Source organism: Anolis carolinensis, chromosome X (genome assembly GCF_035594765.1).
Source record: "Anolis carolinensis isolate JA03-04 chromosome X, rAnoCar3.1.pri, whole genome shotgun sequence".
Classification (NCBI taxonomy): Eukaryota; Metazoa; Chordata; class Lepidosauria; order Squamata; family Dactyloidae; genus Anolis; species Anolis carolinensis.
In genome coordinates, this window is record NC_085847.1 from 7,759,106 (window position 1) to 7,831,194 (window position 72,089).

The 72,089-nt window shown below is 42.5% G+C and overlaps 1 protein-coding gene across 2 annotated transcripts; it reads right to left on the minus strand.

Annotated features, from left to right (window-relative positions):
• Positions 1-13,986: 13,986 nt before the first annotated feature.
• On the minus strand, positions 13,987-38,930 carry tbx3 (T-box transcription factor 3). 2 transcript variants are annotated; one of them, XM_062958431.1, is made up of 7 exons: positions 38,500-38,930; positions 33,392-33,659; positions 27,492-27,638; positions 22,602-22,678; positions 20,383-20,540; positions 16,935-17,563; positions 13,987-14,594 (listed from the first exon to the last, which is right to left on the minus strand). In XM_062958431.1, exons 1-7 carry the CDS (start codon positions 38,913-38,915, stop codon positions 14,136-14,138), a joined length of 2,154 nt encoding a protein of 717 aa, XP_062814501.1. In that variant the 5' UTR covers positions 38,916-38,930; the 3' UTR covers positions 13,987-14,135. The 2 variants fall into 2 exon arrangements, with proteins under 2 accessions (XP_062814501.1, XP_062814500.1); XM_062958430.1 differs by having other exon boundaries at positions 27,492-27,641.
• Between the last annotated feature and the right edge of the window lie 33,159 nt (positions 38,931-72,089).

The following is a 72,089-nucleotide window of genomic DNA, read 5'->3' on the forward strand; positions in this document are numbered from 1 at the left end:
GAGCTGCTTGATAATGGTAAGGACTATTTTACAAGGTGGTGGCCTTTCTTGCTTTGACGTTTTTTAAATAGAGATGGGATCTGTTCAGCACTGTAGATTTCCTAAACTGGCAGGAGTTGGATGAATCGTGAGATCCCATCAAGTCCATGCTTCAATGGGATCTCCCATGACTGCTCCCTACTGGCCAAACTAGGATTGTCAGACCTTTCGAACCTCCACAGCAAACATAAGCAGTAAGCAGGCACCAGACATGGAGACTGAGTCAGTTCTCCCGCCTGCACAGGTTCCCTCCTGAGAAACAAGAGAGATCTTTTTAGAGCCATCAACCGTCCCCCGAGGTGTTGATATTCAGCTTGTGTGGCAGCAATCGGGATGAGAAAAGCAACACGTCAGCAGGAAGGAATTTGCCTCGGCTTGGAACAAGCTGAAGGTTCTTCTAAGAACTTTTCTTGGTGGAGATGAGAAGACCTGGATGAGGAAGAAGGGCTTGACTCACCCTGGAGGTGGCTATGTCCCTGGGTGTCCTAGAAGTTGGTGACATTGGCTGGAATCCCGAGTCATGTTTCCATTCTGCAGGAATGGAAATTGAGAAGGTCCATCATATCCATGTCCAATGGGACCCTTGGCCAGCTCCTCTATGTAGCAACGTAATAGCAGCTCCTTACTAGACATTGACATTATGGATCAATGGAGAAGATGACCAAGTGAACAAGACCAAGGCCCAATGGGGCCCAATGTAAATTGGGACCCCACTGATGTCCTCTTCTGCATCTTCACAATCCTCTAATGGGATTTTTTAGCATATTTGCTCCGTAGCTAAGTACTAAGTAGAGTTGGCCTTCCATATCCAAAGGGTCTTCCAAATGTCCCCCACCCCGGAAAAGACTTTCAGGCCCATGAATTCATTCACAAATTGTTGGGAGGGGATAGAAAGGGAGCCAGAGTGTGCGACAAAGCACAAAGGAGCAGCGCCGTCTGCCAGAAAAAACCTTTTGCTGCCAACATCATGAAAAGTCAAGTCCGGACAAGAAAAAAGGCTGTGATACAAACTGAGAAGCATCCAAAAACATGTTGCAAAGTTCTTTGGAATGATCTTCGGCATTGTTTGCTCCCAATCGCAGGGATGTTTATATCCAATCTGTCTCTCAGCGTGGAAGCCATTTGCACCTTCAGCCTTCAGCGGAATGGTTGGTCAAGCCCTAAGAAGCTCAACCATCTGCAAACATGCTGGCCTGGGTTGCATCTACACTTCATAAATAATGTTTTGACACCACTTTAACTGCCATAGCCTAATACTATCGAGTCCTTGGCGGACTCTGCATCCATGTCTTGAAAATATTCCTAAAAGCAAATCTGGATGTTGCCATTTTAGATGACTATTTGATGGCACTGTTGTCTGTCATGAGACTTGAGCATCCATGGATTCTGGTATCCACATGGAGACCTGGAACCAAAGCTCAGGTGATGGCAAGGCCCCACTGTACATTTTTAATTCTCTGATCTGCTGGGAATTTGGAAAAGCAAAGAGTGCTATTCCTCCCTCCGCCACTAGATGGTGCTAGATAGCACCTGCAGAAGGGAATTCTTTGGCTTATGTGAATGGCAAGAATAGTTCAATCCTTGGTCAAGATGTCCCAAATATTTAGTTTATTATATCGTGTAGCGCTTTTTGTAGGCCCTCCAGTGTGAGTCTATGGCCAACTTCCTCCAGCTGCCTGAGACTCCAGTGGAGGTTCTGAAGCAGAGACTGGATGAGCATCCTTCGGGAAGGCTTGGGTTGTGCCTCCCTGTGTGGCCGAATGGGTTTGGAATGGATAGTGGTGGCGGAGGAGGGGTCTCTCCCAACTTGAGGAGTCTATTATTCTATGTTGGCACATTTGGAGAAAGGTAGCATTGAGCGGAGACGGCATTTGTCCAACTTCCCAACACAGGCCTCTGTGTGTTCCTGGCTCCCCTGACCCCCTCCTCGCCCGGCTTTGCTCTCCGAGGGCCTTGCTTCATCCCCTAATTAAGTTTTGTTCTGTAGAAGCCCCAGTCTGGCTGAAGTGGCCATCTTCCCCATAGTCCACGCCCTTCTCCAGAGCCCAGGGCCGGAATAAAAGGCCTGGCATTCTTCCACCGTTTCCGTTTGGTTGCAAAGGGCTTCTTCTCAAGGAGGAAGAAAAAATGAAAACACAGGCAGAGCCCTTCTGGGTCTTTCTGAGCCTTTCAGGGGGCCACCTTTTCCTCTCTTTTGTTGGCCCGAGGACCTGCTCGGGTTGGAGTGCTTGTCTTCCCTCCTTCTAATTAGCCCCTGGACCTGTTCAAAAGAAATGGGATGGATCTGCTCCTTGCTTTCCCTGGCTTTTTTCCCCCTGACCTTCTTTGGTTTCCCTTTGACAGACAGTGCAGGATCTAATTGGGAACAAGAGAGATGCCCAAGTGAGGCTGAGGACGCCTGAACGCAAATGCTGTCTTTTTCCAAAGAGGGGCAGAGGAGGGGAAATGGGCTGTCTGGGTGCTGTCGGAGCACCTCTTTCGTGCCCCTTGAGTCCCCATGGGATAGAAATAAAGATCACTATTATCATCGTTGGGTCTCCAGCCCGAGAGCCTTTGCCTCCCGTGGGACCTTTGCGCACACAACGGATGCAGGCCCATCCTGCCTGCTTTCACAAAGTGCTTTGCTTTGAGATCTGTCTCCATGGGCTTCCAGTTGGTCTGAATTACTTCTTTGAAGAAACTCAACACATTTCTGCCTCTGCACCACTTCACCGGCCTCCTTCTCCATCAAAAATAGGCACAAACACACATTCCGGCCACCTATTATTACTACTACCATTATTATGTTTCTGTTTGTTTAAACCAGGGGTCCCCAAACTTTTAAACTGGGGGCCAGTTCACAATCCCTCAGACCGCTGGAGGGCCGGACTATAGTTGGCAACCGAGCAAGAATAATAATAATAATAATAATAATAATAATAATAATAATAATAATAATAATAATGGTTGGAAGACACCCTTTGGGCCATTTAGCCCAACCCCCTTCTGCCTTTGTGCACCAAAATCACAAGCAAAGCACCCCTGACAGATGACCACCCAGCCTCAATGATAATAATAATAATAATAATAATAATAATAATAATAATAATAATAATGGTTGGAAGAGACCCTTTGGGCCATTTAGTCCAACCAACCCCTTTCTGCCCGGGGGGTGGATAAATGGCTTCGATGGGCCGCATGTGGCCCGTGGGCCATAGTTTGGGGACCCCTGGTTTAAACCCTGCTGTTTCTCACCACAAAGAAGACTCAAAGCGGCTCACATTCAAAGCATTTCAATACCATTTAAAATCCACAAATAAACAAACATCAAATATCAATGGTATTCAGAAACTTCACAATTCTGTCCAGTACTCCATCTGGATGTTTAAAAAAAATACAACAAATACACAAGGGGCAGTTCTGGCTCATTTGTTAACATCAAAGCTCTATATTTGTAATAAAAGCACTTGTGCAAATAATTAAAAGTTCTTTTTAATCCTTTTTAATTTTATTTTTTTCTACTGATGCAAGTAATAACAACAACCACAACAATAATAACAAGATGACGATAATAATGATTCCACAGATTCCGCACCTACGGCTTGAAGCTGCCGAATTCACAAAAGCAATGTAACCATTTTATATAAGGGACTCTGGGTCACGAAACATTTTATATAATGGGATGAGCACCTACAAACATTCAGGTCTGGTGGATACCAAGGCTTCACTGAGTGGACTTTTCCAAAAGATCAACACAGACATGGAAATATATGCAGTGTGTTATAGTACAAATACTAGCTTTGTGTTAGACTGCATGTAAATTGGATCAATTGTGAATGCACAAATAAGCAGAGAAAGAAAAGTGTGAGATGTCTCCAGCCAATCCTTTGCCTTCCATGGGCCATGCATTCCCTTTGAGCCCTCTCTGGAAAAGGCCTTCGAGCATGAGATTTTTTTGGGGGAGGATGGAGGGAGGGAGTTGAAGGATCTTTCTCAGGGCTGTGTAATAAGGTCCCGTCCCTTGAAAAGCAGCAGAGTTTCCCCTTTATGCACACACAAACAATCCCCGCTTCTTAATGAGAGCCTGCCCCTGTTGAAAGGGGACAATGGGCCTTTGGAGTGAATGAGCAGTCGGGAGAAAAAAAAAATAGGACAACTGTTTCCATCCCTCCTCGGTTGGGTGACTCACTCCTCCTGCCGCAACCGTCTCCCTGAACTTGCCACAGGTGTTTCCAGGCAGGTAGAAGGTGCTTCCGCCTTAATTTATAGGGCTATTTATGTATGCCAGGACATGAGCCTACATGCTGTTTGACAAGGGATGAGAAGGCGAGAAAGAGAGAGAGAAAGCTCTTGAAGGTGTAAACACAGACCAATGAACACCTCTGCAAAGGTGGAAGATGTAGGTTGAGATTGGAGTGTGGTACCTCCTCAGTTCCTCCTGGTCTTTTGTGATATCTAGATGCCTTTTGCACTAGTTGCGAACCATGTTTGGAAGCAGCCATGGGTAGAGCACCTCACAATATGTTTAGTATGACCCACAGGTATCCATGCTTTCATTTCTTCACTCCCAATAAAAGTCGTCCTCTCTAAACATTTTCTAGGTTCTCCATTCTGACTCTCTAGATCACTGGTTTTGATCTAGGTTTTGGCCTACAACTCCCAGAAATCCCAACCAGTTTACCAATGGAATTGGGTTTATCTGGGCTGTCTTAAGAAGTCACCTATCTCTGCATATACATGAATAATGGATTTGATGTTTAACTGGCTTGGGAAATGGCCAGAGGGGTTTGCCCAGCCTTCCTGTTCTCAAGGGATTATCTTGGTAGAGTCCCAGAGAGTTGACCGTCTCTGGGCTACATCTTTGTTACATTTTGTAAGGCAGTTCATACATTTTATATAGCCAAGAAATAGATACAGTACAGAAAAAGATACAAGTTACACAGAAAATGGAGGAAAATAGATACAATTTATTAAAAGGTTAGAAACAATACAGTCTTGGAGGGGAGGGGTGAAGCTGCCACTGGTCTACTCCTAGTCACCCGGTGACTTGAACTCACAAAAGTCCAGAAAAGGTTTGAAAATAAAATTTACAAAATCATATAATTATTACAGAGCTTTTGATGAACTATAAATCTTCCAGGGGCGGGGAGGTTATCATGACTTGACAACATCATCACTATAATGATAGCAACTCATTTTCCACAGGAAAATGCCCTTTGGGTAATTGAAGATGGTTATCCTATGGCCTTTCGACATTCTCTTCTCCAGGCTGAAAGGAGAAAGGGACTTAAATGACCCCGTTCCACCACCGAAACCAGGCCAGCTGGTCTAGCAAAGGGCAATGTTTTCTAGATACTGGAAAACCCCAAAGACTGGGATGCCAGACCTTGGGTTGCTGGGTCAGGAACAGTCCCATTGCTGAGATTTCAGATCTAGGGACAGCTTCTACTGAAGGCTAAGATGGGAAAGAAAGAGGAGAGTCTCCATCCCACCGTATGTGTATACAGTGTGTATACAGGTGCACGCACACATGGGCACACATGAAACTTTTCAAGGCAGTGCTCTTGTCCTAATATCCCTCCTTTTTAACGCGAGGCTCAGAACCAGGTCCTGAGATCCAGGAACCAGAGTTCAATGATCCCCAAAGGCCAATGGGAAGGCATAGCCAACTCACCCTATTTCATCACATAATTGTCACACTTTCCCTGCTGAAACCATTGAAATAGAGGCATTTAAGAGGTTGCGGATAGTGAGATCTGGACCGCAGGGTCCATTAACCCCAATCAAGAAGTCTCACCAGTTGAAGAAGAAGCTACCAAGGTAATTTATTCAATCCAGCTGGAAATGACAACTGCTTGCAGTAAGTCGCAAAATGAAGCTGACCTCTTTGATACACAAAAAACACACATTTTTATACAGTCAGATCTTTCTTTGGGAGGATTCCTTCTGACCAGGGACCATCTTGACCTGGGACCACTCTCCAACATTAGTACCAAAAGGTTTACCAATCAGTTTTTGGTCAACTTTAGATTCGGTTTGGATATTTAGATTGCCGATTCAGGAAATTGCATTAGATAGATCACATCAGGTCTAGGAGGAGGAGAAGCAGCAGTCAGGAGGCTTGTTGTTGCACCTGCCTTTTGTAGGTAGTTGGCCTCTCCCCTCCTGACATCCATATTGCCTTAGCACTATAAGAGGGCTTCACGCAATGGTGTAGTAATCATAACGGATCATATTTTAGTTATTTTGGACCACTGGTGGTCCATGGATCACAGGTTGGGAACCACTGTTCTTGATAGAGGATGAGCCCTGAAACTGAGGAAGGAAAACAGACAACAAGCAATAATCTGGGCCAAAGGAACCACCAAGTCCAGCACTGCTTTCAGTCCAACCTACTCACAGTATTGATCGAGATAAAGTTTATACCAAGTAGCAAGTTTTATAGGATACCAGAGCTACACAGACAGAGGAGGCATGAGCAATATGTAACCCATGTGTGGTCATCTAAAGTCTATGTGACCTGCACAGAATGTATCCAGTTATTGTTAGTTGTTGATGAAGATGTTCTCAGGGTCTGGCCCTGGAGCTGTCCCATCTGATGGGGTGGCCCTGGGCACCTGATATTGCAGTTACAGCATTTCTAGCATGAAAAGAAATCTCCCCACTCCTGTATGGGGGGAGATGGAAGAGCGGATTTTCCAGATGTAGTGTTTCAGCAGCATCTCCAGCAGATGGCAATAGAAGAACACCTTACATATGGTCACACAACTCAGCCATTGGGGGCTGAGGGTCTCTCATATTGGGCTGCACTTTGATTTTTTTCCCCTCCCATTAGTTAAGGATGATGCCAACAGGATCACTGAGATTTTGTTGAACTTTGATAACTTTGGATGGTGAGAGGGGATAATGCGACACCTTGGTCTTCCAGTCCTAAAGGAAAGTCCTTCCTTTGTACAAACAAATGGGGATTTTCTCGGGATGCCACCAAGGATCATTCCAAATGGGTCAGCATAGGGTGCATCTACGCTGTAGAATGCATGAAGTTTGAGACCACATGAGCTGCCATAGCTCAATGCTATGGAATTGTGAGAGTTGTAGTTTGGAGAGGCACCAACCCTCTTGGGCAGAGAAGGCAAAAGACCTTACGAACTACCATGTCATTCAATATTTTTTTTAATTTATTTGGATTATAAGTGACCCGCCTGGAGAAAAAGCCTGGTAGTTTTGCAAAGCCCTGGAAGGTGTAGTTTTTCAAAGCCCTGAGAGGTGTCAGTTTGCAGACCCCTGGGAGTTGTAGTTTTGAAAAGCCCTGAGAAGTGTAGTTTTGCAAAGCCCCGAGAGTTGTAGTTTTGCACAGCCTTGTGGGTTGCAGTTTTGCAAAGCCCTGAGAAGTGTCGTTTTGCAAAGCTCTGGGGTTTGTAGTTTTGCAAAGCCCTGAGAAGTGTAGTTTTGCAAAGTCCTGAGGGGTGTAGTTTTGCAAAGCCCTGGGAGTTGTAGTCTTGCAAAGCCCTGAGAATTGTAGTTTTGCACAGCCTTGTGGGTTGCAGTTTTGCAAAGCCCTGAGAAGTGTAGTTTTGCAAGGCTCTGGGGGTTGTAGTTTTGCAAAGCCCTGAGAAGTGTAGTTTTGCAAGGCTCTGGGGGTTGTAGTTTTGCAAAGCCCTGAGAAGTGTAGTTTGGCAAAGCCCTGAGAAGTGTAGTTTTGCAAAGTCCTGAGAGGTGTGGTTTTGCAAAGCTCTGGGGGTTGCAGTTTTGCAAAGCCCTGGGAGTTATAGTTTGGCAAAGCCCTGGGAGTTGTGGTTTTGCAAAAGCCCTGGGTGGGTTGTATTTTCGCAGAGCCTTTGGAGTTGTAGTTTTACAAAGTGCGACGGACTTCCTCAAGGAGAGTTCCCAGGATGCTATAGCATGGCACCAAACCGCACCTGTACTATAATGTAGACTCGCTGAGCTTTTCTGTGGGATATTGGCCTGTTTGTAGCGGACGCAAAGGTCGGGAGATATTTTATCTCCTGGCTGGGCTCTTTCGCTTGGCGTTAATAACCATTGGCACCACCGGGGTTATTACGAAGGCGCCTGGCATTTGAATGATCCCTGTATCTGGAAGGCAGGAAGAGGCGATTAGGGCTTCTCCTGATAGGGAAGGTCAACACAGAGGGAGAGGAGTCAATACAGTTCGATTTCCTCATGCCTCTTATCAGTCTGGGAGGAGGACTGGCTCGCTTTCACTGTAGGAAGAAAGGGGTGTGAGTCTGCACTGTAGAATAATTACACTTTGACACTTGATGCTGTGAGACGCCTGGGAGCTGGAGTTCGACAAGATCTTGACGTTTAGTGTTGGTGAGGCAGTTCCTCCTCCTGCCAGGCCGGCCCCGGTCGGTAGGTGGCGCTGCACCTCCGCTCTGTGGCTCTCTCTCGGCCTGCCTGTCTGCCAGAGCCATCAAGCCACCGCCGAGTCCGGGCGAGGAGGCGCCAGGCCGGCCAGAGACGGGCTCCTCGCCTCCCCGGACAGCGCCAGCCCCGTTACTCATTAACGGGACCGGAGGGAGAGGACAGAGAGCGAGAGCGCCGCCGCTCAAGCCTCCCGTCAGGGCTTCAGCTTTTTCATACATACATACATACACATACATTTAATTATTTGAAACTTTGAAAACTTTGGAAACTACCGTAAAGCTGGATCCATGGATTTGGTGGAAGTGGAGAGAGAGAGATAATACTATTTGTTAACTGTAACTATGTAACTATGTAACTATACCCAAGGCTGTAGCCAGAGGGCGGGGGGTTAAATTTATAAGTAAACCAGGGTTGTTGTTTTTTTTTTTAACCTGACACATTTCAAGAGTTTTTAGACACTTTAACACCCCCCCTCTGGCTATGGCCCTGCCTATACCTATAACTATAAATATACTATAACTATACCTATAACTTTCACTATAACTACACCATAATTATAACTATACCTATAACTATAACTTTTACTATAACTACACCATAACATAACTATAACTATACCATAACTATAACTATAACTTTTACTATAACTATACCATAACTATACCTATACCTATGATAACTTTTACAACTACACCATAACTATAACTATACCTATAAGTATAACTTTTACTATAACTACACCATAACATAACTATAACTACTGTATACCATAACTATACCTATAACTATACCTATAACTTTTACTATAACTACACCATAACTATAGCCTAAGTATACCTATAGTTATACCTATAACTATAACTTTTACTATAACTACACCATAACTATACCTATACCTATAACTCTTTTTCTATAACTACACCATTATACCTATACCTATATCTATAACCTTTACTATACACCATAACATTAACTATAACTACTGTATACCATAACTACACCTATAACTATACCTATAACTTTTACTATAACTACATCATAACTATAACTATACTGTAACTATAACTAACTATAACTAACTATAGCTATAACTTGTATTGATGGACTTAACTGGAACTGGAGATAGACAGATAATACTAATGGTTTCTTATATCTATGACGATATATTATATTGCTGGACTTGCTGGAAGTAGAGACATCATTCCATGTTGATCTGTATACTTTTGTAGATTTTTAAAGGCCACAGTCCTTGGAGAAAAAGTGGGGTAGAAATAAATTAATAAATAAATAATGTTAAATATATGTCATTCTAAACTTTAGAATGACATATATTTAACAATATTATTATTTATTTCTACCCCGCTTTTCCTCGAACAGTAAGAAATATTGATAATATTCCTTAATATTAGTATTAATAATAATATTAATAATATTTTCAAATAATAATAATAATAATTGATGATTGTGGTGTCTTCTTGAATGTGTAGTTTATGTAATTCCTGTTTTTAATCGCTTTGAGTCCCACCCATGGGAGAAAAATGAATTATTAATAATACTGTATTAATATTAATAACAATAAGCCACAATTATTTTCTTCGAAGGCTCTCAGAGTGGGGAAAGAGAAGCCAAAGAAGTCAAGAATTCTATACAAACTGGTAACATTTAGAGGGAAAGTTGAGTTTTAATGACCAGATGTGCTTCCTTTTTAAAAAACCACATCTCAGAGTTGGATTTCCCGTCCAAACTCTACAGCCTATGGAGATACTATTAGCCTTACAGCTGGCTGGAGTTGAATCGCCTCGGCGACGACGCTGGGCGGATTGTTTTGACTTTATTTCCAACGTTGCGGGCGGCGAGGGCCTGGCGTGTTTCCATCAGGCGGGCGTCTTGGAACTGGGCTTATCTGCGGCCTCCATTCATAAAAATCACTTTCGAAAAAAAGGGACCCTCAAAGGCCTCGCCGCCGCCCAATCAGGAGGAGCGGATATCGCCCCCTGGGCGCTGATTGGCTCCCGCCCGCCCGAACGTTCTAATATTACCCATTGATGCGGTTTGGACGGCGCGCTGCTCTGGGATCCATTTTATGAATTGCAGAAAAGTTCGAAGAAGATGGAGGAAGGGATCCCTTTCTGCCCCGAAACCCGGAAGGGATCCCTTTCTGTGCCCCGGACCATTCATTTTCTGATCACAGTGGATTTCCCCTGCCCAAATTACTCTATTATTATTATTATTATTATTATTATTATTATTATTATTATTATTATTATTATTAACGGGCTAATTTGGGAGGTGATGATGATTGGCAGGCTACTTTGAGTTATTATTATTGTTATTATTAACCTGGGAGATTATTATGATGATGGTGATGATGCTGATCATCATCATCATCCTCATTAGTCTAATCTGATAAATTATCATGATGATGATGATGATGATTAACAGGGTAATTTGGGAGGTGATGATGACTGGCAGGCTACTTTGAGTTATTATTATTGTTATTTACCTGGGAAATGCTTATGATGATGGTGATGATGCTGATCATCATCATCATTAGTCTAATCTGGGAAATTATCATGATGATGATGATGATGATGATTAACAAGCTAATTTGGGAGGTGATGATGACTGGCAGGCTACTTTGAGTTATTATTGTTATTGACCTGGGAGATGATGATGATGATGGTGATGATGCTGATCATCATCCTCATTAGTCTAACCTGGGAAATTATCATGATTATATTATTATTATTATTATTAAACTGGTAGTCAACCCCAATTAACTCCCAGCGATACATTTAGGATTGCCCGCACCTTCCTTTTACATCAAGAGGTTAATATTCATATTAATAATATTGTTAATAATAATAATAATAATAATAATAGAAGAGGCTCATCCGGCCTGACTTCTTGGCAACGGAAGGAGACATCCAGGCTCTAAAGTTTTTGAGAAAGGCAAACAAAAAATAAAATAAAATGAAGAATCAATGCATAACTTTTGGTCTTTCATTAAGATATTTATTGAATCATTTCTACCCAACGGTGGTCGTAGAATAAGGGAGAGTTTCACAATAACACTATGGTACAATCCTCGGATGTCCAGGTTGTCCTCCCCCCTCCCTCCCCCATTTTATTGTATTTAATTGTATTTTATTTTATTTCTCCTGCATGCTCCCCTCCCCCTTCCCACCCCCAAATAAAATCTCAATGACATGACACCAAAGATGTAAAAGCGATTCTCCTTTCTTTTCCTTTGTGTGTGTGTGTGTTGTTTGACTCGTTTTGGGGCAACTTTGGGGCTTCCTTTTTTCCCGACTTTCCCATTCTTGGCTTTGAAATGAAACTGACTCCGACACCAGTATATTATTTACAGACATATATACAAGGATCAATAAATTAGAGGGGGGAATAAAACACAAAAAAGCAAGAAATGAGTTCCCAAGTCTCCATCCAGGCGCCCCTTATTTACAAGTCATCCGTGCTATAAATACTGTCCCCCCACCCACCCACCCGACCCACACCGCAGACCCACAGCGTCCACTTTGTGTCTCCATCCTGTTTTCCAAAAGAATCATCACAAACCCAAACGTGGCCCTCTTGGAAGAAGGGGAAAGAGAAAGACAAGAGCAATAGCCATTCAAGTCCCCCTCTTTTTGGGGGGTGGGAGTGGGGCAAAGACGTGGAGGAGGAGGAGAAGGAGGAGAGAATATAGGTTTGGGAAACGTCCACACGACAAAAGCAACGAGCAAACTCACACAAACATCATACAGAGGACAAGCCACAGGGCAGCCATTGGGGAGCGTTTCAAAGGGGGCAGCCCCTTCTTCCTGGCCCCCCAAAAGGACAAGAGACCACTTTTGTCTTGGGCTGAATCTGCACTCTCAGGTAATGCAATGAGCTGGATTATAGGAGTCTACACTGCCAGATAGTGCATTGAATTGGGTTGTATGAGTCCACAATGCCATATGATTCATTGAATTAAATTATATGAATCCACACAGCCAGATAATACATTGAACTGGGTTGTGTGAGTCCACAATGCCATATGATGCATTGAATTAAATTATGTGAGTCCACACAGCCAGATAACGCATTGAAATGGGTTGTCTTCTTCTTTATTCGGTTGTATGAGTCCACAATGCCATATGATGCATTGAATTAAATTATGTGAGTCCACACAGCCAGATAATGGATTGAACTGGGTTGTATGAGTCCACAATGCCCTATGATACATTGAATTAAATTATGTGAGTCCACACAGCCAGATAATACATTGAACTGAGTTGTGTGAGTCCACAATGCGATATGATGCATTGATTTGAAATTATGAGTCTACACTCTCAAATAATGCATTGAACTGGATTGTATGAGTCCACAATGCCATATGATGCATTTAATTAAATTATGTGAGTCCACACAGCCAGATAATGCATTGAAATGGGTTGTGTGACTCCACAATGCCATATGATGCATTTAATTAAATTATGTGAGTCCACACAGCCAGATAATACATTGAACTGTGTTGTATGAGTCCACAATGTGATATGATGCATTGAATTAAATTATGTGAGTCCACACAGCCAGATGATACCTTGAACTGGGTTGTGTGAGTCTACAATGCCATATGATGCACTGAATTGGAATTATGAGTCTCCACTGCCATATAATGCTTTGCACTGGATGATATTAGTCTACACTACCATATGATACATTGAATTTAATTTTGAGAGCCTACACTGCCAGATAATGTATTGAACTGGATGATGTGAGCCCACTCTGCCCTATAATGCACTTTGATGCAGTTAAACTGCATTCTAAAACTGCATTATATTATTATATTTATTGATACTCCACTTTAGCAAACACCCTCCATGGCAGTGTAGATCCAACTTTAGTTTGCGATTGAAAATAACAACCAACTCTGGAGCTGAAAAGGAAGGCCTCTGCCATAGAATGCAGCTGAAGTGGACTGAACTGTATTACATGGCAATGTAGACACATGCAATCCAGTTCCATGCAGTTATACTGCATTATATAGCAGTGCAGAGGAGGCCAAAGACAAAGGGGCTTTTTTCTTCTTCAGATAAAGATCTTGGATTGTATTGAACTGCATTCTGTCCTCAGTGTAGATCAGGCATGGGCAAACTTGGACCCTCCTGGTGTTTTGGACTCCAAGTTAGGGATTATGGGAGTTGGAGTCCAAAACATCTGGAGGGCCCAAGTTTGCCCATGCATGGTGTAGAGTTATATAATTCATGGAGACTCATGGAACTGGATTATATGAGCCTACACTGAGGACAGAATGCAGTTCAATCTGCATTGTAAAGGCAATGTGGATGGGGCCAGAAATAAAATAAAAAACCCCGATTATTTTTATTATTTCCAAAGCAGAGGAAAAACAGAGACAAAAAAAATCCTTTTCCTCCAAAGAAAACATATATACATCTACATGTCTTGGTTTTGGATGGAAAACAAAAGAAGTCAACAGTCCTTTGAGAGAGGGAAAGTGAAAAAGGTGGAGTTGGTGGGGCCCCAAGACACTCCTGGGGGGGAACTAACCCCCTCTTTTTAAAAATAGCAGCTTCCAAGGGGGTTGCCCTTTCCTTTCAGACCAAAAGGGGGCGACAGGGGTGAGAAGGAAGGCGGACTTCTTTCTCTCCTTGGGCAGGGGGGTTCCTTTCCTTCCTTCTCCTTCCTTCCTTCCTTCCTTCTTTCTTTCCTTCCTTCCTGCCTTAAGGCGACCCGCTCCTCTCCCGGTCCTGCTTGGCCTCCAAGCCGCTGACTAAGCGCTGGATGCTCTGGAGCTCACTGGCGCCTTCCTTGTCCGCTTTGGGCGAGAGGGAGAGCGAGGAGCCGGAGGAGGAGGAGGAGGCGGCGGAGGCCTCCAAGGCGGAGGGGCCCCCCGGGCAAGGCGGGACCCCCAGGGCCTTGCCCTCCCCTAGCAGCCCCAAGGAGGCCGGCAAGGCGGGGGCCAGCAAGCCGCTGCTGTCCGGCAGGGGCCCCGGGAGCGAGTAGGGGCTGTAGCGCAGGCGGGGACGCACGGCCGAGAGGAACGGGTGCCGCTGGACGGGACTCCCGGCGCCCGACGACGAGGACGAGGACGAAGCGGCAGCGGCGGCGGCGGTGGCGGCAGCGGCCATGTAGCTGTACGGATAGGGGAAGAGGCCGCCAAAGGGAGACATAGCAAGGCCCTGCAAGGAAAGACAAGACACTGGTCAGGGCAGGGCTCCCCAAACTACCGCCCAAGGGCAGAGCCAGCCCTAGGTATTTTTCAAGCGTAGGTGAACAGAATCACTGAAAAGCAATCACTGAAAAATAAAAGCGTTGGATAAGCGAAAATGTTTGATAATAAGGAGGGATTAAGGAAAAGCCTATTCAACATCAAATTACATTAAGATTTTACAAATTAAGCACTAAAACATCATGTTTTACAACAAATCAACAGAAAAAGCAGTTTAATACCTTGCGAAGGCAGGCTGCAGGAGAAGGAGTTGCCTCGATGGCGCCCCCAACAAGATAGCACCACAGGCAACTGCCTAGTTGGCCTGGTGGTTGAACCGCCTCTGTCCACGGGCCACATGCGGCCCCTTGAAAGCCTTCCAATGCTCTGCTTGTGCTTTTTATCATGGTATTTTATTTATTTATTTATTATTAAGGAGTGCTTTGCTTGTGCTGTGGGTGCACAAAGGCAGAAGGAGGTTGGGCTAAACGGCAGTGGCTGAGAGTGCTCAGGAGGGCTCTCAGCTGCCCCAGAGGGCTCTCAGCTGCTGTATGTCCTCCTGGCATAAGGATGGGGCGGCTCGCACTGACTGTTCTTATGCCGGGAGGACAGCAAGAAAGACATGTGGTGGCTGAGAGTGCTCCAGAGGGCTCTCAGCTGCTGCACTCCTCCCTTCCTCAACTTTTTGGCATAAGGATGTGGTGGGCCACCATGTCCTTATGTCAAGAGGACAAGGAAAATAAGGAGGGCCTGAGGTAAGAGCCCAAGGGGGTCGCATCCAGCCCCTGGACCTTAGTTTGCCCATACATGCTCTACACTCTAAAATCAATGCACTCCCGGTCCCACTTTGGGAGCCTTTACACCCTTGGGATCCCTTTCATCTCCATGATTGTATAAGTATAATAAAAATCATCATCATCTGTAATAATAATAATGATGATGGAGCTTCCTCCTATGGAGGTCTTAGGAGAGAGAATTCACACCTTCCGCAAAGAACTCACAAACACAGACAAGGAATGCTGCAACTCCATATCAACACCAGCCAAAAGATGAATACCCAGCCATCAAAGACTCCGATCCAGAAATCATCTCTCCCAGCAGACAAGAGGAATGCCATAATAATAATGGAAATAAAACTATACGAAGAAAAGATCAAACAACTCCCGGATCCCACTATATGGTTCAGATATGTGGATGGCACCTTCATGATTTAGAGCAATGGAAAATAAGAACTCATCAAGTTCCAGCATCCACCCAAACATCCAATTCACTATGGAAAAAGAAAAGGAAGGAAAACTGCCATTTCTAGATGTCCTAGGCATCCGCCAACCCAATCAACAATTGGGCCACACAGTTTACAGAAAATCTACACACACTGATAGATACCTAACTCCAACCATCACCCAAGTCAAAAAAGAAGCACAATTCAAGCCCTGGCAGAATGTGAGAAGTCAGCCATAGCAGAGTGCTTCAAGAACCAACCTGGACACGGGCATATTATTGGAGAACACAGAAATGCTGGACCATTCTCACAACCACCATGTCAGACAACACAGAGAGGCCACTGAAATCCATTGAAGGGGGTTGGACTGGATGGCCCCTGGGGTCCCTTCCAACTCTAGGATTGTATCATTATAGGACAGTGTGGATGTCCCTCTGTTTGGTGAGCTCCGATTGTGTCCCCTTGCATAGTTGAAGGGGGCTAGACTGGATGACCCTGGGGGTCCCTGTTTTAACTCTAGAATTGTTTCATTCTAGGACAATGTGGATGTTCCTCTGCTGGGAGGGCTGGGATGGTGTCTCTCCTGGCAGATTAATGCTGGACTGGGTGGCCTTTGGGTTCCCTTCCAACTCTAGGGATGTATCATTTAAGGACATTGTGGATGGCCCTCTGTGGGGAGGGCTTGGATGGTGTCTCCCTGCCTAGTGGAAGGGGGCTGGGCTTGGGGTCCCTTCTACCTGTAGATGGACTCATTCTAGGCCAGACTGGCCGGCCCTCTGTAGGGTGGGCTCAGATTGTGTCTCCCTGCCTAGTGGAAGGGGGCTGGGCTTGGGGTCTCTTCTACCTGTAGATGGAATCATTCTAGGACAGACTGGCTGGCCCTCTGTAGGGTAGGATTGGATGGTGTCCCCTTGCCTAGTGGAAGGGGGCTGGAGTTGGGGTCCCACTTGTCGGATGGACTCATTCTAGGCCAGACTGGCCGGCCCTCTGTTGGGTGGGATTGGATGGTGTCCCCCTGCCTAGTGGAAGGGGGCTGGGCCTGGGTTCCCCTCCACCTGTGGGATGGACTCGTTCTAGGCCCGAGCTCACCTGCGAGGCGAGGACGTGCTGCTGGAGGTGGAAGGGGAGGGCGGCGGCGGCGGCGGCGTTGGCGGCGGCGGCGGTGACCATGGCGGCGGAGCTGTCGAGGCCGGGCAGGGCGGAGGCGCCGGAGACGGTGGCCAGGAGCGGGGCCATGCCGGAGAAGGCGCCTCCCATGGCGAACTGGCCCGGGTGGAGGAGCAGCGGCGGCGGGCCGTTGCCCAGCGGGCCGAAGAAGGGCGGGCTGCCCAGGCTGGGAGGGAAGGCGGCCAGGGCGGGCAGGTGGGCCGAGGCGGCGGCGGAGGCGGCGGCGGAGGCGGCGGAGCTCTCGCTGGGCAGCGCCAAGGGAGGCGGGCAGGGCTCCTTCAGCGGCGGCGGCGGCGGCGAGCGCGCCTCCTCGGCCCCCAGGCCCCGCGTGCTGGAGGAGATCGTGGCCGGGCTGTGCCGGGAGTCCGGCGCCGCTTTGGAGACGAAGAAGGACGAGGACGACGAGGAGGAGGAGGCCTTGGCGGGGCTGCCTTTCTCCCGGCCCTCCCCGCCCGAGGAGGCCGTGGTGGTGGAGATCTTCCCGGCGTCGCTGGCCTCCGAGAGGTCCTCTTTGCTCTCCGAGTCGCTCTCCCCGTCGCTGGCGCCCAGGTCTGGAAAACAGAAAAGACAGCATTGTTTTAGCCAAGGCTTGCATCGCCAGGATCACTGGGGTCGCTGTGAGTCTTCTGGGCTGTCTGGCCATGTCCCAGAAGCATTCTCTCCTGACGTTTCGCCTGCAACTATGGCAGGCATCCTCAAAGGTTGGGAGGTCTGTTGGAAACTACCCATACATAATGTCCAGGGTGGGAGAGAGAACTCTGGTCTGTTTGAGGCAGGTGTGAATGTTTCAAATAGTTAGTACTGAATGGCCCTGCAGCTTCAAGGTCTTGATGTCTGGTAAGAACACTTTTCCTCTAGGTGGGTCTTGGCTTTCATGGCTTGTTCTTGGCCTTGCAGCGCTTCTGGTGTCTGTGGTGGAGTCTCCATTGGCCTGGAGAGCCCTGTAGGACCCAAACATCTCCCAACAAAAGATTCCCCCCAGGCAGGAAGCAGCCAGGCTTTGAAGCTGCAAGGCTATTCAGTGCTAATCAAGGTGATTAATTGCAACATTCACACTTGCCTCCAACAGACATGAGTTCTTTTTTTTCCCATCCAGAACCTTCCACAGATATATAAACCCCACTTGCCTGGTTTCCAACGACCTCACAACCTCTGAGGATGCCTGTCATAGATGCGGGCGAAACGTCAGGAGAGAATGCTTCTGGAACATGGCCAGACAGCCTGGAAAACTCACAGCAACTCAGCATTGTTCTTCACTATGGAACATGATTTCTGTTCTTGGGTTAATCTCATATCATTTCCTAATTGTTTGTCTCCAAGGTAGCAAGCAATGCAAAGGGAGCAAAGGCCTGGCTAATTCAATAATAAATAAATAAATAAATAAATAAATAAATAAATAAATAATAATAATAATTTATTATGACTCCAGACAGCAAGCAATCAAGGGCCAGTAAGGGCCACACCTGGGCTAAGGATGTCTCCAAGGCAGCAAATAATTCAAAGGGAGCAAAGGCCTGGCTAATTCTATAATTATTATAATAATAATAATAATAATAATAATTATTATTATTATTATTATTTATGTCTCCAGGTAGAAAGTTGTCAAAGGGAGCAAAGGCCTGGCTAATTCTATAATAATAATAATAATAATAATAATAATAAGAAGAAGAAGAAGAAGAAGAAGAAGAAGAAGAAGAAGAAGTTAATAGAATAATAATAATAATATAACAACAACACAACCACTGCTACTACTGAAGTGGTTCCAAGAACATGTTTTCAATCCAAAGAAGGAAAGGTAAGGTTCAGGGGAAGGATAGCATTAATTTCACAACTATATATATTGAAACAATATTTATTCAGGTTTTAATTTATCCTCTCTGTTCTTGGAACGGTTCCCTGTTTTTCAAGGGAAGAAAAGTAAGGAAAAGGGTCTGGCTTGTCTCTAGCCTTGGACACTTTTTCTTTAGATGCTTCAAGGCTTGTTCTAAAGGCTTGGAACTAGATTATATGAGTCTACACTGCCATACAATCCAGTTCAAAGCAGATCGTCTGGATACTCTGTGGCAGTGTAGAAGGGATCCCACTAAAGGAACTGGCCAAACTTACTCTTAACCCTTAAAAAGCCCAATGAAAACTTCATAGGGTTCATAGCTGGCCTGGGAGTAAATTCCATTGAATTCAACAGGAGTGACTTCTGAGAAGGAAGGAAGGATGGAAAGAAAGAGGAAAGGAAAAGAAAAAGGAAGGAAGGGAAGGAGGGAGAAAAAGAAGGAAAGAAAAGGGGAAGGAAAAGGAAAAGAGGGATGGAAGGAAGGGACAGGACAGGACATAAATGGAAAGAAAAGAAAAGAAAGATGGAAGGAAGGAAGGGAAAGAAAGTGGGAGAAAGGGAAGGAAGGATGGGACAGGAAAGAAGAAAAGAAAGGAAAGGAAAGAAGAAAAGAAAAGAGGGAAGGAAGGAAGGAAGGAAAGAAGGAAGGAAGGAAGGAAAGAAAGAAGGAAGGAAAGAAGGAAGGAAAGAAGGAAGGAAGGAAAGAAGGAAGGAAGGAAAGAAGGAAGGAAGGAAAGAAGGAAGGAAGGAAGGAAGGAAGGAAGGAAGGAAGGAAGGAAGGAAGGAAGGAAGGAAGGAAGGAAGGAAGGGGGGAAAGTGGGTGGGAGGGAACGAAGGAAAGAACAGGAAAGAAAAGGAAAGGAAAGAAGAAAAGAAAAGAGGGAAGGAAGGAAGGAAAAGAAAGAGGGAGGGAAGGAAGGGAGAGAAAAGGAAAGGAAATACAAGGAAAGAAGAAAGGAAAGAAGGGAGGAAGGAATGGAAAGAAGAAAAGGAAGAGGGAAAGGAAGGAAAGAAGGAAGGAAGGAAGGAAAAGAAAGCGGGAGAGAGAGAAGGAAAGGACAGGAAAGGAAAGGAAATACAAGGAAGGGAAAGGCAAAAAGAAAGGGGGGGGGGGGGAAGAAGCTGGTCCGACAATGCCCCACGGATGGCTCCTTCCTTTGCCTGGGAATGGGTCCAGCCTTCCTGCCTCTTCCTCCCTTGCAGCCAGGAGACGGAGGGGCGAGGGCTTTTAATAAGCCATTCCAAGATGAATATTAATGTCTCGCTCTTCATTTTGAACTTTTGCCCCGGAGTCTGTTTCTGTTCCTTTGCTTCGAATTACACTTCAAATACAGATGTAGGTTTGGGGGGTGCGGGGAGGAAAGGGCCAGGGGGAAGCGGATTTGGGTTTCCAGCGTCTGGCTGCGTTTTGGGTCGAATTCCTGGTGCCCCCCCCCCCCCCGCGCATTCCGACCCTGTCCCCCCTCCCAGCCAGATGCCTTGCAGCCCAAACCAGTTCTGCGAAGCTCGGGAGAGATGGAGGGGGGGGGTGCCTCTCACCCTTGAGGTTGGAGGTGCCCACGGCGGAGATGGCGGGGGAGGTGGACTGGGCGAAGCACTTGAAGGCCGTCTGCTCGCTCGAAGACTCGTCCGAAGTGCCCGCCTCCTTCTTCTGCCTCTCGTCGTAGACCCGCAGGGACTGGAGGGTCAGCTGCTTCCTAAGGAGACAAGGCAAGAAGAGCCGGACTGAGTGAGGCCCCTTCCCAGGGAGACAACTCTCAGCCCAACTCCAACCTTCACCTGAATTCCAAATCCAACTCTAGTCTGAACTCTAACCTTCACTCCAAACCTAACTCTATCCCTACTTCATCCCTAATTCTAACCTTCTCCAAATCGAACTCTATCCCTAACTTTAACTCTAACCCTAAACTTTAACTCTAACCTTAACTCCAAATCGAACTCTATCCCTAACTTTAACTCTAACCCTAAACTTAACTTTAACTCTAACCTTAACTCCAAATCTAATATCCCTAACTTTAACTCTAAACTTAACTTCAAATCTAACTCTATCCCTAACTTTAACTCTAACTCTAACCTTAACTCCAAATCTAACTCTATCCCTAACTTTAACTCTAACTCTAAACTTCACTCCAAATCTAATTCTATCCCTAACTTTAACTCTAACTCTAAACTTAACTCCAAATCTAATTCTATCCCTAACTTTAACTCTAACTCTAAACTTAACTTCAAATCTAATTCTATCCCTAACTTTAATTTTAACTCTAACCTTAACTTCAAATCTAACTCTATCCCTAACTTTAACTCTAACTCTAAACTTAACTTCAAATCTAACTCTATCCCTAACTTTAACTCTAACTCTAAACTTAACATCAAATCTAACTCTAGCCCTAACTTTAATTTTAACTCTAACCTTAACTCCAAATCTAACTCTATCCCTAACTTTAACTCTAACTCTAAACTTAACTTCAAATCTAACTCTAGCCCTAACTTTAATTTTAACTCGAACCTTAACTTCAAATCTAACTCTATCCCTAACTTTAACTCTAACCCTAATTAACTTTAATTTGAACTCTAACCTTAACTTCAAATCTAACTCTATCCCTAACTTTGACTCTAACCCTAAACTTAACTTTAACTTCAAATCTAACATTATCTCTAACTCTAACCTTAACTCCAAATCTAACTCTATCCCTTACTTTAACTCTAGCCTTAACTCCAAATCTATAAATAGATATTATTATTATTATTATTATTATTATTATTATTATTATTATTATTATTATTATTAAATTAATACCAGGTGCTGGAGCTTGGCAAGGTCTGTAGCTGTCTCTGGCGAAGAGTGTTGGCACCTCCTCAAACTACAGTTCCAATGATTCCACTGGTGACAAAACCGTGTCAATTCAACAGTGTAGATGTCTCCCACTTCACTGTCAAAGACGGTGAAGTGGTTTGGAATCCTGTTTGAGTTGCAAAACCCCATCCGCTCCCCTCGCTGAACGTATTTGCATTTCGGGTCGACTTGCACAATCCCGAACAAGGCGGCGAGCCAGGAGCAGATGCCTGTCCTCTGTTTCCTTTGCTAACTGATGTTCCGCCACATTTCCTCCTTGGAAGGCACTTCAGGCTCCATGTGCTTGTGATCAAGGGAGTGCAAGGGCTTCGGGAACCCCAAATCGCGTTGGGAAACCGCCGCCCAAACTTCCCCACCCCATTCTCTGTCCCGCATTTCCTTTTCTGCGCCAGATTCCAAACACGTGTCTTCCACTCGCCCCAGGGCTTTGGGGGGAGAGTTTCCCCTTGGGTGGCGAGCTGGAGGCAGGGCCACATGGAGGACTTTCCCCAAAGCAAGGAGGCAACACCACTACACCCTCCTCCCTCCATACACACACCAAAATATCATTTTCCTTCCTTCCTTCCCCATATAGAATATCTCTTTTGAGCCTGGCAGTAAGTCAACATTTCCAGAGAATGTAGAAAGAGGGTTTGGACAAAAGCGAGGGCAAACACAACTCTAACAAGGGGTGCATTTACAAGGTGGGATGAATGCAGTTTGACACCACTTTAACTGCTGTTTCTCCAAGAGATACCTACCAAACCCTAAACTAATCCCAATTTTAACTCTAACCCTTTTTCCCAACCCTAATTTCTCTCCCCTCAATCTTCCCAATATTCAGACGGGTCTCTCCAGGGGAAAAAAAGTTTTGCAAAATCAGAGAAAAATCGAGTAACTGGAATTAATATATTATATAATTTACCTTTTCTCTCGCCTCCCGTTCCCTGTGTCCCGGAAGCCTTTGGCGAAGGGGTTGTTGTCGATTTTTAACTGCGTGATCTGTTGATGAGACAACAAAACCAGAGTCGGAAAAGACCGAGTCTTGTATGTGTGTGTTTTTTTCCGGAGCCAGCCGAAAACACTGCAAGGAGTTTCGATTTTTCACTCCACGAATTTAGTTTCTCTTTGCCCTCTTTGGGGTCTTTTAGAGTCGTATAGTTGGAGAAGGGAAAAAAGTACATTATACTTGTATCAACTCAGGCAAGGGCTGGAAGAAATCTGGGATTTTTCAATTTTTTTCTCCCTCCCTCCCTGACTTCTAGGTCGATTTCCACATTGTAAATGAATGCAGCTTCACTCTAACTCCAGATCTAATCCTAGCCTTAACTCTAACCCTAATTCAAACTCTAATTCTAACCCTAAACCTAACCTTAATTCTAACACTAATTGAACCTCTAACTTTAATTCTAACAATAGATTACAGGACTGGGTGCTATTTTGTAACCGTTTTAATTGTATCTGTTTTTACTGCTTAATGTGTTGAATTGTATTTGTAATGTGACATTAAATATTGCCAAACAGTAAGCTGTTCTGAGTCTCCATGGGGTGAGGTTTTTTTTCCGTGTCAGGAGTGACTTGAGAAACTGCAAGTCGCTTCTGGTGTGAGAGAATTGGCTGTCTGCAAGGACGTTGCCCAGGGGACCCCCGGATGTGTTGATGTTTTTACCATCCTTGTGGGAGGCTTCTCTCATGTCCCAGCATGGAGCTGGAGCTGACAGAGGGAGCTCACCCGTGCTGTCCCCGGTTGGATTCGAACCCCTGACAGATGACCACCCAGCCTCAATGTTAATAATCATAATAATCGTAATAAATTGGGTTGGAAGAGACCCCTTGGACCATTTAGCCCAACCCCCTCCTGCCTTTGTGCACCCAAAGCACAAACAAAGCACCCCTTAATAATTAGATAAATAAATAATTAAAATACCATGATAAAAAGCACAAGCAAAGCATTGGAAGGTGCACACTGGGGCTGATAAATGGTTTCAAGGGGCTGCATGTGGCCCGCGGGCCGTAGTTTGGGGTCCCCTGGTGTAGAGACACCCTTTGACTGGTTCTATACTGGGAAATGAAGGCAGCTTGGCGCCCCTTGCACTGGTCAAGCGAGCCAGGCTTTGCAAAGCGTGTGGAGCGCCAAGCCAGTGGGTGGCTCTCCTGAGCCATCCAAGGAGGGAAAGCGGAGTCCAAGCCAAGAAAAAGCCAAGGGCCGAGCCAAAGGAACCCCGGTTACGTCGGAGATTGGCGTGGGGAGACCCCGAGAGCCCGGGCAGGAGCCAAAAGGTTGCTTCTCCCCTTGCGAGTCCAAGCAGAGAGGCTCCTCTCCCTCCTTCTTCCTCCCAGGAATGACTGGAACGCCTGGCCTGGCTCTCTCACTCTTTCTCTCGAGGAAAAGCTCGGCTCCCGTGGAAACGTTTGGACCTCCTATCAGGAAACCGCAAAAGGAATCGCGGTCTCCCGCTTGCCATCATTAACAAAAAGGGGTTTTTTTAAAGGTTTTATGGAATTTCCTTCCAAAAAGGACGCCTTGGCCTTCCTACTCTCTCTTTTCTGGAAAAAAAAAAAACTTTGCAAGATTTCAGAGACCTGATCCAGCTCTGATCTTGCCCAGAAAACAAAGTGGACAGTTTCTAGAAGAGACTCTTCTTCCCTGCTTTCTGATTCGGCCCCAAAGCCTCCCATGCGTGGAGATAGACCCACGCGGGCCCGCTTTCCCACGCCACGCAAACCGGACACGCGTGGATTGGGGGCTAAAAGACGCAAAAGTGACACTTCCTGAGGTTTTCCCTTTTGGAATTTTCATCCCGCCTCCAGTCGCAAGGAGAAGCGGGTAATAAATGTATTATTATTATTATTATTATTATTATTATTATTGCTAATACAGTAGAGTCTCACTTATCCAACATTCTCTTATCCAACGTTCTGGATTATCCAAGGCATTCGTAAATAAATTCGTAAATACAGTAATTACTACATAGCATTACTGAGTATTGAACTACTTTTTCTGTCAAATTTGTTGTATAACATGATGTTTTAGTGCTTAATTTGTAAAATCATAACCTAATTGGATGTTTAATAGGCTTTACCTTAATCCCTCCTTATTATCCAACATATTCGCTTATCCAACATACTGCCGGCCCGTTTATGTTGGATAAGTGAGACTCTACTGTAATATTATTATTAGCAATATTATTATAATAATAATAGTTTTGTAATAAATAGTCTTGTAATAAATAAATAAATACTATTATTATTATTAGCAATATTATTATTGCTAATAATAATAATATTTATTTATTTATTACAATACTTATATCCCGCCCTTCTCACCCATAGGGGACTCAGGGCGGCTTACAATAAAACACAATATAAAATATTACAAACAATTCAATCAGTTAAAATTAAATACATTAAACATTGATAAAAAAATAGGCATATAAACACACAATAATAATATTGCGAATAACAACAATATAATAGATATCAATGCTGTTGTTATTAATAGCAATAGCAGCATTAATATTAATATTCATGCCATGTCATGTTATATCATATTACGATATTAATATATTATCATGAATAATAATAATAATAATATGTGGATACAATAATAATGTGATGTGATATGATATGATACGACATGAAAAATGTAACCAACTGCAGGGAGAGAAGTAACAACACAAGCAATATAATACATGTATAATGATATCAATGCTGTTGTTATTAATAATAGCAGTCTTAATATACTTATTCATTTCATGTCATATGATGATATTATATTATATGAATATATTATTAATATATTGATACAATAATTATCATAATATATGATATGATGTGACACCACAAGAAAAAGGCAACCAACTGTAGGGAGAGAAGGGGTTAACAAATGGGCTTGATTGCATTATTATTATTATTAATAATACTATTAATGCTATTAATAACAAGAATAATAATCCGGTCAAGCCCATTTGTTAACCCTTTCTATCCCTGTGACTGGTGACATTTTCCCCACCCGACCTCCACCAACAGACAGTACTTTTTGACCCTCCCCAATCCATGGGCCCCGATCCCCTGGCACTTTCCCCTTATCCCATAGATTTCAAGGCAAACCAAAGCAAATCCTCCTTGGAAAAGATTGGGCGCCTTTGGTTGGGTATGGCTCCACGCACACACGCAGGTCAAACGATTATGAACTAAAACGCGTTAATAGCAAGAGGGGGAAGTTAATAAGAAACAGAGGCGCGTGGGTTGCCAACAAGGGGGTGGGGAGTGGGGTGGGGGGGTTGTGGTTGAGGGATTTACCCTGGAGCTGGGTGGCTTTTCCAAGAGGTGGACTCTGACATGCCAGAACCACTCTTAAGACCATCAGCCTAATAATAATAATAATAATAATAATAATAATAATAATAATAATAATAATAATAACTGACACTTTAATGTTGACATTTTAACTTACTTCGTGGTTGGGATGTTCAGCTTGGCTTTTATAGCCCATTTTAAGTAGAAACTACTTGTTGCGGGTTTATTGAGTATTTTAGTTAAATTGAGTCTTATTATTATTAACATAATATGTATTAATATAATAATAAATAATATCAAAATTAAATATATTATTATTATTATATAAATAGGAGCCGTGGTGGCGCAATGGGCTAAAAGCCTTGTGCCGGCTGGACTGCTGACCTGAGACGGGGTGAGCTCCTGTCTGTCAGCTCTAGCTTGCAGGAGGGGTCATGAGAGAAGCCTCCCAGCAGGATGGGCAATATCTCTGTGGACGGCCAATTCTCTCACACCAAAAGCGATATATAATTTATTAATATAATAAATATATTATATAAAATTATTATTATTATTATTATTATTATTATTATTATTATTACTATGGAACACACATTTGCACTGCGTGTTTATTGAGTATTTTAGTTAAATTGAGTATTATTATTATTAACATAATATGTATCAATGTAATAAATAATATCAAAATTAAATATATTATTATTATATAAATAGGAGCCGTGGTGGCGCAATGGGCTAAAGCCTTGTGCCGGCTGGACTGCTGACCTGAGACAGGGTGAGCTCCCGTCTGTCAGCTCTAGCTTGCGGGAGGGGGCATGAGAGAAGCCTCCCAGCAGGATGGGCAACGTCTCTCACACCAGAAGCGATATATAATTTATTAATATAATAATAAATATATATTATATATAAAATTATTATTTTATTGTATGACACAGCAAACAAGATAGACATGCTGGATTTCATATCACAAAATCACAAGTCGAACACTTCCCAAGCGTTTAGGACTGTGTGATGTATTTTCGGATGATGCGTGCAGATTGCATTGGTGGTGGTTTGATATTATTACTGTTATATAAACCTTTGTTTTAACTTCTGTTTTATCATCTTCTTGTGTTTTAAACTGTGTATATTGTTTAATGTATTTGTGCTGTTACTTTTGTAACGTAGTGAGCCGCCCCAAGTCCCCACGGGGAGATGGTGGCGGGTATAAATTAAGTTTTATTATTATTATTATTATTATTATTATCATCATCATCATCATCCCACTAGGGTGGCCTTTTGCAGTTGGCAGATCGTTATTATTATTATTATTATTACTACTACTACTACTATGGAACATACATTTGCACTGTTTCTGAGTCTATTGGACCTGCTGATTCCAAAAATGCCCCCAGTTTCCCTCCCATCCGCTCTGGTTTTTGAGAAAGAGGGCACCTGGACCCCTGGAGAACCAGGCTAACCCCAGTCAGTAGGAGGAGGAAACAGGCTCCACGCCACGCGGGACAGAACCCACGTTTACCTTATCGTTCTGATAAGCCGTCACGGCGATGAACTCGGTCTCCGGGAAGACATAGGTCCGGAAAGTGCTGTAAGGGAGCTTGAGGATGTCGTTGGCCCGGACGATGTGGAACCGGGGCTGGTACTTGTGCATGGAGTTCAAGATGGTCTGCTTGGGACACAAACGAAAAAGAAGAGCTGGACTCAGAGGAAAGCAGCCCGTTTCCCTCCCAGAAGTTCCTTCCTTCCGAACTTTTTTCTTCCATGCCAAACTGACTCGGCTGGGTCAAAAACTAACGCTTCAATCGCTCTAATTTTCCTTTCTTCCACAGCTACTAACCCATCTAGGCATGAGATGATAGAGCTAACCTTACTCTACTGATAGATGTCTTTTCTTTGTCAGGCTGACTGATGAGAGCCACGAATCTGAAGCTAAAAGGAGTCCTCATGGACTTTCTGGCCAAAGAAAGTTGTGCAGCTAAGGATTGCTTGGGGATAATGGACATCAGGCAGAGGCGATGGCTCTGGCCCAAGGATTCATCGCCTCACCCACCCTACAGCCCTTCTGATTTGGACCTGTTTGGACCTCTGAAAAGACAATACAGATCCAATGACAGGAATGACTTTAAGTCATGAAGCAAAACCTGATTTTTTCCCCAAATGGGTTAAAGGATGGTCCCGTGTGTACACCTTAATGGTGACTATGTTGAAATGGTTCTTTTGTGTGTAGATACAGTAGAGTCTCATTTATCCAACACTCACTTATCCAACGTTCTGGATTCTCCAACGCATTTTTGTAGTCAATGTTTTCAATGCATTGTGATATTTTGGTGCTAAATTCGTCAATACAGCAATTATTACTACATAGCATTAATGTGTAATGAACTGCTTTTTCTGTCAAATCTGTTGTATAACATGATGTTTTGGTGCTTCATTTGTAATTTGTAAAATCATAACCTATTTTGATGTTTAATAGGCTTCTCCTTAATCTCTCCTTATTATCCAACATATTCGCTTATCCAACGTTCTGCCGGCCCATTTATGTTGGATAAGTGAGACTCTACTGTAGTTCAGGCTATGATCTGTAGCAACTTCTGCAGTTGTAGGTTCATTCCTCAAGTTTTTACGACGCAGGAGGCAAAACTTTTTGACCCACCCTGGTCTAAGATGAAGATTTCTCTCCTTCCTTCCTTCCTTCCTTCCTTCCTTCCTTCCTTCCTTCCTTCCTTCCTTCCTTCCTTCCTTCCTTCCTTCCTTCCTTCCTTCCCTCTCTCCCCTTCCCTCTTTCCCAACCAAGGGCCAGCAGCGAGCCCTAGTGACCTCCTTGGCTGTCCAAATCACTTTTTTCTTTAAAAAAATCTATATAGACAGCATCCGATTTTAGTAAACACAAAGCAGAGCCAAGAGTTTGGAGAGGAAGTTCGGGATTTGCAAACTTGGAGGTCTGCTTGCAAGCCAAACAGTTGTCTTGGAAGGGAGTTGGGGACTGGAAGCAAGCAGAGAGTGCTTCCCTCTCTCTTTCTCTTCTGTTTTTTTTTCCCACACTCCTTTCCTGCCATTTTGCAAGTTCAAGGGGGAAGAAAATGGAGTCTGGGCTCAGGGAGGATTGGGGAACCACCCCCAAACTCTGCTTCGTTTCCAGGAGTTCAGCTCAGGTTTCCTCTCCTGCCATCTATCTATCTATCTATCTATCTATCTATCTATCTACCTACCTACCTACCTACCTACCTACCTACCTACCTACCTATCTATCTCTTTGACTCCTATGGACTTTCTATTTCACACCTAACCGAGTTCTTCAGAGTGAAAGTTCTTAAGAGACAGAGATACAGAGATCACATCCATGCCTACCTACACAGACTGCATATATCACACACACATATTATATACACACACATATATAAATACATACACACACAGATAGACAGAGATATTACATACAGACATATTATTATTGTTATTATTTGAAACACAAGATGAGTCCACAGCAGACACTCTTCTGACTGTTATTATTATTTATTATTGTTGTTGTTATTTATTATTTTATTATGACACAGCAAACAAGATAGATATGCTGGATTTCTTTATTATTATTATTATTATTATTATTATTATTATTATTATTATACATACCCCTTTGGGGGTGATTACTTCCCCCCCCCTTTCCTTCCTCCTTCCTTAATCTAAACGGGATTCGTTTGTATGTGAGATATAGATATATGTGTGTGTGAGAGAGAGATATAATTATGTATACACGCATATCTCACAAAAAACGATATATGTGTGTATATGATTAGATATGTGCGTGTGATATATATATATATATATATATATATATATATATATATATATATAATACAAATATAAACAAATCACGGGCGCACACATATATATCACAAGCAGACAATTCTATACAGATCACGCACATGTATAGATCCCATATAATATATATATATATATATATAGAGAGAGAGATTATATAGACAGATCATATATATATATAGATCACATATATATACAAATACATAGCTCACATGCAGTCATATATGCAGATCACACACATGTATAGATCCCATATAATATATATATAGAGAGATCATATAGACAGACCATATATACACGTATAGATAGAGATATATAGATCACATATATATACAAATACATAGCTCACTTGCAGTCATAGATATATGCAGATCACACACATACATATATATCACAAGCAGACACACATATATACAGATCACACGCATGTGAATGAGAGAGAATCATATATACACGTATAGATAGAGATATATAGATATATAGATCACATACATAGCTCACTTGCAGTCATAGATATATGCAGATCACACACACACATATATATCACGAGCAGACACACATATATACAGATCACACGCATGTGAATGAGAGAGAGAGAATCATATATACACGTATAGATAGAGATATATAGATATATAGATCACATACATAGCTCACTTGCAGTCATAGATATATGCAGATCACACACACACATATATATCACGAGCAGACACACATATATACAGATCACACGCATGTGAATGAGAGAGAGAGAATCATATATACACGTATAGATAGAGATATATAGATATATAGATCACATACATAGCTCACTTGCAGTCATAGATATATGCAGATCACACACACATATATATATCACGAGCAGACACACATATATACAGATCACACGCATGTAAATGAAAGAGAGAGAATTATATATACACGTATAGATAGAGATATATAGATATATAGATCACATACATAGCTCACTTGCAGTCATAGATATATGCAGATCACACACACACATATATCTCTATCTACAGAGACACACTCTCTTTTTCGCTCTTCCTTCCTCTAAAGGGGATTCGGCAAAGCGAGGCCAAAGGGAAAGCTCGGGCGCCGGTTTCGCTTTCCAGCCGAAGGGTCTTTTCTGTGATTCTCTGTCTCTGTGGTTAAGGAGACAGAGCCCCTCGGGGGCCAAGAGGCCAAGCGAAGGGGTCAGAAGAAGGGGCCAGGGGTTCCCCTCCCTCCTCCCCCCCCAACCAAACAGTTTTGGGAACTCTCCCGGCGAATGTCTTGCGGGAAAGCGGCTCGGCCCGGCGGGAAGGCCCGAACACAGCCCAGACACAGCCAAACCAAACAGCAAACATTACAACAGAACCAAACAGTAAAGGAAAACAAAATACAGTCCTGTTATTATTGTGTTGTGGAAGACTTTCATGGCCGGAATCACTGGGTTGCTGTTAGTTTTTCGGGCTGTCTAGCCATGTTCTAGAAGCATTCTCTCCTGACGTTTTGCCTGCCTCTGTGGCTGGCACCTTCAGAGCCACAGAGGCAGGCGAAAGGTCAGGAGAGAATGCTACTAGAACGCATTGGCCATACAACCGGGGAACCACACAACATCCCAATGATTCCGGCAGCGAAAACCTTCGACAATATACAGTAGAGTCTCGCTTATCCAACGTAAACGGGCCGGCAGAATGTTGGAAAAGCGAATATGTTGGATAATAAGGAGAGATTAAGGAAAAGCCTATTAAACATCAAATTAGGTTATGATTTTACAAATTAAGCACCAGAACATCATGTTTAACAATAAATTTGACAGAAAAAGTAGTTCAATAAGCAGTAATGCTATGTAGTAATTACTGTATTTATGAATTTAGCACCAAAATATCATATATTGAAAACATTGACTACAAAAATGCGTTGGATAATCCAGAACGTTGGATAAGCGAGTGTTGGATAAGTGAGACTCTACTGTAATAATAATAATACACTTGGGAAGTGTTCGACTTGTGATTTTGTGATATGAAATCCAGCATATCTTGTTTGCTGTGTCATAATAATAATAATAATAACACAACAACAATAATTTAACATTGTGTTATTATAAAACGTTAATAATAGTAATGGTATTTTTTTCGTGTCAGGAGCAACTGGAGTTGCTTCTGGAATGAGAGAATTGGCCGTCTGCAAGGACGTTGCCCACGGGACACCCGGATGTTTTTGATGTTTTTACCATCCTTGTGGGAGGCTTCTCTCATGTCCCCGCATGGAGATGGAGCTGACAGAGGGAGCTCATCCACACTCTCCCCGGATGGGATTCGAACCTGGCAGCCTTCAGGTCAGCAACCCAACCTTCAAGTCACAAGGTTTTTATCCCCTAGGCCACCGAAGGCTCCAATAATAGTAATAATAATAATATATTGTCGAAGGCTTTCACTGCCAGAATCACTGGGATGTTGTGTGATTTCCCGGTTGTAAGGCCAATGCAGTCTAGTAGCATTTTCTCCTGACTTTTCGCCTGCCTATTATTATTATTATTATTAACGTTTTATAATAACACAATTGAAAATTATTATTATTATTATTATTATTATTATTCATAATAATACAATGCCTTCTAGCAGCATTTTCTCCTGACGTTTCTCCTGTCTCGGTGGCTCTGATAATGTCAGCCACAGAAGCAGGCAAAATAATAATAATTTCGTATCACAAAATCACAAGTCGAACACTTCCCAAGCGTATCTATTTTGTTTGCGGTGTCATGCTATGTTGTTGTGTCAATAATAATAATAATGAAGTTTTATAATACAATTTAAAATAATTATTATTCATAATAATAATACAATGCCTTCTAGCAGCATTTTTTCCTGACATTTCTCCTGCCTCTGTGGCTCTGATAATGTCAGCCACAGAAGCAGGCAAAATAATAATAATAATAATAATAATAATAATAATAATAATAATAATGAAGTTTTATAATACAATTTAAAATTATTATTATTCATAATAATAATACAATGCCTTCTAGCAGCATTTTCTCCTGACGTTTCTCCTGCCTCTGTGGCTCTGATAATGTCAGCCACAGAAGCAGGCAAAATAATAATAGAATCATAGAATCATAGAATAGTAGAGTTGGAAGAGACCCATGGGCCATCCAGTCCAACCCCCTGCCAAGAAGCAGGAAATCGCATTCAAAGCAGAAGCAGGCGAAATAATAATAATGAATTTTTATAATACAATTTAAAATTATTATTATTAATGATAATAATACAATGCCTTCTAGCAGCATTTTCTCCTGACGTTTCTCCTGCCTCTGTGGTTCTGATAATGTCAGCCACAGAAGCAGGCAAAATAATAATAATAATGAAGTTTTATAATATAATTTAAAATTATTATTATTAATGATAATAATACAATGCCTTCTAGCAGCATTTTCTCCTGACGTTTCTCCTGCCTCTGTGGCTCTGACAATGTCAGCCAAAGAAGCAGGCGAAATAATAATAATAATAATAATGAAGTTTTATAATACAATTTAAAATAATTAATAATTAATAATAATAATAATAAAGTAAAGAGTGCCGATTTCCCTCCCCAAAGTAATTTGAAAACACTTACGAATCCGTGCTTGTCGGAGATGTTGTTGGTGAGCTTGAGCTTGTGGAAAGTGACCACCTTGGACATCCACTGCTCGCCGGTGGCCGGGCTGTCCGGGTGGATGTACATCCGTTTGGGCATCTCCGGGTCGGCCTTCCCGGCCACCATCCAGCGGGAATTGTGGAACTTGTAGCGACAGTCGTCGGCCGCCACAATATCCATCAACAAGATGTATTTGGCCTTCTTATCCAGGCCGGTGCAGCGGACTTTAAAGGGGGGAAACATTCTCCTACAGGGGGCCAAAGGCAAGGAGATCAGGATGATGATGATAATGATGATAATAATAATAATAATAACCAGTGCAGGTGGTCCCGGTGGTGATGGGCACACTGGGTGCCATGCCAAAAGATCTCAGCCGGCATTTGGAAACAATAGACATTGACAAAATTACGATCTGCCAGCTGCAAAAGGCCACCCTACTGGGATCTGCACGCATCATCCGAAAATACATCACAGAGTCCTAGACACTTGGGAAGTGTTTGACTTGTGGTTTTGTGAAATGAAATCCAGCATATCTATCTTGTTTGCTGTGTCATAAAATAATAATAATAATAATAATAATAATAATAATAATAATAATAATAATAATAATACACCAGAGTCACATCCCCCCAAAAGAGGAGAGTGAAAGCAAGCTTCAACTGACTCCCAAACAAGCAAAAGCCAAGGATTTTCTTCTTAAGAGTTTTCTGACTCCTTTGAAGTTTGAAGTTATTAGACAGAAGGGGAGGAAGAAGAAAAAAAGAAGCACAAAGAAGAGCCCATTTCTTTGCGGAAACTTTTTCCCCAGGATCCAAAGTCTCCCGAAGAAGCTGGAGTGGGATTGTTTTGTTTTCTCTCTTTCCGAGCCCGTGTTTCCGGAAAGGTTCGGCGTGTGTTTTCCTCGCAGTTTGCAAGGTTAGTTTGAGAAGGAAACAACAACCAGGGAAAGAAAGAAGACAGTGGAGGAGAAAAAGTTGTGGTAGGGCTGCTCAAGAGAAGGCCCGCTTTAAAGACAAGGAACACACTTGGAAGCGGTTTAGAAGAAGCAAAAGAAGCCAGTTGGGGTCTTTATCTGGGAGATGATTAATATATTATATTATATTATTGTACTATACTATATTATTATTATTATTATTATTATTATTATTATTATTATTATTATTATTATTATGCCTTTGTTATATTATATGATTATACTATATTATTAGGCCATTGTTATATTATTATACCATACCATAACATACCATATTATTATGTCATTGTGATATCATATTATTATACTAAACTATACTGTAGCATACTATATTGTCATCGTGATATTATATTATTATACTATACTATGCAATTATTATATTATATCACATTATTATACTATACCGTACCATACCATACCATAATGTCATTGTGATATTATATTATATTATTATACTATGCTATACTGTACCATACTATACCATAATGTCATTGTGATATTATATTATATTATTATACTATATTATACCGTATTATCATGCCATTATTATATTATATAATTATACTATACTATACTGTACCATACCATAATGTCATTGTGATATTATATTATATTATACTATATTATACCGTATTATTATGCCATTATTATATTATTATACTATACTGTACCATACCATAATGTCATTGTGATATTATATTATTATACTATACTATACCATATTATTATTCCATTATTATATTATACTATACTATACTATACCATATTAATATGCCATTTTTATATTCTATTCTATTATTATACTATACTTTACTATATCATGTTATTATGCCATTGTTATATTCTATTATCTGCTTATATTATATTATGTTATATATATATATATAAATATGTAATATTTTAAAATTATTTTTAGAATACTTGCAAACCCTGGGCCTCAAACTGGAACCACGCCAAAAATAATAATAATAATAATACACACACTCAAATGAATTCTAAACCCGTTTGCTTGAAACTCAACACGTTTTTCCCCCTCTTTCTTAGGGAAAAGTTGGAGAAAAAAAGGGGTGATTTCGGAGCAGATTTCCAGCGGGAACGGTTCCACTTTCAAGAGGGAAAAAGCTTCGGAAACAGGGTTTGAATGAGTTTTGCCGCCTCAAAGTTTTAGTAGACATTTCGGATGCGATTTCGGGCGGCTTCGTATGCACAAAACCGGGAACTTTCCCTCTCTGGAGAAAGTTTCCCTGCAGAAGATCTGGAGACCTTGAAATGCATAGTTTCTGCAGATTCTCCATGACAAAAACATGGACACTTTCCATGTATACTATCTGGAGCACCGAACTAAGAACTGGGGGGTTTTCGGTGCTGAAAAGACCCAATACCTCCAGTTTGGAGAGTTTCTTATATGCTGTCTGGAGGGGTTTATTTACATGCCTAAGACCCGTAGAGTTTTCAGTGCCTACTCTCTGCAGAGTTTTCAATGCATGTTAGATTTAGCTATAGATCAATGTGCACAATCTGGAGACATTTAGGTGCATTTTTAAAGAAATCTCCAGTTGCATATAAATTGGAGACTTTTCAAGGCTATACTATCTGGAGATCTTTCAATGTTTTTATCTTGTATGGGACACTGAATGCCTGTCTTGTTTTGAAAGCCGCCTTGAGCCCATTTATTAATTATTATTAATAATAATACTAATTAATAATAATAATAAGTCCCCTTATTATTATTGTTGTTGTTAAAATAGTCTAAAGACTTTAACTACCTATTATCTGGAGAGGATATGGATTATGAATATTGTCAGCACCCTTTGCACACCTACTATCTGGAGTTTTTGAAGTGTATTCAACCTGAGTGTGTGGACTTTCTGCAAACTTGAAAGTCTGGGAATGTTGACATGGAGGGAGACTACACGTGCACGTGTGTGTGTGCATATATATGTGTGTGTCTACGTATGTATGAGTGTGGAAACACTCTCCAACCTTGTTGGGCACCAAGAGGGCAGGTTGAAGCCAAAGTGTCTCCTTCCAGCCAAGGGAAAAGGGGAGGAGGGCGTCCTAGTGCGCATGCGCGGGTGGGCATCCCTCACTCTCTGTGCTCTTCCCAGGTCACCCCCCCCCCCCCCCAAAAAAACTTTTCAAGTCCCATGAAGAGGCGGAAGGGCTTGCAAGCTGCACCCAAGATGTATCACTCCTAGAGAGAGACACACACAGAGAGATATTTCTTTAGAAGGTTCCCCTCAACCCTCCTAGGGTTGCCTCGGGTGGAGTGGCCTCGGGTGAACCAGGCCAGGCTTTTCCCAGGTCAATCCCTGATCCCTCCCTTTCCAAAAAAATATAAATATCTTGGAGAGCCAGGAGGGCTAAAGAAACTCCTATCAAGAGAGAGATGCAGATAGATACATATTGTATTTTCACTTGGTATCCATGGCACACATATATAATTGTGTGCTTTATTATGGTGATGATTATTTTTGAGTCCCTATGGGGAGGAAGGTGGGATACAAATTATTATTATTATTATTATTATTATTATTATTATTATTATTATTATTATTATTATTATTTATAGGCCACTCTATCTCCCCATAAATGATAGATATGTAGGCATGTAGATATTTCAATAGATATGTAGGTAAAGAAGTGACTTACAGATATGTTGGTAGATAGAGATGTAGGCAGGTAGGTAGATATATAGGTAGTTAAGTAGATATATCAATAAATATATAGGTAGGTATGTAGGAAGGAAGGTAGACATTTCAATAGGTAGGTAGGTAGGTAGATATGTAGGTAGGAAGTTAGGTAGATATTTAAATAGACATCTAGATAGAAAGATATGTATGAAGATAGGTAGACCTTTAGATAGGCAGATAGATATGTTGGTAGTTAGGTAGATATTTATGTACCATAGATAGATATGTAGGAAGGTAGGTAGACCTTTAACTAGATAGGTAGGTAGATAGACATGTAGATAGATGAGTAGGTATTTAAATAGGAAGAAAATAGATATGTAGCTAGCTAGCTTGGTAAATTTGTGATAGGACATCCATGTTAGAGTCAAGAAGTTTCAACTTCTGGAGAACCATCACAATTGGGTCGTGTGTGTCCCCTCCACAATTCCCTCTCAGCTGTGGCTTCATCTTAGAGTTGAACCAAGTTTTGAGGCTGTGTGGATGTTTTCAATCTTTCTTTTGCATGTCCTTGTGTGTGGGTTTGAATGCTACACATTGGAAGCATGAGTGGCCAAGATCCTGCCTCAGAGCTGGGTGGATATCACCCCAAATCTGTGGAGTGACATATGGAGCCTGGGGTCCTGTGAGTGACAAATACCAGGGTGGGTCAAAAAGTTGTGCTTCCTGGGTCATGAAAAACATTCTGAATGAACCTAGAAGAGCAGAAGTTGCTCCAGATCGAAGCCTACACAAATCCACCTTTCCGTTTGTACACATTGGTGCCATAGTTTAACCCAGGGGACATCTAAATAGACAATTTTGGAAAACATGACCCATTTTTTTATCTTGTCAGAAGCGACTTGAGAACCGACTGCAGGTCGCTTCTGGTGTGCGAGAATTGGCTGTCTACAGAGACGTTACCCATGGATGTGTTTACCATCCTGCTGGGAGGCTTCTCTCACGTCCCTTGGTGACCCACGATTTTACCATCATTGAATCTGAAAACACCTAGGTTGTGAGTTTTTCACAGGTCCAGAAAGACAACCGAGGTGATGCCTGGGTGAAAGTTGAACGGGTAGTTTTGTGTCCAACCTGTGGGTCGCCAAGGTGCTTTTGGCCTACAACTCCCAGAAACCCAAGCTGTTAGGACTTCTGGGAGTTGAAGGCCAAAACATCCGGGTGTAGAGCAAGTTTGGGCCAACTTGGGCCCTCCAGGTGTTTGGACTTCAACTCTCACAATTCCTAACAGCCTATCGGCTGTTAGGAATTGTGAGAGTTGAAGTCCAAACACCTGGAGGGCCCAAGTTGGAGAGGAGAGTTCAAGCTATGTCCTGGAGCAACTTCTGCTGTGGTGTTGAATCATGACCCGGGAGGCAAAACTTGGATCGTTTGGGGCTGAGGCGGAGGTCTGAGCAGGACCCCTCTCTCGGCCTCTGTCTTACCTGCCGGACTTGGTGATGACCATCTCGGTGCCGCGCTTGTGGAACTGCTCCCAGAGCTCCTTGGCTTCCAGGTGGACCTTGGGGTCGTCCTCGACGGGGGGCTCGTCCTCGGGCTCGAGGCTCTTGAGGGGCCCCCGCAGGTGGGCGGCGGCGGCGGCGGCGGCGGCGGCCTGGCTGCCCAGGCTGGAGAAGGGCATGGCGTCGGCGGCGCCCACCAGCTGCTCCATGAGGGGCTTGGCGAGCGCGCCGGGCAGGGAGAGGGCGGTGGCGGCGCCGGGGGGCAGGGCCAGGGCCGGGAAGAAGGGCGGCGGGTGGCCCAGGACGGCGCTCATGGCGAAGTCCGGGCCCCGGTGGGGCAGGAAGGGGTGGTAGGCCATGCTGGGCGAGCCGGGGGGCAACCACACGGGCTCTCTCATGGGCAGGCCCCGCACGGACGGCCTCGGGGGCTCATGGGGGGCGGGGGCGGCCCAGCAGCGGAGAAGGAAGCCAAGCGCAACGGGGACGGCTGGACTACAATCCCCCAAACTCTGGACTCGACGTGGAAAGCATGGCCGGGCTTAAACACCCCGAAAGCGCCCAAACCAAGGCATCGCGTTCGGATCCTTCTTCTCCTTCTCCTTGTCTTCTCCAGAACCCGAAGTTCCGAGTCTGTGCGCTTCCGTGTCCTTCTTGAATTTCCTCCCTCTCTTCTTGTCTTTCCAGACGAAGCGAGGCTCAGTGGAGATCTTCTCTGCTTCCAAACCAGCCGCGGTTCTTCCTGCCTCGCGTCCGAGCCCCGCCGTTCTTCTTGCCCGGCGTCCGAGCCCCGCGGTTGTTCCTGCCCGGCGTCCGAGTCCCGGCACTCCGGCCCAGAGCCCAAGACGGGACCGAAGGGAGAGCAGACACGAAGCAGAGAGAGAGAGAGAGAGAGAGGGGTCCTTCGCCCTGGGTCAGCGCGTGCCTCTCTCGCTCCGCCGCTGCCTCGCTCCGGATTGTATGGCCGCCGCGTGTGAGGTTGGAGGGCAGCGGCGGCATCCTTGATTGGCTCTTTGACGCTTTCGGACCAATTGTGTGCCTCCATAGGCGTGGTTTTGACAGCTCCCGCGGAGGGGGAACCCGGAGGGGGGTGGAGGAAGGAAGGAAAGAGAGAGAGAGGGAGAGAGAGGGAGAGAAAGAGGGAGAGAGAGAAGGTGTCGGACGCGGTCACGCCGCCGGAGCCCCAGCGAAGATGTCAACAGGAGCGCAGGCGAGGGAGGGGAGCAGGGAGGGAGCCAGAGGGAGGGGGGCGAGGGGAGGGAACAGCCGGGAACAGCCGCCGCCGCTGCTTCAGCAAGTGAAGGCGAGAGGAACAGCGCGAGCCGCCAAGGCAGACGCCTCTAGGGGGCGCCCAAGAGATCCCACAGGAGCCCCCCAAAGTGCCGGGAGTGGGCGAAAGAAACTTCGCCAACACTTTCTACACACACAGCGTTGAAGTTTCTTTCTCTCACCCCCCTGGGTCTTCATTATTATTATTATTTTATTATGACACAGCAAATAAGATAGATATGCTGGATTTCACATCACAAAATCACAAGTCGAACACTTCCCAAGTGTCTAGGACTGTGTGATGTATTATTATTATTATTATTATTATTATTATTGTATGACACAGCAAACAAGATAGACATGCTGGATTTCATATCACAAAATCACAAGTCGAACACTTCCCAAGCGTTTAGGACTGTGTGATGTATTATTATTATTATTATTATTATTATTATTATTGTATGACACAGCAAACAAGATAGACATGCTGGATTTCATATCACAAAATCACAAGTCGAACACTTCCCAAGCGTTTAGGACTGTGTGATGTATTATTATTATTATTATTATTATTATTATTATTGTATGACACAGCAAACAAGATAGATATGCTGGATTTCGTATCACAAAATCACAAGTCGAACACTTCCCAAGTGTCTAGGACTGTGTGATGTATTATTATTATTATTATTATTATTATTATTATTGTATGACACAGCAAACAAGATAGATATGCTGGATTTCGTATCACAAAATCACAAGTCGAACACTTCCCAAGCGTTTAGGACTGTGTGATGTATTATTATTATTATTATTGACACAATAATATTGATACTAATATAATGTAATACAATATTATACTAATAATAATACAATATAATAATATTAATTATATATTATATCTTAAATGTAATATTACTAATAATGTTGAAGTTTCTTTCTCTCAACCCCTGGCTCTCCATTATTATTATTATTATTATTATTATTATTATTATTATTCACGCAAAGATATATAATATATAATATATTGTATATACTTCTAATATTGATAATAATATTACAATGTAATACAATATTATACTAATAATAATATTAATTCTGTATTATATATCAAATGTAATATTACTAACAATGTTACCATAGAATGATATAGTACAATATAGTAATTATTATTGACACAAAGATATATAATATATAATATATTGCATATTCTTATAATATTGATAATAATATTACAATGTAATACAATATTATACTAATAATAATATTAATTCTATATTATATATCAAATGTAATATTACTAATAATGTTACCATAGAATGATATAGTACAATATAGTAATTATTATTGACACATATATAATATATTGTATATACTCATAATATTGATAATATACTATACATTAAATGTAATATTACTAATAATATTGCCATAGAATGATATAGTACAATATAGTAATTTAATGCTTATATTGTGCTATGCTAATAATATATTGTATGTACATTTGATTTGTAAGCCGCTCTGAGTCCCCTTCGGGGTGAGAAGAGCGGGATATAAATGTAGTAAATAAATAAATAAAGACATAGTATGACACAGCAAATGAGATATATATGTTAGATTTCGTATCACAAAATCACAAGTCGGGCACTTCCCAAGAGTTTAGAACTGTGTGATTATTATTATTATTATAGCTATTGTATTATATTATTATGATATGCATTATTATATTATTGTTGCATCATATTATATTATAATATAGTATTATAATACTATTGTATTACTATATTATTTATTATTATAGTATTATATTATGATATTATATAGATACATGTACACAACAACACAGCACACAAGCACTGTTAGGTCCAAGTGTCTCTGAATATCGAGCTCTTCCCATGGATATTAGAGGTATAATGTTATTATATTAGTGTTAATATTTATATTATTATTTTGGTGTGTGTTGCAGCATACATTCCCCCCGTAAAGAAATTAAATACATGTGGCCCGAGCTGAGCTATTATTATTATTACTATTATTATTTTGGTGTGGGACTTTAAGTGACTCGGGCTGAGCTATTATGATGATGAGATTATGTAACAATTTTAAAAAATATATATTTGTTCCTGGTTTGAAAGTGTTCTTTCCTCTTTCATTGTGCGGTCCTGACTCTGAAACGAGTTGTTCTACTTCAGGAACTTCTCCAAACAGAGGCTGAATCGGTTGAGAGACTCTAGAGCTGTGCATTGAAAAACTATCTCAAAATATGCTGCAAAGACAAAGTTTGTGCCATTTAATAAACTTTTTTCCCTATGTCGTTATGATAGAACCAATTAGGAAATGACACTTATAACCCAGGAACAAAAAACTGTGTTCCATAATGTTATTATTACGGTATTATTATTACTATTAGTAGTAGTATTTTGGTGTGGGGGTCTGTGTTAGAACACGAAAAAGCACACACACCCCTTGAATAAACGTGGGACCCTAAGTGGCTGGGGCTGACCTGTTATTATTATTATTATTAGTAGTAGTAGTAGTAGTAGTAGTAGTAGTAGTAGTAGTATTTTGGTGTGGAGGGTGTGTTAGAACACCAAGATGCACACATTCCCCTTCAATATGGACGCTGAATGGCTCAGGTTGTCCACTTATTATTATTGATATTATTAATATTTATAATAATAATTATTTTTTATTCCCTTAGGCTCGGTTTTCATTTCCTCACTTTCAGGGAAGAAGAAAGGCAGAAGGAGAGAAAAAGGAGGTTGAGGAGAGTTTCTTACACACTCCCCGGCGTGTATTTCTCCCACTTTCCTGCTTTGTGCTTCAATCCTTCATTATTATTATCATTATCATTATTATTTTATTTTATTATGACACAGCAAGCAAGATAGATATGCTGGATTTCATATCTGTTGTTGTTGTTGTCGAAGGCTTTCATGGCTAGAATAACTGGGTTGCTGTGCGTGTTCCGGGCTGTCTGGCCATGTCCCAGAAGCATTCTCTCCTGAAGTTTCGCCCACATCTAGGGTTGTGAAGTCTGTTGGAAACGAGGCAAGTGGGGTTTATATTATATCCCTGTGGAATAATGTCCACTAGGGTGGGAGAAAGAACTCTTGTCTGCTGGGGACGTTGCCACTGGCCGCCTTGATGAGCACTGAATAGCCTTGCAGCTTCGAGGCCTGGCTGCTTCCTGCCTGGGGGAATCCTTGGTTGTTACTATTATTATTGTTGTTGTTGTTATTGCCGTTGTTGCTGCTGTTATTTAAAGGGAAATGTGTGCAAAACAGTCACCAGAAGGACTTCTATTTCGCTTTGCTTTCCAAAAGTAGACTCAGGGAACACATTCCCTTCCAGGGCATCCCCGGTCTCGTTCGGATCTCTCTCTCTCTCTCTCTCTCTCTCTCTCTCTCTCTCTCTCTCTCTCTCTCTTTCTTTTTTCTTTTGCCTCCAGATGGATGGGACGATCGGGTGGGCTTCCCCTTCCCCCCCTTCTCCCCCTCTTGAAGGATGAGCGCTCACATTCCTCTCTCTCTTTCTACCCCCCCCCCCCCTCCATTTTCCCAGCAGAGAAGCCTTGCCTTAGAGAGCGCAGGGATGCCTAGGGAGAGACAGCCACGGAGGTGAGTGGGCAAAAAAAAACCCGCGTGGGAGGCCTCACTGGAGACCTAGGGGTCTTGTTTCTCTAGGGTGGCCGGAGGCGTGCAATGGGTGCCCCACCAAAGCCTCTCCCTGCTCCTGTCCTCTCTCCTACCTTCTGCCAAGGCACCTATAGAGTTGCCAACTGGTTTGCTGGGGGTGGGCTCCTGTGCCAAGGTCCTTGGCATGCAGAAGTCGGGCACCTGTGCCTTCTGGCTGGGCACTTGGGAGATGCGCCCTTCTGCCAGTCACAAAGCTGCATCTTTTGGGGGATGCCAAAGCGAGGGGGGCACGAATGGGGAAGCGGCATTAAGTAATGAATGGAGAAGGGCATGAAATGGGTCGAGGACTATTAATAGCACTATTATTACGACTATTATTACGAATGGCCTGCTTTTACTTCAATTGAGGCACAAAGCGGGGTAGGCATGACATGGAGGATGGCATCCATTGGGAAGCAGCGATGAGCCATGGGTTTAGGATGGCATGAAATGGGTCAGGGATTATTATCACTACTACTATTATTTATTTATTTATTTATTATTAATATCCTGCTTTTATCCCAATTGATATACAGGACATGGGGGATGGCATCAGTTGGGAAAGGGATCCAGGATGGAATGAAATGTGTCTAGGATTGTTATTATTATTATTATTTAATATCCTGCCTTTATCTCAATTGATATAAAATACATGGAGGATGGCATCAGTTGGGAAGCAGCGATGAGCAATGGCTCTAGGATGGCATGAAATGGGTCTAGGATTATTATTATTATTATTATGGTTATTATTATTATTATTTAATATCCTGCCTTTATGTCAATTGATATAAAACACATGGAGGATGGCATCAGTTGGGAGGCAGCTATGAGCAATGGCTCTAGGATGGCACGAAATGGGTCTAGGATTATTAGTATTATTATTATTTAATATCCTGCCTTTCTCTCAATTGATATAAAAGACATGGAGGATGTCATCAGTTGGGAGGCAGTGATGAGCAATGGCTCTAGGATGGCATGAAATGGGTCTAGGATTATTATTATTATTATTGTTATTATTATTACTGTATTTAATATCCTGCCTTTATCTCAATTGATATAAAACACATGGAGGATGGCATCAGTTGGGAGGCAGCGATGAGCAATGGCTCTAGGATGGCACGAAATGGGTCGAGGATTATTATTAATGATATTATTAATATTTGTTCATGGGACAGTTGCGTCCTGCTTTTATATATGGAGGATGGCATCAGTTGGGAGGCAGATGAGCAGTGGGGTCAGGATGGCATGAAATGGGTCGAGGATTAATAATAATAATATCTTGCTTTAATCTCAATGGATATACAAGATAAGGTGGATGGCATCAGCTGGGAAGCAGCGATGAGCAATGGCTCTAGGATGGCACGAAATGGGTCGAGGATTATTATTAATGATATCATTAATATTTGTTCATGGGACAGTTGCATCCTGCTTTTATATATGGAGGATGGCATCAGTTGGGAGGCAGATGAGCAGTGGGTCTAGGATGGCATGAAATGGGTCGAGGATTATTATTATTATTAATAATAATATCCTGCTTTAATCTCAATGGATATACAAGATAAGGTGGATGGCATCAGCTGGGAAGCAGCGATGAGCAATGGCTCTAGGCTGGCATTAGGGATTATTATTGTTGCTATTATTCTTAATAATAATATTAATAATATCCTGTTTTTATCTCAGTTTGGGACTTTTTGGTGTAATGTATCCGGCAGGGAAGGGGTCTCAAGGGCAGGGAGGGAGAGAGGGGGCCGAGGAAGGCTCCTGTGTGGGAAAGACACGTGTAGAAGGATTCCCACGCGCGGAGGCTGGCCCTAGGAGAAGGGGTGTGCGCGTGTGAGTGTGTCAGGAGCCTGCAGAAAGGGACCTTTCACGCGATTAGTTCTTGGGCCAGTTGCATTTTCTGGAGGGCCGGGGCGAAGAGCCCCTTGGCGCCAGGAGGGGAGGGGAAGGGGCGGCGAGGAGAAGGGAGTCGCTTTCCTCCAAATCTCCTCTTGAGTCCCCTTGAAAAGAGAGAGAAAGAAGGGAATCTATGCTGCAGCAAACCAACATTTTAAAAAAAAAGTTTCCGAAGGAAAGGGAAATCCTTAGGAACTATTCCAGGAAAAGCCAGCCTGACTCTTGCATCCTAAAGGCTTCTCTCTCCCCTCGACCCTTCCAGCTGCACTGGAGAAGGAATGCGGTTTAGCCCCCCACTTGGACTGGCATCCTGGGAGTTGCACTTTGCAACAGTTCTCTGCCCAAAGAGAGCTGGGGACTCCTCAAACTACACCTCCTAGTTTAGGGGAGGAAGAGAAGACCTTGTCAAACTACAACTCCCAAAGGAGAACCATCGAAGGGGAGGGAAAAGAGGGGAAACTTCTCCAAATCAAGCAAGTATTTGGAGAAGGCTCTGTTCCCCATTATGAGGTTATTATTATTATTATTATTATTATTATTATTATTATTATTATTATTATTATTTTATGACACAGCAAACAAGATAGATATGCTGGATTTCGTATTTATTATTATTATTATTATTATTATTTTCGTGTCAGGAGCAACCTGAGTTGCTTCTGGAGTGAGAGAATTGGCCGTTTGCAAGGACGTTGCCCAGGGGACATTGCCGGATATTTTAATGTTTTACCATCCTCTCATGTCCCCGCATGGAGCTGGAGCTGATAGAGGGAGCTCATCCGCGCTTTCCCCGGGTGGGATTCGAACCTGGCAGCCTTCAGGTCAGCAACCCAACCTTCAAGTCACAAGGCTTTTATCCCCTAGGCCACCGAAGGCTCCGTATTATTATTATTAATTCATGCAGTCATGCCAGCCACATGACCTTGGAGGCGTCTCCGGACAACGCTGGCTCTTCGGTTTAGAAATTGAGAAGAGCACCAACCCCCAGAGTCAGACACGACTAGACTTAATGTCAGGGGAAAACCTTTACCTTTACCTATTAATTCTAATGACATTAATAATAATAATAATAATAATAATAATAGAATTAATTATAATTAATATAATAATAATACTTTATTTATAACCCGCTTTATCTCCCCCGAGGGGACTCAGGGAGGTTGGGTCTAGGCTGGCATGAAAGAGGTCGAAGATTATTACTATTATTTATTAATATCCTGCTTTTACCTCAATTGATATACAAGATAGGGAGGATGGCATCAGTTCTAATCATTAGAATTAGAGTTATCATTATAATTATAAAATTCTAATAACATTCTTAATTTTAATCACATCATTACTATTGATCGTAATGTTATTAGAATTAATAATAATTAATAATTAGAATAATAACTAGGATTAATAATAATTAATTAATTCTATCAAAATTATTGTTAATAATAATGGTAAGGATAGTAATAATGTTATTAGAATTAATTCAGTTTGACACTTGAACTGCCATGGCTACAAATCCCAGGATTCCATAGCATGGAGGCAAGGTCGTTCAGGGGCAGTCAACCCGCGTTATTTTGACAGTGGAGACGCACCTCATGGCTTCCCCTTTGCAGCCCCATGTAAGGCAGTTTGAATGACTGCATTATAAAGTCGAGTTAGATTCAGCTTCGTTTGAGAATGTCATACCACCCCAAAAAACCAATTTCCACTTCGGTAATTCACTATGCCTCGTTTGTTTGTTTGTTTTTCCTATGGAAAGAAAGAAAACTTTAGTCTCCAAAGTGTCTCCAAGTTTTTTTCTCTTTTTCTCCCTTTCTTTGGCTCATATGTATGGCTTTCCTGGTTGGTTTCCTTCCTTTTCTTTCCTTTTCCCCTCCTTCGGTTTCCTCCTTCACTCCTTTTCTTCCTCCCGTCTTTATATCTCTCTGTTTCTTTCTTCCCTTCTTCTTCCTTTTCTTCCAAGGAGTAGGGAAAAGGAGAACCAAAGGGGAGGGAGAGGAGAAAGGAGGAGGAAGAAATGAGACAAGAAAGAAAGAAAGAGGAATAAGAAGGGAAGGCGCATCTACACTGGAGAATGAATGCAGTTTGATAGCGCTTCAGCTGCCATGGCTCAAAGAAGTAAGAAAAGAACAGAAAGAGGAGAGAAGGAAGTTGGTCAAGCAAAGAAGAGGAGAGGGAGAAAGAAGTGGTGTCCCGAGTCCCTATCGGGATAAAGGCGGGATAGAAATGAAGAAAGAGGAGAAGAAGGAGATGGAGATGGAGGAGGAGGAGATGGAGATAGATGGAGATGTAGATTGAGGAGAAGATGGACATGGAGGAGGAGATGGAGATAGATGGAGATGTAGATTGAGCAGAAGATGGACATGGAGGAGGAGATGGAGATAGATGGAGATGTAGATTGAGGAGAAGATGGACATGGAGGAGGAGATGGAGATAGATGGAGATGTAGATTGAGGAGAAGATGGACATGGAGGAGGAGATGGAGATAGATGGAGATGTAGATTGAGGAGAAGATGGACATGGAGGAGGAGATGGAGATAGATGGAGATGTAGATTGAGGAGAAGATGGACATGGAGGAGGAGATGGAGATAGATGGAGATGTAGATTGAGGAGAAGATGGACATGGAGGAGGAGATGGAGATAGATGGAGATGTAGATTGAGGAGAAGATGGACATGGAGGAGGAGATGGAGATAGATGGAGATGTAGATTGAGGAGAAGATGGACATGGAGGAGGAGATGGAGATAGATGTTTTTATTGGATAACTGTTTTATTGCTGTGTTTTGATATTTGATTGTTTTATCGGGCAAGGCCCCATGTAAGCCGCCCCGAGTCCCTTCGGGGAGATGGGGCGGGGTATAAAAATAAAGTTATTATGATTATGATTATGATTATGATTATTATTATTATTATTATTATTATTATAGATGGAGATGGAGGATGAGGAGGAGATGGACATGGAGATAGATGGAGATGGAAGATGAGGTGGACATGGACATGGAGGAGGAGGACATGGAGGAGGACATGGAGGAGGAGATGGAGAAGGAGGAGAAGTAGGAGAAGGAGAACAGGAGGAGGAGAAAGATAAATAAAAAGAAAACAATCAGCAAAGAAAGCAAGAGACAGAGGAGAAAAGTTGAGATAAAGAACATGATTGGATCAGGAGGAAGTAGAAGTAAGAGGAAGGAGGAAAAGAAGGGAGGAAGGGAGGAGAGAAATGAAGCGAAGGAAGGAAAGTAGTGTTGTCGAAGGCTTTCATGGCCGGGATCATAGGGTTGTTGTATGTCTTTCGGGCTGTGTGGCCATGTTCCAGAAGCATTCTCTCCTGACGTTTCGCCCACATCTATGGCAGGCATCCTCCGAGGACATACAACAACGAAGGAAAGTAGACAAGGTAAAAAAATGAGAAGGGGAAAAAGCAAAGCATGCCTAGTGGGTTGTCCCCCCTTCACCCTCGTGGGCCCTACAGTTTCCCCCCCCCCATCCCAATGTGAAGGGACCCTGCTTTGGCCTGGTCTGGGGAAGGGAGGCTGAGCTAAGCTGGGATCAAAGGGGGAAGGTGCGAAGGCCTCCTCCTCCTCCTCCCCCCCCCCCCCCCCCAGTGCGATAAATCTCCCCTGGCGCCGACTGCGCGCTGGATGATTAATTTGCAAGTGGGGAAGGCGGAGGGGGGAGGAAGCCCGGGAGGAAGAGAGGAGCCCTCCGAGTTAAACATTGGCCAAGGCTGGAGAGGGCCTGATGGGATCTGATGGGGTTTAGTCCCAATCAGATCAACACAAACATCACAAGTGAACCAAAAGAAGGGCGGGGGGGGGGGGGGAGAGAAAGGTGTGAGGCAGGCGGGAGATAAGGCTGAGCTTGGACTCTCCAGCCAAGTCTCCCAGACTCTTCAAAGGGAAATGACGGTCCCTTGGAGCAGGAGAGGTGGAGGAGAGCTCTCTCTTGGTCAAAAGTGGGTGCTCTCCTCTCCATCAGTGGCTGGTCTTCCCATTCTTTTGGCCTTCAACTCCCAGAAGCTTGTGGCCAATGGCCAGGTATTCCAGCAGCTGAAGTCCAACACATTTGGAGGAAATAAAGTCACCAAATCTTATTGCAAGCCCTGGTGAACAATGCCTGGGTCTCCCATCCAAGGTCTCCCATCCAAGGTCTCCCATCCAAGGTTTCCCATCCAAGGACTAACCAAGGCTGGCCCTTCTTAGGCTCCTTCCACACTGCCTCTTTAACCCAGGATCTGATCCCAGATTATCTGCCTTGAACTGGAATATATGAGGCCCCTTCCACACAGTTGTATACAATCCCACATCTGTTTCCACTCAGGGCCCTTCCACACAGCCATATATCCCAGAATATCAGATAGCCCATTGTGGATAATCTGCCTTGACTTGCTGGATTATATAGCTGTACCTCACAAGTAATGACTTCCTTTAATGTCAAACTACCCTAAGAGGCACCAGAACCTATCTCTTCTTGGAAGCTAAGCAGGGCCAGCCTTGGTTAGGACTTGGATGGGACAATCAATTACTTCTCCAACTATCTAAAAGTCATAGGGTCCAGCAGAAGTCCTCTGCTAAGGATCCTGGAAGCAGCTTAACCAACTGCAGAGGGTGATGAAAGCTCAGGACCAATTTGGGGAATGCCAAAGTCAACTATTTTGGACTCCAAGTCCCAGAATCCCCTATGCTGGGAGCTGTGGTCCACGAAAGTCAATTTCCGGAGTCCAAAATTACAGTTCAGACACTAATGCTTTTTGTTCTGTTCCTCTAGGCTTACTGACACTGAATGTCCCCCTTATCTCTTTGTTTATATATACACAGCATACCACTCACTCTTGTGTGCTGCATCAATGCTCCTATCAGAAGTGGAGAACATTCCAGGCTAGAATAAATCAGTTTGCCTTGAGGATGCTCTAGGGCTCTTTGTCATCGTTGCTGCCCTTGGCTTGATACAGCCACCCCCTTGGAAAGTGGGCTCAGGGTACATCTGGGACACCCCTTGGACTGCCAAGCCACGCTACTCTTGGGTCCTGGGAGTTGTAGTTTGGCAGAAAAGACCTTGTCTGACTACAACTCCCAGGATCCCAAAGTAGCATGACTTGGCAATTCAAGTGGGGTCAGATCCTGGGATATAGGGCCTGTCTGGAAGGGCCTTTAGTGTTCCATTAGGCTGGATGAATTCAGGAGGACAAAATACAACAGCCAATTAAGTCTACTATATGTATGGGTATATATCTACACACACACACATATAGGAACAGATGGCCACACATCTGAGCTCAGGAGAGGGAAGGGGGCAGGTCCAAAGGGAGCTCACACTTTTTGCGGTCTCCCTCATTAAAAAAAAAAAGGCACCCGCACTGCCTGTCTCCCCATCTGAAAACAGCAAACCCACCAGGGCTGGGCGTCTTCCAAGTCAGCTTTTATGAGCTCTGCTTGGAAGAAACAGGTGCTGTTTTTTGGCCTTGGGACAGGTTGTAAGTGAGAGGCTCTGCTTGGAGGTGAGTCCCAGCACTGAACAGATGCAAGGCACCAACAAGGCCTGACTCCTTCCCTGTTTGGAGTTTCTATATGAGTGTGTGTGTGTGTCCCCCTTCTCTCTGTGTCACATTTTCCTTCCAGAAGCTCAGGGCCAGGGGTCTCTGGGGCTGCCTTGAGCCAGGTAGGGTTCTGCCAGGAAGCGACCCAAGGGCAGCAGCACTGAGGCTTGGCACACCAGGAGCAGGAACATGAAGCCAAGGCCGGAATGTGGCACCTGATCGGATCTCCTCTACCTCTCCTCTCCCTGCCAGGAAGGCTTTAGCGTTCCAACATATCAAGGCATCTTCCAGGAGGGAGATCAGATCTCAATCTGGGTGGGGAAGTGGGTGGCTATATCCAGAACAACACCCGGACACATCCCTGCTTGCCCTTTTCTTCTGAAGGAGAGCCCAGTCATTTCAGTTCACATCCAGCAGCTGTCCTTAGCTGGACCAGGGCCCATTATTACTTTGGCAGCATCTACACTGTCATATAATGCTGTTTCATGGCATTATATGAGTCTATAGCAGGTATGTTACAGATGATGTTTTGGACTACAGCTCCCACAATTGCATAGAAAATTCAGGAGGGGTAGAAACCCCCCTCCCCACAATATGACTTTTCAGGTCAGTGTCTCCTGATCTTGCACAAGATCTCAAGAAGGCCCTGAAATGACCATCATTGTGCAAAGGTTCTTCAGCAGGTCCAGAATCATGGCTCCCTCTTGAAGCCAGTTCTTTTCGACCACAAAAGACAAGAGTTTCCATAATTGGCAGAAGTTTATTTCTGTTTTCTTCTGCTTTCTTCTTATTTCCTTTATCATGATAACGTTTTCCACTGTGAACTTAGAAGAAGTTCTCAACCAAGCACAAGCTGTTCTGATGGGACTCCTTTTTTTTGGTGTCCATTGAAGACTTCTGTTGCATCTTCCCATCTCACAAATGGTTTAGCCACCAATGTACCAAGCTTCTGATGGGCACCTTCACCCCAACTTCTCCTCCAAACACCATACCATACTTGTACATGACATGAGTAGGCCGACCAGGGAAATCTGCTGAACCACTTGGGTTGGAAACTTAGACACTTCTTCTTATCCACAGGAAATATATATCCTGGCAATGGAGTAACTGAGCTTCCACTTGGTCATCAGAAACAGTCTTGTCCATCTAAAGTCCAAGGTCTAACAATGGCACAGCTTCTTCTCTTTGCTCCTATTCCATGAGCTTGGATTAGATGAATCAGTAGACCAAGTTGGTTGCTTCCACTATGTCACTTTTTGCTTCTATTGGTTAAAAGGTCGGTATTGATAGTGTGACTAATCAAAATTTGGTTGAGATGGTGCTTGTAGTTCTGGAGGTACTCTAATTTTTTGCTTAGGCTGAACCCCTAAACCTCCTCCTTGGCTATGGGCTTGGTCTTGGGGGCCAAGGGAAAGAGGGGCATGGTGTGACTTAACCAACAAGGCACCCAGCCAGATGGGAGAGCTGATAAAACCTTGCTTCTCCAACCTGACCAAAGCCAGTCAACCTTGTTGGACCGGGTTGACTAGATTAGAAGCCACCAGCCAGCGGCTCAGATAGCAGAGAGAAGGAGATCCTGGGACTTTGACCAAATCTGGAGCCTACTCTACCAAAGACATGCCCTGAGCCCTCACCATCAGTATTGAGCCAAGAGATCCCAATACTAATACTGTGCTATGCTAATAATGTAATATATTGTATAGACATATAATATTGAAAATAATATTATAATGCAATACAATACATTGCTAATAACTATACTATTATATATATTGCAATATAGTAATACTAATATATTAAATATAATTCCTACTGATCATATATGACAATGTATCACCATATACTATTTTATGATTGTATCTTCAGTTGCCCTGTTTTTGATTGTGAGATATGGAGGAATAAAGCGGGATATAAATAAAAAATAAATTAATATTTTATTATCATATATAATAATAGATTATTATTATTATTATTATTATTATTATTATTATTATTATTCAATCCTAGAGACTGAAGAGACCTCAAGGCTATCCAGTCCAGCGCCTTCCTATGCATTATTATTATTATTATTATTATTATTATTATTATTATTATTATACAATCCTAGAGATTGAAAAGACCCCAAGGGCTATCTAGTCCAGCCCCTTCCTATGCATATTATTATTATTATTATTATTATTATACAATCCTAGAGATTGAAGAGACCCCAAGGGCTATCCAGTCCAGCCCCTTCCTATGCATGATGATGATGATGATGATTATAATAAAATCCTAGAGATTGAAGAGACCTCAAAGGCTATCCAGTCCAGCCCCTTCCTATGATGATGATGATGATGATTATTAAATCCTAGAGATTAAAGGGACCCCAAGGGCTATCCAGTCCAGCCCCTTCCTATGATGATGATTATTATTATTATTAAATCCTAGAGATTGAAGAGACCCCAAGGGCTATCCAGTCCAGCCCCTGCCTATGCATTATTATTATTATTATTATTATTATTATTATTATTATTATTATTATTATTATTATTATTATTATTCTATCCTAGAGTTGGAAGAGAGGGGAAGAAGAGAGGAGAACTCTGTAGCTGGAAGGGAATGCCCATTCTATCCAGGGAAGGAGGTCAAAACTACCAAGGGGAGGGGGCTCCTGTCAATCAATCCGAGGGGTCTTTTTTGTTTGTTGGGGGGGGGGCATTGCCCAGCTTGAACGAACTCCCCTCTTGTCGCCAGAGACACGTTTTCTCAATTTGAGCGCCGTCTCCTTTACCTTCTTGGGTTTCAATTAGAGAGAGAGAGAAGGAAAAAAAAGGGAGGGAGAAAGAGAGAAAGGAAGGAAGGAAAGAGCCCAGGGAGGGGAGGCTGGGAGATCGGATTCCCCTGAAGCAACCAAGGGGAATCCTGCCTGGGGAATCCTTTGTTAGGAGATGTTAGCTGGCCCTGGTTGTTTCCTGTCTGGAACTCCCCTGTTTTTTTTTTATTTCCTGTCCTGATTTTTGAGTTTTTTTAAAATACTGGTAGCCAGATTGTTGTGCTCGTTTTCATGCTTTCCTCCTTTCTGTTGAAATTCTCTACATGCTTGTGTATTTTAATGGGAATTCCAGACAGGAAACAATCAGGGCCAGCTAACACCTCCCGACAAAGGATTTTCCCCCAGGCAGGAATCAGCCAGGCTTTAAAGCGACAAGGCCATTCCATGCTATTGACTCCTTGCTTCGTTCCAGAAACGAATGGGATTCCCAGAAATGTCCACTGAGCCCATTTCCCAGCTGAACTGGATTCCCTGGGACCGAAAATAGGACCGAACGCAGGCGTCTTCGGATCCGTTTTTGAAAAGTTATTTTAGAAAAGATTGGAGGCTGTTTTTATATCGTTAGTTGGACTCAAGTTTTGTCCAAGGCTTTCCTCCTTTCAGCCTCAGGCTGAGTTTGAAAACAGAGCTGGAGAGTTGGCTTGACTTTGGTACAAAAAAATAATAAGACATAAAAATACAAAAGTCGGATTTTTGTTACAATTTTTGCCCGAAAATAAATAATGCGGAGGGAGAGAGAGAAGCGAATTCCAGGGGGGATTTTTTTTGCTTCTACACTGTCAAGTTAATGCGGTTTGACACCATTATCACTGTCCCGGCTCCATGCTATGGACTCCTGGGAGTTGTAGTTTGCTGAGACTTTGCTGCGTCTACACTGTCGAGTTAATGTGGTTTGACACCATTATCACTGTCCCGGCTCCATGCTATGGACCCTTGGGAGTTGTAGTTTTCTGAGACTGTCAAAGTACAACTTCTATCCCAAACTTTGCTGATTTGAGCTGCCCTCTGCCCCAAGATCGGATCTGCTTTGAACTGGATTATATGAGTCTACACTGCCAGATAATCTGGGATCAGATCCTGGGATATACATCCAGCCTTGAACTCCAACTTCCAGAAACTGTTCCAGAATGAGTGTGCATATACATAGGAAAACTTTACAAACTCATGCCACATTTTGACATTTTAATATTATTTTAATATATTGTATATTTTTGTATTTATTTCGTATTTTATACGACTTGCCTTTTTACATCTTTCTTGTAGAATTGTATATTTAATTCATATTTTATTTCATTTTATTTGTTTGCCTATCGGATATATGTCCTATTTTAGATCGCCTGGATAGTTTATATATTTATATTAACTTTATATTTTTAATATTATTATTATTTCTAATTTATTCAACAGTGTAGTGAATATTTTGCACACAAAGGGGCACTGAGCAAGAGTTTCCCCATTGGCCCTATGGGTGCAATTGTCACCCCGAATTTCTCATCCAGACTGTACTTTGCAGAAACGATTTGTGTCTGTTTCGGTTCACTAAAGCCTTCCTTCGGCTTTTCCTTTTGTTTCTCTTTGCAGGAAGGACCTCGGGGATCAGGATTGGACCCAAAAGATATACCTGGATCCAGGGTTCCAACAGGTAAAGATTGGCAAAGAAACCAAGGATGGAAAGCTTGCAGGTAAATGCCAGGAGTCCACAGGTAGCAAAAGTCGCAAAAATAATATTTTTATATTATATATGTATATATGTAATGCTATAATATTATCATGATTATAAAAAGCAGCATATAAATATATATAATGTATTTTTCTTTATACATGAATATATGTAATCCTATAATAGTATCATGATTAGAAAAAGCAGCATATAAATATATAACATGTATTTTTCTATTATATATGTAGATATGTAATCCTATACTATTATCACGATTATAAAAAGTGGCATATAAATATATATAATGTATTTTTCTATTATATATGTGTATATGTAATCCTATAATATTATCATGATTAGAAAAAGTGACATATAAACATATATAATGTATTTTTCTATTATGTAATCCTATAATAGTATCATGATTAGAAAAAGCGGCATATAAATATATAACATGTATTTTTCTATTATATATGTAGATATGTAATCCTATAATAGTATCATGATTATAAAAAGTGGCATATAAATATATATAATGTATTTTTCTATTATATATGTATATATATGTAATACTATAATATTATCATGATTAGAAAAAGCGGCATATAAATATATAACATGTATTTTCCTATTATATATGTAGATATGTAATAGTATCATGATTATAAAAAGCGGCATATAAATATGTATATAATGTATTTTTCTATTATATATATAATTCTATAATATCATGATTGTAAAAAGCGGCATATAAATATATAACATGTATTTTCCTATTATATATGTCGATATGTAATCCTATAATAGTATCATGATTATAAAAAGTGGCATACAAATATATATAATGCATTTTCTATTATATATGTATATATATGTAACACTATAATATTATCATGATTATAAAAACAGCATATAAATATATATAATGTATTTTTCTATTATATATGCATATATGTAATCCTATAATAGTATCATGATGATAAAAAGTGGCATATAAATATATAACATGTATTTTCCTATTATATATGTGGATATGTAATCCTATAATAGTATCATAATTATAAAAAGTGGCATATAAATATATGTAATGTATTTTTCTATTATATATGTATATATGTAATCCTATAATGTTATCATGATTAATAAAAAATAAAAATATATGGTATTGCTATTTAATATTTTGTGTGTTGGTTTATTATTTTTTTAGAGAGGTGTATTATTGATTCCTGCCCTCTGTGTGGGATTTGCTCCAAAGGCCATCCGAGCTCCTTTCTGCCAGGCAGGAAGACACAATCAGAGCACTCCCGACAGATGGCCATCCAGCTATCCCTTTTTCATCATTTCCACCCCTTTCCTGGCTCCCTCTCCTCTTTAAAGGAGGTGAAAATAGTATTTTCTTCTCCAAGTTCATTTTCCTTGATCGATGGGAGAGGTCATTTGGTCCATCCTTAGGTCAATAAAATCAATGTTGATTCCTCTGATGGGCCTGAGAGCTCATAAATTCTCCTCTTAGGGCCCCAAAAAAAGGACCTTCTCTTCCGCTGGAAAGGAAGAGAAAGTCAAATTATTGAGGCTGTAGGTCTGCTTTAGGGTACTTTCAATTGCCATCAGCTGTGGGATCCTGGGAGTTGTAGTTTCACAAGTTTTCTCCACTGGTGACTCGCTAAACTACAACTCCCAGGATCCCACCGGCAGGGCAGGTCAAGTGGGGGCAAAAATACATCCTTTCGACAGTGTAGATGCACTTAGAGGAGGCTCAAGACCTTGGGAAACTATACATCCCAGGATCCCATATAGCACTGAGCCATGGGACTTTAAGTGGGGTCAAGCTGCATCCATTCTACAGTGTAGATGTGCCCAGGGGAGGCTCAAGTCCTTGGGAAACTATACATCCCAGGATCCCAAATAGCTTTATGCCATTGCATTTCAAGTAAGTTCAAGCCGCATCCATTCTACAGAGTAGCTGCACCTAGAGGAGGCTAAGACATTGGGAAACTATACATCCCAGGATCCTATATAGCATTGAGCCATGGCACTTCAAGAGAGGTCAAGCTGCATTCACTCTGCAGTATAGATGTGCCCAGGGGAGGCTGAAGACCTTGGGAAACTATACATTCCAGGATCCCATATGTCCTTGAACCATGACACTTCAAGTAGGGCCCGGGCTGTGGCGCAGGCAGGAGAGCAAGCCAGCTGCAATTAACTGCAATGAATCACTCTGACCAGGATCATGAGTTTGAGGCCCGCTCGGAGCCTATGTTTGTTTGTCTTTGTTCTATGTTGAAAGGCATTGAATGTTTGCCTATATGTGTAATGTGATCTGCCCAGAGTCCCCTTCGGGGTGAGAAAGAAGGGCGGAATATAAATGCTGTAAATATTATATATATATATATATATATATATATATATATATATATATATATATATAGGGTCAAGCCTATATCCGTTCTGAAGGGGAGAGGCGCCCAAGGAAGGTGAAAAACTTTGGGAAACTATACATTACAGGATCCTATATAACATTGAGCCATGGCACTTCAAGTGAGGTCAAGCTGCATTCACTCTGCAGTATCGATGTGCCCAGGGGAGGCTGAAGACCTTGGGAAACTACACATCCCAGGATCCCATATAGCATCATACCATTGCACTTCAAATGGGTCAAGCTGCATCCATTCTAAAGTGTGGCTGCACTTAGAGGAGGTTCAAGTCCTTGGGAAACTATACATCCCAGGATCATATATAGCATTGAGCCATGGCACTTCAAGTGGGTTCAAGCCGCATCCATTCTAAAGGGGAGAGGCACCCAAAGAAGGTGAAAGACCTTGGGAAACTACACATCCCAGGATCCCATATAGCACTGAGCCATGGCAGTCCAAGTGGGGTCGAAACTGCTTTCATTCTGCAATGTAGATGCACCCTGGGTCCGGAGTTTGCCAGCTCCAGCATTCCTTGGCAGGTCGGGACCATCGCGCGATAACTGTTATGTGTGAAGGTGGGGCCGGGCCCAGGGGCTGCGTGACAGGCAGGCAGCGGGTGTCAGCCTCGATTAAGGGGCCGCAATCCGGGACGGGGTGGGCCATGAGCTAATGAGGCTGGGCTCGGGGTCCAGCCCCCCTTTGGAGCCCCCAATTGGAGCCTCACAAAGGCCCGGCTTAGTCAGGCGTGCTCGCCAGCCCTTGGGCCCAATTAATCCGCCCAGGAGGGCAAAGGTCTGTCGCCCCAAAGGGCCCCTGGTTGGCCTCGCCTTGGCACCTTCCTGGTCTTCTTCTTCTTCTTCTTCTTCTTCTTCTTCTTCTTCTTCTTCTTCTTCTTCTTCTTCTTCTTCTTCTTATTATTATTATTAGCAATTAATAATTAATAATAATGTGTTACTAATATTATCAATAATATTGATATTATAAATAAAAGCCCAACCCAAACATTTTTCTTGATGTCTTGGTATTATTATTATTATTATTAATAGTGTCATTAATATTATTAATAACATTGACATTGATATTATAAATATGAACACAGCCCAACGGAAAACATTTTTCTTGGTGTCTTATTATTCATATATATTATTAGTAGTATTAATAATAATATTTAGTATAAATGATAATAATGTTATTAATATTGATAATAACATTGATATTATAAACAACACAGCCTGACTCAAACATTTTTCTTGGTGTCTTATTATTAATATATTATTAGTATTATTCATGTTATTAATAATATTGATACTGATATTATAAGTAACACAGCCAGACCCAAACATTTTTCTTGGTGTCTTATTAATATATTATTAGTATTATTAATGTTATTAATGTTATTTATTTATTTATTTATTTCTGATATTTTTACCCCACCCTTCTCCCCAGGGGACTCAGGGCGGCTTACACAACTGGCAGGATCACTACCAGTACATAATAATACAATAAAATAAGAATAAAACAGTTAAAATAGTTAAATAACATAGTAAAATACAATATATAAAAGATTTAACACAGTGCAACGCCGAATATATATCCATCAGACCTTGTACAAGAGCCTTAATAATATTGATATTGATATTATAAGTAACACAGCCTGAACCAAACATTTTTCTTGGTGTCTTATTAATATATTAGTAGTAGTATTACTAATAATAATATTAGTATAATTAATATAATTAATATTATTGGTATTGATATTATAAATAACACAGCCCAATCCAAATACTTTTCTTGGTGTTTTGGTATTAATAATAATAATAATAATAATAATAATAATAATAATAATAATAAATGTATAGACCCAAGGCATGCATCGGGAGGGATGGGGGGGGGGGCTGTAAAGACCTGGAATGTCACAAAGTGTGGGGTGGGTGGGGGGAGAGAAAAGGGTTTCTTGAGAAGGCAGGACCCGGCTTCGTTTGCCTTGTCTACACGGGACGCCTCCCGCCAGTTTGACACCACTTTGGCCCTGAGTCAGTGCGGTGAAGGCTGCTCTTCTTGCCCGGTGGATGTGTGTGTGTCTGTCTGTCTGTCTGAGGGCTTTTCTTGCCCCATTTGCGCCCAGGAAGGAATGCGACCCTCCTATCTCTCGCATCTCGCTCTTAGCGCCTGCCGGTCTCCTCCCAGGATCGATATCTCTCCGATTTATCTCTTTCTTCTCCCTTTCCCTTCGGTCAAAACAAAGGCCCCGTGAAACAATTAAGATGTTTCGGCCTCTCTTGTCGCCTTCAGAGACAACCCCCCCCCCCCCTGACGCATTGCCTTGGGGAGATGGGGGCCGGAGCAGGGATGGGAAAATGTGACCTTTACAATAGAGAGATAGCTCTCGCTCTCTCTCTCTGTCTGTCTGTAGATCCGCCAAGGAAGCCAAGCTGGAGCCCAAAGGTTACAGGTAGTTGCCAGGAGGAGACAGGGAGCTCAAGAGGAGAGGAAAAGGGAAGGGAAGGAAGAGAAGGGAAAGGAAGGAAAGGGAAAGGGAAAAGGAAAGGGAAAGGGAGAGAAGGGAAAGGGAAGGAAGAGAAGGGAAAGGAAGGAAAGGGAAAGAAAGGAAAGGGAAAGGAAAGGGAAAGGGAGAGAAGGGAAAGGGAAGGAAGAGAAGGGAAAGGAAGGAAAGGAAAGGGAAAAGGAAAGGGAAAGGGAGAGAAGGGAAAGGAAGGAAAGGGAAGGGAAAAGGAAAGGGAAAGGGAGAGAAGGGAAAGGGAAGGAAGAGAAGGGAAAGGAAGGAAAGGGAAAGAAAGGAAAGGGAAAGGAAAGGGAAAGGGAGAGAAGGGAAAGGGAAGGAAGAGAAGGGAAAGGAAGGAAAGGAAAGGGAAAAGGAAAGGGAAAGGGAGAGAAGGGAAAGGAAGGAAAGGGAAGGGAAAAGGAAAGGGAAAGGGAGAGAAGGGAAAGGGAAGGAAGAGAAGGGAAAGGAAGGAAAGGGAAAGGGAGAGAAGGGAAAGGGAAGGAAGAGAAGGGAAAGGAAGGAAAGGGAAAAGGAAAGGGAAAGAAAGGAAAAGGAAAGGAAGAGAAGGGAAATGAAAGGAAAAGAAGGGAAAGAAAGGAAAGGGAAAGGAAAGGAAGAAAAGGAAAGGAAGAGAAGGGAAAGGAAGGAAAGGGAAAGAAAGGAAAGGGAAAGGAAAGGAAGAAAAGGAAAGGAAGAGAAGGGGAGAGAAGGAAGGGAAGGGTAGGCAGAAAAGAGAAAGGGAAAGGAGGTAAAAGGAAATGGAAGAGAAGGGAAGGGAGAGAAGGAAAGGAAGGGGAGAAAGGAAGGTAAAGAAAGGGAAGAGAAGGGAAGGGAACGGAAGGAAGGGAAAAGGAAGGAAAAAAGGGAAAGGGAAGGGAGAGAAAAGGAAATGGAAGAGAAGGGAAGGGAGAGAAAGGAAAAAGAGGGAGGGAGGGAAAGGGAAGAGAAGGGAAGGAAAAAAGGAAAGGGAAATGAAAGGGGAGAAAGGAAGGGAAAGAGAAGGGAAGGAAACGGAAGGAAGGAAGGAAAAGGAAAAAGAAAGAGAAAGGGAAAGAGAAAGGGAAAAGAAGGGAAGGAAATGAAGGAAAGGAAAGAGAAAGGGAAAAGAAGGGAAGGAAAAGAAAGGCAAAGGGAACTGTGGGGGTCCCAATACTTAGGCCTACTAATGGTATGTACTACTAATAATGATAATCATTGTATGTCCCTGTCATCAGCCTCAATTGGGATGGATCTCTGGCTCAATCAAAATCTCTCTCTCGAAGGCCCTTTTGGGGAGATGGAGCCCAGGGAGGCCCCTGAGAGAGGTGTGTGTTGTGCAAGGAAACCTCCTGAGGCATTCCTGTTCCTGTAATAATCATAAAAAGACTAAGTCCTACTGGTCCTAGTAATAGTATGATGCCCGCATTCTCATTCTCAGCAAGACTATTAATAATAATTACCCCTATTCTTATGATCACTAATGATTGGGTTTCTGTCCCAGTGGGGGAAAAAAGAAATATGGACACAGAGAGGGGGAGAACCCACAGCAGGGGAAGGTCATGGGGCGAAGCCAGTTGATGGAGGACTATAAATCACTCAGGTCAGAAGTGTTAGAAAAAGATCTATCCCAACTGAGGCTGGTAGAGTTTGGAGTCTTGGCGTGCATCAACATTAGGATGAATGCAGTTTAATACACCTGGAACTGCCAGGGCTCAATGCTATGGGATTCTGGGAGTTGTAGTTTGCCCTCTTGGGCAGAGGAGGGGAAATGCCTTGTCCAACTAGTACTACAAGAATCCTATAGTGTAGACAGGTCTGTGTGATGGAAGTGGGATCCAAAGAAACAAGGAAGCAAGGTGGAAATACAAATAAACAAACCAACAAGCAAATGAATAATAATAATAATAATAATAATAATAATAATAATAATAATAAAATATTCAAACACTGATAGAATCTAAATTAGAAGAAGACATAAAATAACATCATCAGAAGTGTTAAAACAAGTGTCAGTTGTATGTTTTTGATTTAAATATGTGATATATTTTATATGTATATGTAAGGCATTGAATTTTGCCATTTATTATGTTGTAAACCGCTTTGAGTCCCCCAGGGGTGGGAAAAGCAGTATAGAAATGCAGATAATAATAATAATAATAATAATAATAATAATAATAATAATAATAATAATAATAATCTGCAAAAGGCCACCCTACTGGGATCTGCACACATCATCCGAAAATACATCACACAGTCCTAGACACTTGGGAAGTGTTCGACTTGTGATTTTGTGATATGAAATCCAGCATATCTATCTTGTTTGCTGTGTCATAATAAAATAATAATAATAATAACTTCAAAGACTCTGGCAGAAACCAGTGCAGGTGGTCCAGGTGGTGATGGGCACACTGGGTGCCGTGCCAAATGTCTCAGCCGGCATTTGGAAAAAATAGACATTGACAAAATTACAATTTTCCAACTGCAAAAGGCCACCCTACTGGCATCTGAAAATACATCACACAGTCCTAGACACTTGGGAAGTGTTCAACTTGTGATTTTGTGAAACGAAATCCAGCATATCTATCTTGTTTGCTGTGTCATACAATAAAATAATAATAATAATAATAATAATAATAATAATAATAATAATAATAATAATCCCTCCTTTGAAACCTGTAGAAAGAGCCCCACCTGGGGAAAGCTATGGAACACCTCTCACCTCCTTTCTCTCTCCTATTTAGCTCTTGGCACTCATAGAGATTGGGGGGGGGGGGGGTAGAGAGAAGCACCCCTTCCTCCCCTCCTTCCCCTCCCCGACCTTGTTGACAGATGTTATCCAGATTCCCCAGGAATCCAGCTTAGTGAAATCGTGTTCCTCTTGGTGGCTGAGGTGATGGAGAGGGGGAAGATGAAGGCATTCTTGTCTCCCTAAGGGCCTGCTTCTCCACCCCCCCCCCCCCCCAACCTGGTTCGCCCCTCCCTTGAAGTGCATCTTCACTGTAGAATGAATGCAGTTCTGGCACCACTTGAATTGCCCTGGCTCACTGCTATGGGGTCCAGGGAGTTGTAGTTTGACAAGGCCATCCATCGCACCCAACATTTTGGAAGAAGAAATGAAATGCAAAGATACAGTACGTGTCAAAAGATCTTGGAGTCTTCGTGGACAACACGTTGAACATGAGCCAAGAGTGTGATGCAGCAGCTAAAAAAGCCAATGTCAGAAGAAGTCTAGTGTCTAGATTGAGGGAAGTCATGGTGTCTCTATTTGCTTTTGTTAGACCTCACCTGGAATACGCTGGCATTTCGCTGGACACCACAGTTCAAAAGAGACATTGACTCCAAGCTGGAAGGTGTCCAGAGGAGGACAACAAAAATGGTCAAAGGTCTGGAGACCATGAATCCCTGTGAGGAGTGTCTTAAAGAACTGGGTCTGTTTAGCCTGCAGAAGAGAAGGTTGAGAGGAATTGTGTAGTGCAGAAGGGTCCCTGAAAGAATAACCAATGTATTTATTTAAACCAATTCATGAATCCAAAGGGTCTACAGATCCAAAAAGTGTGAACCTCAGGTGGCAGGTAAATTGTAATCCAGCCAGAACTTGGAAAATATTTCCTTTTTTGTTATTTGGTCTACATTTGGTCTCTGCAGCAATTGGCTGGAGCATTTGGGGAAGTGTCGCCCAAAAAGGAATTTTTCCCAGGCTTTGATCTGAATTCAACCAGATAGATCCAGTATCAAGGAATCCCTTTAGAAATGCATTCTTGTGTTGGAAAGCTTAGCACCGGATAAGCATCTTTATCCTCCCCATCATTGCTTCACACAGTCTTTTTTTTTTTTTGAAGCATGGGGAAAGGGACTAGAGATGCATAGATTAGATAGAGGTGGTTAATCACCATGCTGGCAGGCCATTCTGGGAGATGTAGTTCAACCAGCAACATTCCCAAGCTCTGGCTAGGACACAATGTGAAATGGTAAACGCCAGGTATCAAAATACCACTCAACATTCTTACAAAGTCATTAAGTCAACCCAAAACGAGGTTGAGGTTACCATTAAGGTTAGGGTGAATGCAGTTTGATGCCACCCTAATTGCTGTGGCTCAAGGCTAGGGAATCATGGGAGTTGTAGTTTGGTGACGTCTCAGCGTTCTCAGGCAGAGAAGGCTCAAGACATCACAAACCAAGAAAAAAGTACTTATACCCAACATTAACTCTCACTCTAGCTTTAACCCTAACCTTAACCTTAGAATCCTTGTAATACCTCAACTCTCAGGATTCCATCACATTGAGCCATGGCAGTTCAAATGCCGTCAACCCACATTCATTCTACAATGTAGATGCACCAAAAGGTTGTAGGTTAGAAGGCATTTGCTCGCCTTCAAGGTGCCGTGCGGACTGTATGGGTATATCCATGGTATTCTCAGGTTTGGTGTCTGCTCCTCCCTCTGGCTTGTGTTCTATGATACATAAAGAAAGCAACCAAACTAGGAGGACAAGTCAAGGCTTGATCCCGGGATCAAGTCACCGGGGAAAAAGAAAAGGCAAACAAGACCCATTTTCCCTGCCAGAGGGTGCAGGAGGCCTATGAAACCAGCGAGAATCATTCTGCGCTCAGCTTCAGGAGGAGGAAGAATATTCTACTTGTAAAACATGGACTAAATAGGAGACATATATTGGATTGTTTGCTTGATGCTTATTCCACCCATCCTCTAAACAGCCGGAACAGCATAGATTATTACCCACAAGGAGAGGTGGGCAATAAAAGAATAATCCTGATTTTCTTGACCTTGTATTATTTCAGTTGCAATATAGTATCGGGGTTTGAGCACTGCCTGGAACTTCTGAGATCCAGGAGTGCATCTACACTGTGGATTTAATGTAGTTTGATACCACTTGAACTGTCGTGGTTCAATGCTATGGGATCATGGGAGTAGGATTATGATTTCTCTTGATCTAGATACTATACTTCTATTGAGGCGGCTTAGAACTGCATTGGCATTTTTAGCTGCTGCATCACACTGTTGACTCATGTTCAGCTTGGGGTTCACTAAGGACCTCATCTCATGAGTGTTACACTCTAGCCTTGAGACACCCTTACACCCAGCACCACACCAGAGTCCAGTAGTACTAACTAGAGCAGTTTATTAAGAAAAGCATGTCCAAAGGTGAAAAAGGGCATTTCCCAAAAGAGCAGTAGAAAAGGAGGTATAAAATAGCAGTAGTCCATATATTAAAAAATTGGCAAGGTACATGAAGTCAAGGAAGTCAAGATCACAGGCATAAATCCATAAGCATGAAAGCATGAACTTTTTCCAAGGCAGAACTCTTTCAGGAACATAGGCAAACACAGGAAACTTGAATCGTGAACTTGAGAGCTGAGACAGGAACCTGAATCTTTTGGCAACGTTGTCTGCTCTGAGTGACACCAAGTAAACATCACTTAATTTGAGCCCAAGCCTGACCAAGAAGCCATTAGATCATACCTCACACACCTGGGTTTCAAGAATTTCTCATGAAGTCTCTCTGAACACTAATTAATCTATTCTTCACTCCCTCCATCCAGAAACCTAAACTAATATCACGGGAAAACTCCCCATCAGCTAAAGGCAGATTCCCAAGAGAAATTGACCTTTTATTTATTTATTTATTTATTACAACATTTATATCCCGCCTTTATCACCCGGGAGGGGACTCAGGGCGGCTTACAATAAGCACACATATAAAAATTATACAATATACTATAAATCAGATTAAAAATTATTATTTACTAATGAACATTGGAATCCAAAACATCCTGTGTCTTATCTTCACATGCCTGCACTTCTCTCTGATCTAAGGCCTGCAATTCACTCCGATCACACACAGACTCCTCAGTTGGAGACCCATCATCCCCCCTCATCCTCTAAGAAACCCCCAGCCTCTGAGCGAGTGCAGTCCCCTCCCATTCTGCTTTTTTCCTTTTTTCTAAAAAGAGCGAACTTGGAGTTGTATTCCAGAAAAGTAACTTTTCCCAGGCTTTGGCCGCCAAGGAACACCTGCGCTTCACGGCTAACCCCGTCTGCCACTCTCGGGCTCCTTGAAAGCTTGGGAATGCCTTTTCCAGCCTCCTCCTTTCCTTGTCAGTCCTCATTTAGCCCCATCACTCAGGGACCCCTCACATCAAGGCAGATGCCACGGCGAGATGATGGATGGCGCAGTGCATGCACCATTGCTAAGGGCCTATATTTTTTTTTAAAGAGAAGGAGAAAAGAAAAAGACACCTTTGAATTGACGGAGTAATAACAGACGCAGGGGCATGTTTTATAGGCCAGAGAAATGATGGATGCCTTCGCTGAAAGATGTCGCACAGCCCTCTCTGCGCAAACCCGGACACCCTCCTGGCCCGCCATCGAAATTCCAAGCTCAAGGGAAAGGGTTTGATTTCCCCTGTTAACACTCCGGAGAGGGAAATATTTGCTAGGTGTGAAAACCACCTGTTCGTGGAGCGAGAGTGGCAAGGGAAGAATTGGGGAATGTGTGAGGGGAGGAGGAGGCCCGTCCAGCCGTCACTCATTTTCTCAGCTGTGCCCAGGCTAAGGAGGTTGGCGCTGGGGCCAGAAAGGGAGAGAGCCTCTCAATGGCACATGTGTTCCCCTTGCACACCTTCCCGCCCAGAGGAACGCCCGCAATCCTTCGTGGCTTTGGAAAGAGGAACCTGCGGCTGGGTTTATGGAGTGTTGAAAACAAGTTGGCACCTCCAGGGCTGGAAGAGTCCCCTTGTCACTCAGTGGGAGCGCCAAACGTCCTGTGTTTTTGTGACTTCATGAAGAGTTGGATTTTTTTTTAAAAAAGGTGTTGCTATAGATGGGGGCAACAGGAGGCGAATGTGCCCTCAAATTAAATCTATCACCCTCCATCCTCCAAAAGTCCCTCCATTTCTGCCATTGATGTTGGAAATACAGTAGAGTCTCACTTATCCAAGCTAAACGGGCCGGCAGAAGCTTGGATAAGCGAATATCTTGGACAATACGGAGGGATTAAGGAAAAGCCTATTAACATCAAATTAGGTTACGATTTTACAAATTAAGCACCAAAACATCATGTTGTACAACATATTTGACAGAAAAAGTAGTTCAATACGCAGTAATGTTATGTTGCAATTACTGTATTTACGAATTTAGCACCAAAATATCACGATATATTGAAAACATTGACTACAAAAATGGCTTGGATTATCCAGAGGCTTGGATAAGCGAGGCTTCGATAAGTGAGATTCTACTGTAGTTCATACCTTCTGCACGGTGGAATGGATGCAGTTTGGCAGCACTTAAACTGCCCTGGGTCGATGCAATGGAATCTTGGGATCTGTAGTTTTACAAGGTCTTTAGCTTTCTTTACCAAAGAATGCTGGGGCCTCACCAAACTACATTTCTCAAGATTCCATAGCATTGAGTTTTGGCAGTTCAAGTGGGGCCAAACTGTACAGATGTGCTCCACAACTCCTCACTGAGGACTTTGGAGCCACCATACGTTGAGAAATGACTTGAAGGCACACACACAGACACAGAGGTGAATAGGACAGGCCTGAAGAACCCTAAGGGCTCCATGTACCATCTTATCTGGGGTGCCAAGCAGGGACAGTTATATATTAAACTAGCTAAGCCAGGCCACGCGTTGCTGTGGCGAAGTATGGTGGTATGGGAAATAAAGTATTGGTGGTGGTGGAGGAATTGGTGGTGGTTAAGGTAAAGGATAAAGCTTTTCCCCTGACATTAAGTCCATTATAAATGGGTTATATAGCTGCGTGGAAGAGCCTCGAGTCTACACTGCCATATAATCCAGTTCAAATCAGATAATCTGTATTTTATAGGCAGTGTTGAAGAGGCCTAAGTGAGGCCTAACTCTGCCTGTCCTCTGGGCTGAGTGGGTTGCTAGGAGACCAAGTGGGTGGAGCTTAGCCTTCTAACTGGCAGCAATTGGATAAAAACAATTATTCATCTCCCTCTAATAAGGACTTTATTTTTCTTTTCTTTTTGTTGTATGAACGTAGAGGCATGGATGTGGGGTTGTGCTGCCAAGTTTAGTGTTTCTGGGATGTGTAGTTTTGTTGTTTTGTCCTAGGCCGAAATTTCATTACCCTTTTATATAACCCTTTTATATATATAGATGTTATATTACTAATAATATTACCATAAAATTATATAATACAATATAATAATTTAATTGCTTATATTGTGCTATGCTAATAATATATTGTATGTACATTTGATTTGTAAGCCGCTCTGAATCCCCTTCGGGGTGAGAAAGAAGAGCGGGATATAAATGTAGTAAATAAATAAATAAATTAGGACTTGGATGGGAGACAACCAATGAACACCAGGTTTTGTAGGCTCTTTTTCAGAGAAATTGGTGCCTATCTGCTATTGAGTATTGCATTTTATGAATGTTGCTGTAATTAATTAGTTAACTATTTTAATTGATTTGTATTGTATTTTATATTTTTATATATGTGTGTTTTATTGTAAGCCGCCCTGAGTCCCCTTTTGGGTGAGAAGGGCAGGATACAAATGTTGTAATGAAATAAAAATAAATAAAATAAAATTGGTGATAATAATAATAATAATAATAATAATAATAATACAATATATTATTATACAAATATAATACAAACTAGAGCTGACAGCTGGCACAACAAAACATTGCATGGAAAGTTCCTTGACAAAATTGAAGGAAAAGCTGATAAGGAGAAGACCTGGCTCTGGCTCACGAATGGGACCCTGAAGAAGGAGACAGAAGGCCTGATCCTTGCAGCCCAGGAGCAAGACATCAGGACAAAGGCCATTCAGGCCAAGATTGAAAAATCAGCTGATGACCCAAAATGCAGACTGTGCAAGGAAACCGATGAAACCATTGATCATATCCTCAGCTGCTGTAAGAAAATCGCACAGACAGACTACAAACAGAGGCACAACTATGTGGCCCAAATGATTCATTGGAACTTATGCCTCAAGGACCACCTCCCAGCAGCAAAGAACTGGTGGGATCACAAACCTGCAAAAGTATTGGAAAATGAGCACGCAAAGATACTGTGGGACTTCCGAATCCAGACTGAGAAAGTTCTGGAACACAACACACCAGACATCACAGTTGTGGAAAAGAACAAGGTTTGGATCATTGATGTTGCCATCCCAGGTGACAGTCGCATAGATGAAAAACAACAGGAAAAACTCAGCCGCTCTCAGGACCTCAAGATTGAACTTCAGAGACTCTGGCAGAAACCAGTGCAGGTGGTCCTGGTGGTGATGGGCACACTGGGTGCCGTGCCAAAAGATCTCAGCCGGAATTTGGAGACAATAGACATTGACAAAATCACCATCTGCCAGCTGCAAAAGGCCACCCTACTGGGATCTGCACACATCATCCGAAAATACATCACACAGTCCTAGACACTTGGGAAGTGTTCGACTTGTGATTTTGTGATATGAAATCCAGCATATCTATCTTGTTTGCTGTGTCATAATAAAATAATAATAATAATAATAATAATAATAATAATAATAATAATAATAATAATAATAAACTTTATTTATACCCCGCCACCATCTCCCCAATGGGGACTCGGGGCGGCTTACATGGGGCCATGCCCAGAACAATACAATATAACAAAATATAATAGAACAACAAATCATAACACATTAAACAACACAATAAAAGAAAATATACACTACATTAAACAAGATCAAAAGAACAAAAAAACCAAGGGCGGGCCACATGAACACTAGGTTAAAATTACCCTTGCCAATGAAAACCCTACAAAATGAGTCAGTCAGCACGCAATCGGAAAGCTCATACCCATATAAATTCCCAATAGGATGCCAGCCAAGGGGTTTAAATTTTGGTTTCAGGCTGACCTATGTTCCCTGCCAGAGCTGCTAGAAGAAGACCTTGAGGTCTATCTGCATTCCTACACAACGCAGTTTGGAACGGCATTCTATGGCTTCTTCCCATCATGCTCAAAAAGAACTTCTCCCTCACCTTCCGGGTGTCACTGCTGTGCCCTGCTTGGCTCTGTCTCAGCCTCATGCCTGCACAGGTGTGCCCAGGTCTTAACGTAAGCCCTTCTGAACCTGCGAGACAAAAAAGCTGCCAGCCCAAGAATTAAGCATAATTAGTTCCTTTTGGTAAGTGAATGAGGAACAAGGATTAAGGACACACACGCTTCCAACCCAGAGTGACACACAGCACACCGTCAATTAATCCTGCATCTAATTGAGACGGCAATTACGCCTGTAATTACACACACGCAGCTGAGACGGAGGTTCGGCTCTGGGACTACCATGCTGCTCCCGGGTTGCCAAAGACGGAGACAGTTTCCCCAAAAGGACCATGGGGGAGAGATGTCTTAAAGCAGGGGTCCTCAAACTTTTTAAGCCGAGGGCCGGTCCACAATCCTTCAGACTGTTGAGGGGCCGGATTATCATTTGAAAAAAAAAATACAAATTCCGATGCACACTGCATATGTCTTATTTGTAGTGCAAAAACAACAACAACAAGAAGAACAATGAAAGAACAATACAATATTTTAAAATGAAAACAATTTTAACCAACATACATTTATCAGGATTTCAATGGGAAGTGTGGTCCTGCTTCTGGCCAATGAGATAGTCAAGTTAATTAGGGTTGTTGTTGTTGTTGTTGTTGTTGTGTGCCTTCAAGTCATTTCAGACTTTGGGCGAGCCTAAGTCTAAAATTTATTTATTATTTATTTACTGCATTTATTTACTACATTTGTATCACGCCCTTCTCACCCCAAAGAGGACTCAGAGTGGCTTACAAATTATATGTACATACAATATATATTATTAGCATAGCACAATATTAGCATTATATATTACTATGTTGAACTATACCACTGTACTGTAATATTATTAGTAATATTATATGTAATATAGAATATATAATTAATATTATTATATGGTATTATTATTAGTGTTATATTGTATTACATTATAATATTATTATCAATATTATATGTATATACAATCTATATATATAAAAGAGTGATGGCATCAGGGCAGCAGACAAAACAACAAAACTACAGGCCCCCCAACCTCGAAATTTGACAACACAACCCATCATTCACGGCTCTAGGTTGATACAACAAAAAGAAAAGAAAAATAAAGTCCTAATTAGAGGGAGAGGAATAATAGTTTTTATCCAATTACTGCCAGTTAGAAGGCTAAGCTCCGCCCACTTGGTCTCCTAGCAACCTACTCAGCCCAGGGGACAGGCACAGTTAGGCCTCACTTAGGCCTCTTCCACAGATTATCAGATTTTAACTGGATTATATGGCAGTGTAGACTCAAGGCCCTTCCACACAGCTATATAACCCATTTAGAATCTTATATTATCTGCTTTGAACTGGATTATCTTGACTCCACACTGCCATATAATCCACTTCAGTGTGCATACTAAACATAAAGACAACCATACAATAGACATTCAATACCACCACTACCTCAACAATTTCTCACCAACACCACCAGACAACGCCACAGCAACGTGTGGCCGGGCACAGCTAGTATATTATACTGAGGGCGGGGGCCAGGTAAATGACCTCAGAGGGCCGCATCCGGCCCCCGGGCCTTAGTTTGGGGACCCCTGTCTTAAAGTCTTGGCCAAGGTGGAGGTGTTCCTCGTCCCTGCAATTGGGCCCACAGGAATTGGAGAGAACAGAGGAGTTTGGGGAAAAGTCTGAGCCTGGGAAAACTCTGGAATGGCACTTTCAGATTTGGACATTAACCCCTTTCTTCCTTCCTTCGACCTTCTCCACCTCCTTCTCTGCGGTTCTGGGGCTTTGGAGG

Coding starts and splice junctions, on each gene's coding strand:
- tbx3 (XM_062958430.1), bottom strand. CDS start 38,915: ATGAGAGAGCCCGTGTGGTTGCCCCCCGGCTCGCCCAGCATGGCCTAC. Junction 27,642..33,391: donor TCTCCGACAAGCACGGATTC/GTAAGTGTTTTC, acceptor TTGTGTCCCAAG/CAGACCATCTTGAACTCCAT. Junction 20,541..22,601: donor AACGGGAGGCGAGAGAAAAG/GTAAATTATATA, acceptor TTGTCTCCTTAG/GAAGCAGCTGACCCTCCAGT.